This window comes from Petromyzon marinus, chromosome 49 (genome assembly GCF_048934315.1).
Source record: "Petromyzon marinus isolate PM22_M1 ecotype Great Lakes invasive population chromosome 49, UKy_Petmar_22M1.pri1.0, whole genome shotgun sequence".
NCBI lineage: Eukaryota > Metazoa > Chordata > Hyperoartia > Petromyzontiformes > Petromyzontidae > Petromyzon > Petromyzon marinus.
In genome coordinates this window covers 3926319-3987266 of record NC_133715.1, presented here as the reverse complement: position 1 = coordinate 3987266, position 60948 = coordinate 3926319, and the positions used below count along the sequence as shown (strand labels likewise).

Here is a 60948-nt window from a genome sequence, read left to right as displayed (position 1 = left end):
CGATGTAAGTCTACCAATCTATGCGAGAGTCTATAATTATTATAATTGAGATTTTATAAAGTATCTTTCATAACGAAATCTCAAAGCGTCATGTACAAAAAAAAACTAGACTCGCGAGTATAAATACATTCCAAACGAAATAGAATAAAAGTTGACAATATAAATAACTACACTCGCAACATAGATCAAATGAAGAACTACAATAAAAGCCAATAATAAAATTACACACAGTACAGGCAAAATACAATAAAACACAGGACATGCTAATTAATTTAAAAAAACATATATTTAAAAAAAAAATGGATTTAAACGTGTATGTCTGTAGAACTTCTTTCTTGCCGTGCGTAGCCAACCGTGCTAAATCGGAGGTGCAGAGATGCTGACAAAGTCACTATCCATCCATGCACACACACCCACAGCAGCAGAGTCCCTCAACCATAGTCCCGATGCAACGATCGGCGAGATCGTCCCCCCTCGTTGAGACCGCGGCGTGGAGAGGGGTGGCCTCAGAGTCCAGGGAGCATTACACCCCCCCCCGCCCCCGCCACCCCGAGGATGAGGAGTGCAGCGTGAGAGGACATCACCGAGCTCGGCAGGTGCCAGGCCATTCAAAGCCACCGTGTGTTTTTTGCTGAGCACCACCGCTAACCACGAAAACGCACGGTGCTCCTCCGTCAACCGCTTCAGAGTGGCAACCGGTCGCTGCTGCATCCCACACCTCCCCCCCCCCCCCACAAGCGGATAATTAAAGACGACTCGCATGGCGTGACTGCGGCCCACACGAACCGGACAATGGAACCATCGCATCGTGAACTACTGCATCGTACGCCCCGCTCTCCGGCGGACCGAGCAGTATTTGTCGCGCTGACTCCTGAAGCTGTCACAAAGCTCACAGGCTTGAACTTGGACGTGTGATTTACGCAGACTTTCCATACGCTCGAAGAAGACTAAACTTAAATAAACTTTGGCCCACTGAGCTGTATAGCTGTTTCGCAGAAGCGACCTGGCCACAAATGACAGCTCAACGAAGTGGTTTATCGTGTGGAAAAGTATAGCAGACAAATACTCTAAAACGCGTGACGTTGATCCTAAATGTGGAGGGGGAAAAAACCGGAGGACCCGGAGAAAAATCCACGCGACCACGGTGGAGAATACGCAAACTCCAACTATACAGCAGGCGTCAGAGTCTGGGTCGAACCCACGACCTCCTGTGTACCAGGCGAGGGAGTTAACATATCGACACAAAGGAACTCCATCCTGTTTATACACAAGAGTTAATATAATCAAAATTTGTATCACCTGAAGGGAAAATGCACCTTACGTACTCTCACTCAGATCGATGGTGTTCAAGAATTGCTTTCACATTACGATCATTTGCATCGCGCCATTCAGTTGGTGGGTCAAGGTGTTTACAATTAAATAATAGCAGCCTGATTGAGTACTGGAACAACAGTGTCCCGGATATAGATATGAGGACCGATTTATGAGATGTTAAGTCTTAAAAAGAAATAGTTTTTATTATAATTGTTATGGTGTATATGTTGTTTGTCTCGTCATTGTGATTCTTGAATATGTTTTTGATATATTTGTAATGTGAGGTTATAAACACTCAGTCTATACTGCCCTTCAGTTGCCTGGGTGAAAAGTGCGGCTAGGTTTTTGCCCAATCCTGGCCGAGCAGGCTCAACAAACTTAATAAAGTAAACTAAGCCAAAAATAAATAAATTCGACTCTGAATTCCGCCGGGAGCCAGTGCAAAGATGGCAAAGTGTAGGTGTAATAATGCTCAAATGTCTCGTCAAAACCCGGGCGGCTGAGTTTCTGCACACACCGTGGCTTATCGAGAGCGATCGTGAGATACGTCGGCAAGCGACGCATTGCCGCAGTCGAGTTGGGAGGAGATGCAGGCGTTGCGTTGGCTTCTCAACATCAGCTCGAGCAGGGGTCGCTAACCGAAGCCACAAAGACCCCGCAATATTTCGAGAGCTGCAATGCAATGTGAGTAACGTCACGAAGCGGTAGAGCCGTGCAAGTTGCCAACCCCTGAGCTAGAGAAAGGCACACGAGCAGAGACGAGCAACGCAGCGGAGTTTGAAAAGGGACACCTTTACAGACGTTACGGGATATGGGCCTCAAACGCCAGGGCAGGGGTCAAGAATTACCCACAAGTTGACAATTACGGGACGAGGTTTCGATTACAGTGGCCGTCAATAAGTAGGCGCACGTGATCACATTCACAGAGCTGACTTGGCGAGCCAATGAGCATTAACCTGAGCTTTGTCAAAAATTTTACTTTTTAAAAATGTTGCCCGTTTATTGACATCATCTGAATCAGTGGTGGGCAACCATCGGGCCGTGCAGCTCCTCGTGGTGGCCTGGTCTCGGTGTGTCTAGGGGCCATGTGTGGGCTCATCATTGGTGCACACGCGCGATGTCAAGTATGCGGCCCACTAATGTGGCCCGCTAGACTCAACACTGCCCATAGACTCAACACTGCCCATAGACTCAACACTGCCCATAGACTCAACACTGCCCATAGACTCAACACTGTACCATAGACTCAACACTGCCCATAGACTCAACACTGCCAAGAGATTCAACACTGCCCACAGTCTCAATACTGCACCATCGACTCAACACTGCACCATAGACTCAACACTGCCCATAGACTCAACACTGCCCATAGACTCAACACTGCCAAGAGATTCAACACTGCCCACAGTCTCAATACTGCACCATCGACTCAACACTGCACCATAGACTCAACACTGCCCATAGACTCAACACTGCCCAGAGATTCAACACTGCCCACAGTCTCAATACTGCACCATCGACTCAACACTGCACCATAGACTCAACACTGCGCCATAGACTCAACACTGCACCATAGACTCAACACTGCCCATAGACTCAACACTGCCCAGAGATTCAACACTGCACCATAGACTCAACACTGCGCCATAGACTCAACACTGCACCATAGACTCAACACTGCACCATAGACTCAACACTGCCCACAGTCTCAACAGTTTACCATAAACTCAACACTGCACCATACTCAACACTGCACCACAGACTCAGCACTGCCTATAAACCCAACACTGTGTTGGGTCATGAATGGTGCACAAGCGCTATTTCCAGCTTGCGGCCCGCTGAGATGGAAGATGGCCGCTCACGTAACCCACCAACTATTGTCTGGGTTTCTTATCAACTCATCTGAACTGTGCAACAGAGAGAACTCAGCCCGTTCTACGTTTGGTTTAGTAGGGACATTTATTTGGGGCACAGTTCGCGTAACGCTGGAAATAATTCCACGGCCTAAAATAACGTGACCTCGTGGCAACAACAATGTTTGCTGAACAGAATAGGCTCCATGGCGGAGCCCGGAGGAACACCACCTTAAACTACATTTGTTGCAGATGAGCATCGTCCAATTTGCACAAATTGTTTTCTGCCAGCTGGATTTGATTTAAACCAAGAGAGAAAGGGTGAGTTCCAGTAACAACAGTAACCATTTTATAGCCTGTGTAACACATGCCACAATGGTCGTTAGTATAGAAAGCAGCACTGAGGTTTAATGACGCTAGAATAGCAGGACATCCAGAGTCACCAGCCTCCGATTGGCACGGTTGGCTACGTACGGTGCGAAAGAAGTTCAACATGCATACATTCGCAACCAGAGCAAGAGCTATTTCCACGCTATGCATTAATCTGAGAACAGACTGAAATGGTTCGTAGAGAATATATGATGATCAACGGCTCTGCATGTGTGCATGTTGAACTTCTTTCGCACCGTACGTAGCCAACCGTGCTCATCGGAGGCACGGAGAGAAGGACAACAAACTAAACACAAAAAGCACTTCTAAAGAAGTGAGTTTTAAATCTAGATTTAATTGTCCATAGCCCCAGTGGCTTCCTAATATTGGAAGGAAGAGCGCTCCAGACGGCCACAGAAGCGCGTCTGAAAGTGTGCCAAGTGAGACCGAACCAGTTGAGAAGGGCAAGACATTCCGTGCGAGTCTACCGACCTCTGCGGCAGTCTATGGGTCTCTAATCTGCATAACTCTTAAAATTTGCATTTTATTCCTCTATTCTAAATGTGTGGCCAAGCCATCTCTGTGTCACTTCCATAACCCTGAGAATGTTTGTAATCCACTGTTCATTGTTCCCGACATTTTCCCTCTCGGTTTGACTGCCGGCTTTCTTTGGCGTACAATCCCCAAAAAACTCCATTCGAAAACCGATTAAAATAAATGTATGAAGAGCGTCTCGTTGAATGTACGTTGAACTTCTTTCTCGCCATACGTAGCCAAACCGTACCAATTGGAGGTGCGTGGGAAGGACAACAAAATGGAACACAGTGTTGACTTGTTTGAACTGAAATTTTATTGATAAAATAACACTGAGGCCTTAAAGGGAAAAAAGCGACATTTCGGGCAATAACAAAAGTATAGCCCATTATATTTATTTTTCCTTTTGAGGTCACTATGCTATTGACGAATGTGTTGAGTTTTTTTGTGGTTGTTCATTTGATGCAAGGGGTGGTGCCATAGTTGGCGCACTGCGTGATGAACCTGGCGACCTGATCCATAAGAGGTTGTTTTGGGGTGAGATCGCGAAAATACAAACGTGTCGTTATACCCGCAGCCACCACACGACACAGCCGATTAGCAAGGTTTGTCACGTAAACAAATAATGCCAATTCGTTAATAGTTCAGCACACCGGTGTGTTGGAGAGTGAACCCACAACATTTACAATTCGAGTGGGATGTTTCGCCGGTAATTACAACAACCAGCTTTAACACGTAGGCTTTCGCGACCAATATTATTCATAATAATACCCCCCCCCACTCCGCCTCAAATCACTGCACCTGAAATGAGTTAAATGATGACGTCACCCTACTGCTCTATTTAAGACCGAGAGCAAGTGAGGGCTTTACCATTCTGGCGAATTCCCCGATGATGCTGGATGTAATTACCAGCGAAACGTCGTACTCAAATTTTAAATGATGTTGATTCACTCTTCAACACACCGGTGGGACTAAAATAGTTAACTATTTGTCCTTTGTAAACGTGACACTTTTTTGCCGATTGGCCGTGTCGGGTGGTGGAGGGTTACGACACATTTATAAATAACGCGATCTAACCCAAAAACCTTTATTTTTGAATAACAACCAGCTTCATCAGGCGACAGCCAGAGTTGTGGAGACATCCTCCTCCTGTTTCCTTTTGTTCCCACGCTTTTTGTCGATGTGACAAACCCTTACTGCTTGGCTGTGCCGCATGTTGGCGGGTGTAACGACACGTTTATATTTACGCGGTCTAGCCCCCCCAAAAAACCCTCTATCATGGATAATATTGGTCGCGAAAGTCCTACGACTATGTGTTAAACTGGCGACCTAAGTTGAATTCCTGACGACAGCTGGCATCAGTGGGCGAGCGATATCTGAATTGTTCCTCGCCCTCCTCTACCTCCTTCATGGACCCGCAGTGGCCAGTTGCGGTGAAGTATGGTCAAACAACCCCCATTGATCGACACCACGTGAGAAGGCCTTCAACCAGCAGCGGACTAAGAGCTGTTCGTTATCATTAGATGAACGAGGTTAGAACCGTCAAAATAACACAAGGGCACAGAATAACACATCTGTACGCTCTTTATATTGTATTTATGAGAGTAAATATTATATACAGCAAATGTATTTAACTTAAAATGTATATCCTTTCATCCAAACAATGTCAATAACTCATTGCTCTGATTTCCATTACATATGTACAGTTTACAATGTACAGATTATTCTACTCAAACGCTTGTCTTTAATGAGATTTTTCAGATGTTGGTCCACAGCCAATGGTGGATTTTCCACATTCCTCTGGCGGGGACCAGGTTGTCCTTTGTTGCGAGACCAGAACGGCGATGTATGCTTTAATCCGGCACAGGAGTTTGCGGATCACGTAGAGATTTGTCAATCTACCTAGCCCGTTTGGGCTGCTGGGTAGCCAGGAGGTCGCAGTACAGCAAGATGGGTTCATGAACCCATCTTTGCGGACTTTTTTGAGCGTTATCCTTCCATAAGCGAGGTGTTTGTTTTCCTCGGTTTTTCTCTTTCCTTCCCAGCGCTAAAGAACATTTTTTTGACATTGAATTGGCCAAATACCCCAATGTAGGACTCTCCTGAAAAGGAGGCTTTAGACTCTTTTAGGCTTTCCTGGGTAAATTACATTATCATTATGCCTCAGTTCAATGGGGGGGCACTCAGCTGCTAGTGTAAATTCCACTTTCCTATGGCTTAAACCAGTCCTTCCAAAATCAACTGATGTCCATCTCCACCGCTGCATCTATGCGCTCGAGTGATGTTACGGTAATATTAGTTTTCAAACACTTGAATTTAGCATTCAAAATATTCCTCAGAGATCAACGAGCATATTCAATAATTTCACATCTCCAAAATGTCTAGCTTTGCCACGTCAATTTGATTTGTTCATGAAAAGAAATAAAAGAAAGGTGGCCCCGATATTGTCCCATAAAGCACGTCACTTGCTACCGACGTGAGCCGTGGGAGCTAACGAACAACTCGCAATGGATTGACGTCCCTCTCGCAGCAAGGGTCGTGAAAACGACTGTGCAAAAACAACTTCGCGCTATGTATCCACGCGTAAATCAAACATTGTCTAGTCCAGGGGTGGGCAACCTGCGGCTCCGTGGCCGCGTGCGGCTCTTTAAGGACTGCTCCGTGAAGTTATTTATCAAGGAACCCACCGTCTGGTATTCAACACGGTGCATTGCTGCTCTTGAAATCTTGAGCTTTTTTTTTACGAATTCGAAAAAAGTGGCTCTTTTTGTTATTTTGGGTGCCGACCCCTGGTCTAGTTCATACGGTAAGCCTCTCGGATTTCCAGACCAATATCATTAAAGCAGCATTCGGTTTGAGCAAGTAAACTCTGGACCGGTTTCAAACTTCTGGATCTTATCACCAGTTAGACTCGCGAAGCAAATGCCGCCGGATTATCAAATGTTATTGTCAAGAGCACTCTGCATAAAATATGAAAACCCGTTTGGCGCAAAAAGCTACACCAAAGAGCAGTATGTGTGTAGTAATGGCAAGGCTCTTTATTCAACCAATGGTAACGTAACTGGTATTGGCCAAAACATCCCACATGATCTGCCATGTTATCGAATTGGGATCACACACAGCAGTAACATCGTGCCCTACTGCCAACTAAATAATTGTTATTTTACCAGGTAAGGCCCACTGAGCGATATAGCTCTTTTTCAGAAGCGACCTGGCCACAAATGATAGCTCAATAAAGTGGCTTAACGTGTGGAAATTTATACCACGTTGATTCTCAGCATGGAGGGAAAAACCAGAGAAAAAAACCACGCTACCACGGGGAAAACACGCAAACTTCAAATACACAGCGGGCATGAGGGTCGGAATCGAACCCACGAGCCTCCTGCATACCAGGCGAGGTAGTTAACATCTCGCCACCGTGGCACCGCCAAAAAAACCTGGCAGGACCCTCTTGAACAAAAAAAAAAGAGTCTTGAGACTCGGTGAGGCTTTCCTCTCCCGCAGCCGCCCCATCGGTGTCAGCGAGGTCCCGCCGGCCCAACTCGCCCCCCTCCCCTCCCTGTGAGCGCTTGGGCTGAACGGCTCTGTGCCAGACATTGTTGGTCGTTCCGTTGGCATGGCGCTTTGCCGTTGAATTTGTTTTTTTATTTAGCACGTGTTTGCTGCGAGGGCGCGTGGTGGTGGGGTGGCGGGGGGGGCAAGAGGGCGGTTCAAAAGGCGACCGCACCCCACGCGCCGTAAACCGGGGAGGCATAAACGAGCAAGGCCGACAGAAAATAAAAATAAAAACCGCAATTGCGTTTGGGAGTCCAAGGCTTAATCCAGAAGAGCGCTTGGGATGGTAAAACTGCGTTGAATTTATTTGTCGAAAAATAAATGTTGCCCCAGAAAACGTATCACACGTGACACTGATGTTAGCCGTGGCTGGGAGTTAACGGACAACTCGCAATGGAGGGCGCTACAAGGTGGCGAGATGTTAACTGCCTCGCCTGGTAGACAGGAGGTCGTGGGCTCGATCCCGACTCTGATGCCTGTTGTATAATTGGAGTTTGCGTGTCTCTCATAATCATCACGGTGGCTAGGAGATGTTAACTGCCTCGCCTGGTAGACAGGAGGTCGTGGGCTCGATCCCGACCCTGATGCCTGTTGTATAATTGGAGTTTGCGTCTCTCATCATCATCACGGTGGCTAGGAGATGTTAACTGCCTCGCCTGGTAGACAGGAGGTCGTGGGCTCGATCCCGACACTGATGCCTGTTGTATAATTTGAGTTTGCGTCTCTCATCATCATCACGGTGGCTAGGAGATGTTAACTGCCTCGCCTGGTAGACAGGAGGTCGTGGGCTCGATCCCGACCCTGATGCCTGTTGTATAATTGGAGTTTGCGTGTCTCTCTCCCTGTGGTCGCGTGGATTTTCTCCGGGTTCCTCCGGTTTTTCCCTCCACAATGAAAAACATGCGTTTTGAGAATTTGGCTGATATAAATTTCCACATGATGATAGGCCACTTCCTTGAGCTATAATTTGTGGCCAGGTTACTCCTGAAAAAGAGTTATATAGCTCTGTGGGCATTACCTGGTAAAATAAAAAGTTTAGTTTATAGTATTTTTAAAGTGCTTCAACCAAAAATGGATACACCGATGTATTTACACGCAGCGGCGTTAAAAATCATTCCGTTATCTTGCTTCCATGGCTCCACATTAAAATATAAAAGTATTGTGATTGTTTTTTTTCTTCTTTTTACAAACGCGAGAGTCCACAATTTCAGAAACATTGAAATTGACGCAAGCAAAACTCCGGACCGGTTTCGAGATTCTGCGTCTCATCAGAGAGCCCGGCTCGTTTGAACCAATGCTTGCGAACTGCGAGACGATTGTCGGCAAGGACCTTTCTCTCTTAAGATAGCGGTCCTAGTTCAACGCAACTGCACGTGAGAAATAACACGAACTAATCACTTGCGTCGAAGGCCGTACGGCTCGTAGAAAGTAAAAAAAAGTGATATTTTTTACGCGGAGGGAGAGATTTGCTTTGTTGCCTATATTCTGCACAATGACGCTCATGATCGTTTTGTTTTTGTAAACATCCTCTAGTTAAACCAGGGCATGTAAGACACCAGCGGTGAGTCTGTCGATCACCAGCGCACCAAGCCTTCCAATGCAATGCATTCCACAAAAGGCCTACGAATTATCCACAGCATTACGTTGACACTCGTACGCATTTAAACGGTGCTAACTGCTCAAAGGAACATGGGACGGTCGCTCACGTCCATTTTAAGTTCCGCACAAGTGTTGGAAATTCCACATTTCATGCAGGGGGTGGCCTGTCTATATAGGCAAATGAGGTGGTTGGCTCGGGCGCAAAATTAAGTGGGGGCCATCAAATTCGAGGAAAAAATTGAAATAAAAAATATAGAAATAAAATAAAGATTTAATTACTCTTTGGATCTTTTGGTAAAGTCAAGTATGTTATTTTTTGTTTTATTTTTCTACCTACGTGACTTTACCGAAAGAACCAAAGAGTATGGATTCCTGCAGTCACGAAAGCTTCAAATAAAAAAAAGATTTCATTATTTCAATTCCTGTGCGCGTAGAGGGAATATGAATCGTAATTCATTTCTCAACATTTCTGATAATTTATTAGTTGGACAGATGGACGTACGAACCGAATAATTACGCCTCTGTTTAAAAAAAAACACGCTTAAAAAAACTTCAAACGCAAAACAGGGGACGAATGTTTCCCAGTTTACCAAAAAACCTCAGCCGAGATCTGCCCTTGGGGTTTTGGAGTGGGGGAGGGGCGCCGATTGCATGGTTCGCCCTCGGGCGCCTGTTGCTGGCATCGAGTCGTGACCAAAAAAAGAACAACCACCGTTGACTTTTCTCGACTTTGGACCGGGATTTTAACTCGCGACCTTTGCCCTGCGAGTCACGCATTCCAGCCGCAGGAACACAAGGTCAAGACGCTTGCACAAATGTCTTCTTGTACAGTTCGAATTATTCGCTAATCGTTTCACAGAATCACGTCCAGCCATGTTTGGCAGTACGTGTCGTTAAATATCTCCGTTTGGGGACGAAGCGTTGGTCGAGTGATTCGCGTTGGCCAACTTCAGTGGCGAGTGATGATATATGTACCACCGATTAGTGCGGTTGGCTTTGTACGATGCGAAAGAAACTAAACTATTTTTTTTATTTTACCAGGTAAGACCCACCGAACTCGAAAGCTCTTTTTCAGATGCGACCTGGACAAAAATAATGGTTCAATGAAGTGGCTTATCATGTGGAAATTTATCGCAGCCAAATACGGGAAACGCATGCTTCTAAATGTGGAGGGGAAAAACCGAGGACCAGGAGAAAAATCCATGCAACCACGGGGAGACCATGCAAACTCCAAATATACAGGCGTCAGGGTCGGGACCGAACCCACGGCCTCCGGCATATATTGGGCAACGTAGTTAGCATCTCGCCACCGTGTCAACGTGCATACATGCCTGTCCTGGGTCCCCTGATCCCCAACCAGCACTGGCTCACGTAACCACCTCAACGACGGGCACGGAGCGGGTAGGCCACGGGGCTCTTGAAGGACCGCGTCGTGACGTTACCACCGTCTCGTAGTCACCACACAGTGCATTGTGGCCGGATTATTGAAATTTTGAAGGGCTTTTTATTTTTTCATTTTTACCAAATACATTTTTTTTTGGCTCTTCTTGTTGTTTTGGTTTCCGAAGCTTCAGGGTAGGCCTTCACTCCAGCAGCGGATTGACAAAGGGCTGTACATGATAACATTTGCATTCTCTTTATCAGTACGCTGGCATGGCAAGCCACCTCTCTCGCCGGAGAGGGGGAGCGAAGGCCCTGGGGTGGGAGTTGGGCCGTGTTGGGGACGGGGTGCGTGGGGGGGTATGAGGGGGAGAGTCGTCAAAGCGCGCGTTCCAATTTCCCCAAAGCGGTTTCCTCTTCGCAAGGGAAACGCTTTGGGAACGACAGAGAAGGCCGGCCCTCTACCTAACGAGCTCCAGCCCCATGTCCCCTCCGACCTCCTGCTCCCCCGCCCCGCCCCTCCCCGGGGGATAAACTGCAGAAGTGAAACGATCGCCCCCCGTCGTGCCGTGGCCAGTCAGGTCCGGCCGGCCGGGCGGACCAGGCCTGCGCGTAACTTGTGTCGTCTTCGGGTGGGAGACGCAACGTCTGGACGCGTTGTTTAGAACTCGGGTACACCACGCACACAGCATATAAAGATGTATGTATTACAGTGCGATGGATTTCTTTTGCACCGTACGTAGCCAACTGTGCTAATCAGAGGTGTGCTGGAAGGAAAACTAAACAAGAAAAGCATGATGGGAGCTAGAGGGGAAACAGACAAGGTGCAAGCGCTATTAGGGAGCACCTATTAAGGTCAACTCAACGAAACTTTTACATTTGACCACGTAAGTCCCACTGAGCTATATAGCTCTTTTTCAGAGGCGACCTGCCCACAGATGATCACTCAACGAAGTGGCTTATCACGTGGAAATTCAAAGCAGCCCAAATACTTTAAAAACGCACGTTTATTCTAAATGTGGAGAGAGAGAAAAAAAACGGATGGCAAAAAAATCCACACGACCAAGGGGAAAGAGACACACGAACTCCGATGACACGGGCGTCGGGGTCTGGATCGAACCCACGACCTCCGGCACGCCAGGCGCCACGGCGGCGGGATGGCAATGCGGCCAGCGCCACGCGGAGCCCCGCTCTGTCTCGCTTCGTGCGCCAGGCACTCGCTCGAGGCCGAGTCGGTCCAGGGGAAGGCCGGGACAGTTTCGGATATTGACGTACCGCTGACGATGGCGCTCGGACGGATATCGAACCCGAGGTTTCGCCAGGGCCGTCGTGCGCAAGGCACCGCGTGTCGTCGCCGCTCCGCACGCAGCGCGCCCCAAGAACGAGCGCGCGAGCGCGCCGCTCAGGCGCGCTCTCGAGGAGGTTGAACGGTCGAATTGATTAATGTTTGAGTCGACGCAAAAAATGTAAGAAGAAGTTAACCTACGCGCGAAGAAAAATAAACAAAAATAAACCTTTCAACTCCACATTCTTGGTTCTTTCGGTAAAGTCACGTTGAAGGGAAACAATAAAATAATAAAATATTTAAAACAATAAAATTCTCACGACGTTTTCGACTGCAACACCAGCAGCCATCATCAGGTGTGAAAACCAACGGCAACTCCAGTTACGTTTATTTGCTGGAACGTTTATTTTCGCCGGCTTTACTTCGACGCGACGTTGAGAATTCACAGTGTGGCATTGCGAACGCTTTCATCACCATCTCCCGGGGGGTTTTCCGGACCGTACCGAGCGCCGTTCGGCACGACGTCCGACGTTTCCGCTCCACGTGCTGGTACAGCCATTGCCAGCCGCTGCTGGACACGAGGGATAACGCGAGCTGCCCCGTTCGCTTCCTGGAGAGGCTCCCGCCAGGCAGGACGCGGAACGAGACGTCGGGACGTCGTGGCGAACGAAGCGCGGCAACAACTTGAGAGCGCGCGGTCGCAGAGTTCCGCGCAGTGCGAGCGCGAAAAACCCCACGCGGTGGCTTTTATTTTACGCAGCTCAGCCATGGGTGAAGGGTGGACCCCGCTGGGCCTAATGGGGCACTCTGCAGAGCTGGAGCCACGGTCGTCGTAACGGCGCCACGCGTGATGGCTTTCGACACAGCGGTCGCGAGTTCAAGGACGCCCGGAAAAGCCTTGGGGGCGAAACAAGTCTCGAATCACCGGCTCGGTTGGGCAATCGATGGCAGAGCGGGCAAACGTTTACAGTGCATCCACGCTCACGGAAGGTGCGCGTTGTTGCGGTGGCATAATCGGTGGGCCGTCGAGGGGAAGAATCTGTTATTATCATTTCTATTTTAAATCGCCATTGCTCAGCACCGGCCCAAAAGTCTCACCATTGCAAGCGCTATTGAAGATTTAATTGATGGCGTTGATACGTTCACCGAGTTGAGCGTTTTTTTGCGGAACGCTCCATGGACGCAGAAGCTCCTCCGCCTGCGGAGCCGCGAGCGCTGCGAACGACACGCGCTGAGCACGGAGCACTGAGAACCAAGCGCCGAGCACGAAGCGCGCCTTCCACTCCCGTGAAGATCGGGGAACTGTCGGTGAAACTTCGTCGGAATAATTTATATCGGAGTTTTTATATCCGATATCGCATTTTGGGAGTTTGCGTGTCTCTCTCCCTGTGGTCGTGTGGATTTTTCTCCCGGGTCCTCCGGTGTTTCCCTCCGCGTGCAGAATCGACGCCACGCGTTTCGAGTATTTGGCTGCGATGAAATTTCGACGTGATAAGGCCACTTCGTCGAGCGGTCATTCGTGGCCAGGTCGCTTCCGAAAAAGAGTTGCATGCCTCATTTTTTTTTTATTTACGGTCGACTTCTGTACATGCGCTGGCAGCAGTTCCAGGCAGCAAGGCACGGGCCATCCATACGGGGCCGCGGGGTCCGGGGCGGCCGGTGCGACTCGCCGCACCCTCGGGACGGCCCTGCAAGCGGGCGTCTTCCCCCCATTACTTGAGTCCGGAAAACAGAGTTACCCGTCCCGTCCGGAATCGGTGCAAAGCTTGACGGGCGACTGAGCGGGTCGCCGCGGCACATCCTCTCGCTCTGGCGGGACTATCCCGGCGGACGAGCGGGCGGGCGGGCGGGCGGGCGGGCATCACACGGCGGTCTCCCCCGCGCCGGGCTTCACCCACCCATCCCTCGCCGCCGGGCCCCTCCCGCCGCGGCCCTGCGGGACGGCGGCGGCGGCCGCCAGGCAGCGCCCCCAGGCGCGCGCCGTCTTGCCCGACGACACCCACAGCACGGAGACGACGGCCGGCAAGAGCGACGCCGCGATCCGCAGGCACGCCAGCGCCACGGCCGCCACCGCCTCCTCCCGCTCCTCCTCGTCCTCCTCCTCCTCCTCCGCGCCGCCGTAGCGGAGGTCGCCCGGGGGCAGCAGCAGGTCGCGGGCGAGGCAGGCAAGCCAGGCGGCCTGCAGGGCGCCCGAGAGCACGGCGAAGGCGCTCAGCTTGCCCGTGAGACGCTCGTGCTTCTCCTGCTTGCGCCCGTCGCGACGCAGCTCGGCCCGAATGCGGGTCAGCGACACGATGCTGGCGCCTGCGTGGGACGGCGGAGGAGGCGGCGGCGTTGTTAGGCAGTCAGTGGCGAACCGACGAGATGCAGTCGCGTGACTATCCGTTCGTCCGTCGTTCTGTCCGCCCATCTATCCGTCTACCTGTTCATTTGTGCTTCCATCTGTCTGCCTGTCCATCCTTCTGTCTGTCCATCCGTTCACCTGTACATCCATCCGTCTGTCTGTCTGTGTGTATGGTAACTCTTGCAAAGACCACTGAATACGAAGGGATCCTGCAGTACAGAGTTGTGTTGCTACCAGAGTTGCGTTGGTATCAGAGTTGCGTTGCTGTCAGAGTTGCGTTGCTATCAGAGTTGCGTTGCTATCAGAGTTGCGTTGCTATCAGAGTTGCGTTGCTATCAGAGTTGCGTTGCTATCAGAGTTGCGTTGCTATCAGAGTTGTGTTGCTATTAGAAACTCACACTGTAGGAAACCAGCCGCAACTTGGAGACACAGACGGTGACTCCAGAAGATGATGATGACACCTCAGGACAAATCCTGTGGACCTCTCGGACCCTGACATCATCTACTGCTGCATCTCACAATGCTGTCCAGTGGCCATCGTTGCGAAAAGACGGGGGTTGTCACCCGGTTAAACACAGTAAACTTAACTTCACCGACTATTCTAAATAACGGCGTTCTAAGAACTGGGCTGAGCCAGATCAATTAAAAACCATTTTTTTAACGTCAAATGATGCACTCCCACAAGGCCGTGTGGGGGGCTGATGGGATGTGCAAAAATTACTTTCGTATATATTCTGTTGCGCTGAGAGACATTCTTATGGGAAGGAGGCGTACGCGGTGCTGCTTCTTGAGCAAAGGACGAAGGTTCCCCCCCCCACCCCCCACCCCTGGCTTAGTTAGGGAGTCTCTGGGCCCCGGGGTGTGCATCACAGTGTGACTCCCACTGCCTCTCCCTGCCAGCCCGCGGAACCGTCACGATCTAGGACCGCGTTTCGATGCAAGAGTTCGATTCTCGCTTTCGTCCGCCCAGTTTGTGTTCTCCATCTCGTGCGCCCGGTGTGTTCCCCATCCGGCCTCTCCTGTTTCTCGCAGGCCTCACCTTTAGTTCCCCGTCTCGTTTCTACTGCCCCGTTGGTAGTCTCTCTAGCCCTCTCTATTGACCTGGAGGAAACGAAAACTCGCACTTTGAAATCATTGACTCGATTGTCAATAATTCATTCTTATGCCGTACCAATCGTTGCGTGCGTATCGGAAGCGAGCAAAGTGATTTTACTCCATGCCTGCTCAGTGGCCTCGACTCACCCGGCAATTAAGAGCAAGTGGGGCTTGTGTTTTTTTATGGCGCTTACGTGCAATGAATCTCGGAGTGCCGTTGGAAACAACAAGAGGACCGGCTCACCTCGTGTCAACTGTGCGTGCACACTGAGCTTGGCCGAAACTGAATAGAATAAATACTCCGGTTTATTTCGTGTGGTCGTTGGTGGCCAAGCTGAGAACATAAAGCTCACAACAACCGAAAGCCTGGTGGCTAAGCCATGGGTGGTTGCGGCCTGGATTGTAAAACTAAACTTTAACATCCAGGAAAGGCCCACTGAGTGATGTAGCTCTTTTTCAGAAGCAACCTGGCCACAAATGGTGGCTCAACAAAGTGGCTTAATCACGTGCGAATGTATAGCAGCCAAATACTCTAAATGCGTGATGTTGATTCTAATTGTGGAGGGAAAAAACCGAAGGACCCAGAAAAAAATCCACGCGACCACGTGGAGAGAGACAAACAACCTCCAAATATACAACGGGGGTCAGGGTCGGGATCGAACCCACGACCTCCCGTATACCAGGCGAGGTAGTTAACATTTCGCCACCACGGCACCCAATTCATATCCAGGATCTCAGCTGCTCTGGTTCAATGTCTCTGCCAAGGCCATTATGAATCACCCGAGAGAGACACGCAACCCCCAAAAACTTGAATCCGGTACCGAACGCAGATTTTCACACCGTGCAAGCGAGCTGCTCCCCGGGGGTGGTAAAGAGCCGACCGGGCACGCCTGCTCAGGAAGTGCGAGGCTTCTGGCCTCTTGTGAGGCCGGAGTTTCAAGGTTCGGTTGTTCTCTGGCTCGGCTCGCCCCAAATGGCCCACGGAGATCCACCCACAACCACGAGGGCGCCACACGAGCGAGGTTTCGATGTGCCAGTGGGAAGGAGCTACAGGGTTGCCGACTCATTGACCTCGACAGAGCCATTATGAAAAATCGACACCAATTGTATGCATGTTGAACCGCACCATACATAGCCAACAGTGCCGATCGGAGGTGCAGAATTGATGTATTTATGTAATTTGTACCTACATACTTTTTATTCATATTTAGTGACTCGCTTAGCTTTTCCTATACTTTGCACTCCTATCGTGTTTTTGTAACTGCTTGTTGTTGTGAATTTCTGAGCCCGTGCTCCTCCTAGACATCTGTGAAAAAGAGCTTCACAGCTCATCGGATTCCTGCTGCAGTGTAAATAAAGATTCTGACTGTGAATCACAAGACACCTGCTTGGCGTGGAAGAGTAGGCAGTGGCGTGAGCAAACAGTTGTCGGGCTGCACCTTTACCTTTGCTTATCTAGTCAGCAAAGAAATCGTTTCATAAAAGCCTCTTCTTATTTATACTTCATCTAAATGCGACTCACAATGTTACCGGCCTTTGTAAACCCACTGCTGCACGAAGGCATTCTATCCGCCGCAATCCATCACGTGGGTTTTTGTTTGACCATACTTCACCACGCTGGGCCATGTGGACGTAGCCACCGGGACCCCACCCCCCACAGTTATACACACAAAGCGTTTACCGTACCCATGAAGACGGCGCCCGCGATGAGGTACAGGGCCAGCGGTGCCAACACCAGGCCGGCAAGGACCCCGAGGCTGTCCGTGCGGACCCGGCAGGTGCCGGTGAGGGCATCGGCCCGCACGGCGCGCGCCGCCAGCACCCCTGCGGCCTGCAGCGCCGGCAGGGCCCAGGCCGCCGCGTGGAAGAGCGCAGCTCGCTGAGCCACGGCCTCGGGGCCCCACTTGAGGCCCGCCGACAGGAACCAGGAGAGACCTGCAGCGGGAGCCGTTTGGGTTGTTAGGCGGTCGACGTTGCCGCGCGTCACCGCGCCGCCCGGCGCGTCTCCCCGCCGCCTCCTCACCGTGGAGCATCACTACGCCCGTGAGACGTAAGGTCAACGATACTACCCACGTTGCTAGGTACCGCATCGGCGACACCGAGTTCACCAGATTGCACCCACTCGATAGGCTTTCGGGATGTTTGTTCGGCACGATGTCCGACGTTTCGCCTCCACTGTGCTGGGAGCTTCTTCAGCGGGTGCGAACTCCCAACGGGTGAGCCGCTCACTCAACTGCTGGGCCACGCAGCCTCACATTCCACCCTTGAAGATGAATAATAACGTACGTCATCGGAACGTCACCCTGCAACTCGCAAAGGGTTAAGTGCAGTTGTCTCGCTGTCGGGGGGCGATGTTGTCGCTGTGTGTAATCTCAATTCAGTAATTCCCAAGTAATCTTTCATTTGGACCACAGCGCTGGGCACACAGTGGCTTACTATTTTCAAAATGACGTCACAGGATTTTTAAGGTCCACTGTGAATGATTAGACAGCGCTTTGTATTTTTACAGTTAAAACACATCGCAGTATTAACCAGGGCAGTCTGCCGGGATCCGAACTATGAACCTCTGCAGACAAGCGGTGAACGCACCGACCGCAAAGGCAGCATCACCGCCCCGAATGAGTTAAGCCTCACCCAGGCTGGGATGCTCGGCCGTGGAGAAGACGTCAGTGGGAGGCCTCGGTTTACAGGCCTCGGTTTACAGGCCTCGGTTTACAGACCTCGGTTTACAGGCCTCGGTTTACAGGCCTCAGTTTACAGGCCTCAGTTTACAGGCCTCGGTGTATAGGCCTCGGTTTACAGGGCTCGGCTTACAGGCCTCGGTATACAGGGCTCGGTTTACAGGCCTCGGTTTATAGGCCTCGGTTTACAGGCCTCGGTGTATAGGCCTCGGTGAATGCAGTGGCTCCAGATTGCCGTGGCTGTCACCTGTTATCGTCCACCAAGCTGCTCCAGTCATGGAGGAGTAGAAGATGGCGAGGAAGAGGCCCGCACACGCCGAGTTACTGAGGCCGTCCTGCGTGATGAAGAGGTCACTCCCCTGCAAGCCGGGACACAGCAAGAGGGACAAAGTCGTCACCGTCGTTGTCACCGAGGTGGTCACCACGTCGCTCTGGGGCTCAGCAGTTCCTAAGGGCTGAGTAGAAGATTAACATATCCTTGCCGTATAGCCCGCAACAGACTTTAGGGAAAGTGCTGTTAGCGAGCACCTATGAAGGCCGGCACGGCACAAGGGGGGGTCGGTGGCCAGCACCACGCCTGGCTGCCTTCGTCTCCCCAGTGCTGATGTTTTTTTTTACACTGCACCAGGTACTTATTTGAAGGCCAAGTCAACCTAGGTGAGGCTCAAGACCATTTAACAAACTGCAGAACTAGAGCGATGACATCAGCTTGTTTGGAGGTGTTTTGGTGGTGGCAGCTTTGGGAAGCCTCCCCCGGAAACGTAGGCTTTGCAACTAATTTTTGCTGAGCTCCCCTAACCTAAACAGACAGAGGGACGGACAGATGGACAGAGGTAGTGGTAAACCCAGGGGTCGGCAACCTGCTGCTCCAGAGCCGCACGCGTCTCTTGAAGGGCTGCTCCGTGACGTTATTTATTAAGGACCACCGCCTCGTATTCACGCGCATTGCGGCGGCTCTTGAAATATTGAGTTGGTTTCTTTTTAACAAAATTCGAAACAAAATGTCTCTCTTCTTCGTCATTTCGGTTTCCGACCCCCCTGGGTCAAACCGCCGACGAGCCGGTGCACGGCACGGCGGGAGGTGGGAGGGGAGCCGTGGCTCACCGCGGCGTCGCACGCCACCCGCTCGTGGCCGAGCGCGAGCCTCGCCACGTAGGCCGCCGCGTGCACCGCGTGGCTCGCCGCGAAGAAGCCCACGGGCCGCTCCGGGTAGGGGAAGCGCGCCGGCTCCATGAGGAAGGTGGCGGCGACCGCGACGGACGCGAGCAGCGCCGCCGCAGCCCACGCGCCCATCCACGCCTCGAGGAAGGCGGCGCGGGGACCCGGCGTGGCCGGAGCGCAGCGGGGGACGCACGCGCCCAAGCGCTGCACGAACACGAAGCGGTCGGGGTGCAGCAGGCCCCCAGTCGAGTGGCAGCTCGAGTCCGAGTCCAGGCCGCCGGGCGACTGCGGGGGAGGAGCCGGGTAGTGGGGGGGTGGGGGGGGGGAGTCACCGGAGGGAGAGCCAGGGGTCACCGGAGGGAGAGCCAGGGGTCACCAGAGGGATAGCCAGGGGTCACCACAAGGATAGTCAGGGGTCACCAGAGGGAGAGCCAGGAGTCACCAGAGGGAGAGCCAGGGGTCACCGGAGGGAGAGCCAGGGGTCACCAGAGGAAGAGCCAGGGGTCACCACAGGGATAACCAGGGGTCACCACAAGGATAGTCAGGGGTCACCAGAGGGAGAGCCAGGGGTCACCAGAGGGAGAGCCAGGGGTCACCACAGGGATAATCAGGGGTCACCACAGGGATAACCAGGGGTCACCACAGGGATAACCAGGGGTCACCACAAGGATAGTCAGGGGTCACCAGAGGGAGAGCCAGGGGTCACCAGAGGGAGAGCCAGGGGTCACCAGAGGGAGAGCCAGGGGTCACCACAGGGATAATCAGGGGTCACCACAGGGATAACCAGGGGTCACCACAGGGATAACCAGGGGTCACCACAAGGATAGTCAGGGGTCACCAGAGGGAGAGCCAGGGGTCACCAGAGGGAGAGCCAGGGGTCACCAGAGGGAGAGCCAGGGGTCACCAAAGGTTGACTACGATCAGAGCTTAAGGAGCTTAAGGAGAGCATCCCCTTGCCTATAGATATTTGGCACCGCACCAGCATTGATTCGTAATCCTGTTATCCGTCATCTTATCTGTCATCTTCTTATCCGTAATTCTGTTATCCGTAATCCTGTTAAATGTCAGCCTGTTATCTGTCAACCTGTTATCTGTCATCTTGTTATCCCTTTTCACTATGGGGGGGGGGGAAATTGTGCAATTTGTGTGTAACAAAGATACACGGATAAATAATAATTAACATTTTGCAGTGATCTTTAGATAACAAAAAGATATTTATTTTTAACCACCTCAATCTTACTGTATTTCTATTCAAATAGCCTGAGCCTGGTGTATATAGCATGTCTCTGGAGGAAAAAAGTAACAACGTAACTCAGAGGAAGATAACGCCCCCTTCACATACCTATCCCTCCACGTAAAAATCTACGTGTTTACACATTCCATCAGCCGGCAAAGCCTTGCGGGACTGCATACAATTCAGCAGCGTCGCTTGAACACGAGCAAGGAGTCTGGAATGGGTTTTGACACTCAGCGTCTCATTCAGCAGAGGCGGGCTCGCTTGGACCAGACACTGGTGACCTGCGAAAACCTTCGTAGGTGAGGACCCCCGCTCTGTTAGGCAAGGCCCTGCTTTCGGCCCTTTAAAAGGGCCTTTTGTTTTTAAACGACCTCCATTTACTCAACTCGACTATTTTTTCCTTTATTTTACCAGGTAAGGCCCACTGAGCTTATCTAGCTCTTTTCAGAAGCCACCTTGCTATCACAAATGATAGCTCAATGAAGTGGTGTGGAAATTTATAGCAGCCAAATAGTCTAAACGCGTGTCGATTCTAAATATAGAGGGAAAAACCGGAGGACCCAGAGGAAAAATCTACGTGACCACGGGCAGAGAGACACAGCAGGCATCAGGGTCGGGATCGAATGCACGACCTCCTGCATACCGAGCGAGGGAGTTAACATCTCGCCACCGATGGCGCCTAGATGATAGTACAGTATTAGTTGTGTTTAAGGTAACACGACAACATGGGTGGGCTTTGAGAAGATGGCCATGACGAGAGAAGCCCTCTCGTCATGGCCAGCAGGCCCCGACATTGGCACTTAGCTCCTGAACACACTGGCGCTGCCATCGTGCGCGAGGACAGAATGGGCCCTGTGTGATTTCTGGTACAGAGCTTGTTCTGGGTCTGGGCTGGGCCTTTGCAGCTGGGGACCAAATTCCAGAGGTGCGAGTCTTCACCCTGTCATAGGCTCCCCTTCAGCTGCCAGTATGGGCTACAGCCGGCACTAAACACAACAGCGCCTGAGTCACAGTCAACAAGGGTGCAAGCTCAAATCCCGGTGGTTTCAGCCCATCGTTCTTTTGGACTCAATAAAATAAGTACCTAATTTTAGGGAGGCAGCAGTGGGTCACCCTTCAAAATAGATGTTCGTGTCAGATGGCGTGAGTAATGTGTGTGTCGTAAAACCCCCATCTACCCGACACAGCCCAATTAATGAAGTTGTCACGCGGACAAAACGGGGCCAATTTATCGCTGCCTCAACAGCACCACTGTAAGTGCTGCTTTGAAGAGAGCGATCCACACCACATGGATGACTTCGCTTGTAGTCGCAACCAGCATCATCAGGCAGTTGCAAAAAATTCGTGGCAACTGCCAAAATCAATCGTAACGGTTGGCCGTGCCGGGTGGAGGAGGGTTTACGACGCACGTCTTACTTGAACCCAACGTGTTAAAGTGGTCATCCCTGTGGCAAGACTGGCCTCCGCCATGAGAACGGGGAATTTACACTACACTCGCTCAGGACAACCTCTGCCGATGATCGTCACCCCATTGCTGGTCTGAACGGGAGGTGGAACCTTGACCATTTAACTTGGGCTATCCAAGGAACGGGCTAAGCGAGTTGCGTGTTGGGATCGGAGCTTCACAAGAGCCAAGAACACATTGCAGATGTGTGCATCTGATGGGAGAACACTGTCCATGGGGGGGGGGGGGCGGGGGGAGAAAGGAGGGAAGAGGAGGAGATTATGGGTGGGACACGTGGTGCAGGGTGGAGGAGGGGAGCAGGTGACAGAGACGGGCACTTGCGCCGACCAGCGTGGTTAAGAATGGTCAAACATCCACGATCGACATCGTGTGGGGAAAACGTTCATCCAGCAGAGGATTGAAAAACGTCTGTGAATTGTCACTTTGTAATGGACGCGATGACCTCTTGACCTTGGTAGTGTCCAGGTCGCTGAACTTCTAACTCCATACCACTTCACTCCCTTGTGAACGTAACCACAAAAATGTAAATAATCGATGATTTTAAAAGTTATTCGAATAATGAATTGTAGACCAGACTTCTAGATTCTCACCCAGAGCCGGAAGAACACCGGCAAACGGAGCGGAAGAAAGTTGATGTGCCGAATAAACACCTAATTCGAGACCCAAACATCGCACATCCTGGCTTTGACATTCCTCCTCGAAGACACTGGTGGAACAACGATCAACCGCATCAGAACATCAACAGCCGATGTGCACAATAGAATATGAAAGTCAAACCGCAGTTGTACGATTGTGGCCATGCAACACAAACTACGGACCGTATAGCAAACCACTATGGCCTGCACTCCTGCAATGAAGGAGGTAACAGCAAAAACTACGCAAACTCTCTCCCTCTCGTCGTGGCTAGCAGCAGACCTTGACAAAGGCATCTCGTTTCTGAACACGTCGCTGCCGTACGCATGAATAGAATAGCAAATTGTAAAATGTTTTCAAACACACACCTGCAAGCTTTGGGCTGTCTCCGTACGTTTGAATTGCCTCTGTGTAATAATTTATACGCTTACGTACTTGTTTTTAAAAGAACAGCCTAGGTTAAATAATAGTTTGTAGTGGTTGTGTCCATGAGAGAGCCTTCACAGTTTAATTAAACTGCATACAAGAGGATTTATTTCGAGGCCTATTTCGATGGTTATGTTTGCTTCGTGTTGACAAGCAATACGTCATATATAAATAACCCTGACTAAATACTTTTACATATATAGTTTGCTGGTTTACTATGATATTTCATAATGCCTCACATCCAGTATTTTAATGTCCCTGAAGCCCTCTCGTCAGAGCTAGCAGACCTTGAAATTGGCATCAAGCTCCCGAGTAGAATGGCCCAAAGTGAAGCCGCGAGTCAGCTGAGGCTATGAGCCAACGCCAAGTTAACCCGGATATATTCTGCGCAGACAAGTGTTCATCATCGCACGTCAATCATTCTCAGAGCTGCAAGGAACCAAACAATCTATTGGCAATAGTTTTTGTTTTAAAAGCACGATTTCTTGTGCAGTCATTAATGACTGGGCTGACACCCTCAAATCACTACGAGGATTTAAATTACGGGTGACTGCTTGGGTTGCCACCTGTGCGGTCTAGGAAAAATATATCAGGACGCAATATTGGTTCTTTTTTTCGGGTTTTAACCACGATTCACATTTTTCACGTCCCTTTGTGCTCACAACGGTGATGTCACCAGACCCCACGCGGAGTCCAGAGGTCAAACTTCTGGGTCAATCTGAAAAAAAATCTAAATTCAGATCGTCCGAAATTTGGTATCTGGGTTCAGATTTGGTGGATTTTTTGGAAAATATAAAAAAACCTGGCATATTTGTCCATGCAAGGCACACTCGGTGTTACAGTGAAGTATAAATAAAACATTGGTCATTGTGCACTCTTATGAGTCCAGTTAGAAATTAGTTTATCCGATAATGTGGATACTTTTAAGTCTCGTCTTAAAAGCACATCTTCTTGAGTCAGTTTTATTCTACTTAGCTTCTCCGTCTCTCTTGGCCTTTCCTTATTCTTACAAGGCACCTTGAGACGTTAGTGGAAGGCGCCTAACAAGTAAATGTAAATTATTATTATTATTGTTGATCACACATCGAAGGAGGCTCTCTGAAACAACAGCAACACCGTTTTTTTTTAGTCTGTTGCAGAACTGTCTCAGACTCGGGGACGGATCCCGAACGTGAGCCCCGTGGCGTGTTCCAGCGTCTTTGGGCGAGAGACCCCCAAAACCGCGCGAGTTTGACACGCGGGTACGGCAGCAGGTCGCCGTGGAACGTATTCGGAGTCGATTTGGGTCTGCTGAAGCTCGTACGCCACTGGTCGGTGAGAAAGGATGGATTGATGGAGACTCTATAATAAACCTTGTGGTGTGCGAGTGTTCATGTGTTTCACTTACACTGCACATGTCTAACGGCTAACCTGGAATAATCAACGTACAACCACTAGCGTGCAATGCATGACCTATAAATGGGAATGTAAAACCTGAACCACGGCAGCCACCTGGGTTAATTATAAACCGGGAGGGAGGCTTCCCACTACCGCCAGCTCTCACTGCCCGCTTGCTGTACATGTATCCGCGGCAAACAAAAATACAAGCGCTTTTTATTTGACACATCCCATCAGCCGCACGTCCTTCTGGGCGAAATGTTTTTGTTCGGCAAGTATTCATACGAGCAAAGTGCGCACCGGATTTTGACATTTATTGTCCCTTCAGCATGTCAGGCTTGGTCAAAGCCAATGCTGGTGAACTGCCATGTGTTTAGAGGGCAGGGCTCCTCTTACCGTACGTAGCCAACCGATTAGCACGCTTGGCTACATTCGTAGCGAAAGAAGTTCAACGTACATACATGCAGACGTGGGTCCTGTTTCCGGCCCTTAAAAAGGGCCTTTGTTGGCATTTAGAACCCTCTCTGTTAGATACGGGTCCTCAAGCGAATGCTGCTGATGCAATCACTCGCAGAAGCCGGTGTGGCCGATTGGGATGAATGAAAAAAGAGACATTTATTCACGATGTGGAACGGCAGAAACAAGAAGGAGGTTTTCGCGGCTGCACTCTCTCCGATGCGTTGCCGGGTCGCGCCGCGTGCTGTTCAGCACGATGTCCGGCGTTTCGCTACACGTGCCGGGAGCTTCTTCAGCAACTGAACTGAGCAGCTCAAGCACTCCCTCAATGATAGAGTGTCGCTGGCTGCTGCTGCTGCTGCTGTTGGCGGTGTTTGAAGTGGGCCACCTGACATTAATCATGAGCTCTGTCACTTGTGAGCTGCAATGCACTGCAGTGGATAGTGCACTGTGCTTACGAACCTGGCGAGCCCACTAAGATTCCCAGCCACGCCTCAAACCTCGCTATATTCATGCCTTTAACACGAGGGAGGGGGGGGAGGGGTAGAACCCGAAAACCCATCGTACCAGTGGGAGGGATGATTGGGTATCCCGTTGTCAATCAAGATTCTCAAATCATGACGGCTAATCCGCGACAATTTGTCGTGGGAGAGAATCGCTCGCCCCATCGTCAATCACGGCGTCACACAAACAACGTGAAGCCACCACCACCAAATACAAAGATCCCCCGTGTAGCCTTAACAGGCTGTTGAGGCAAGTGCTGTTAGCGAGTGGCACCTATTAAGGCTGGCACGGCACACGAGGGGGCGGGTGGCTAACACCACGCCCGGCCGCCTTTGTCTCCCAAGTGACGATGTTTACACAACCGCACCAAGTACTCATTTAATGCTGAGTCAACCTAGGGGAGGCCCAGTACCGGTTCACCACCATTGCCACCACCACCACCACTCCCAACACCGCCACCACCACCACCGCCACCACCGCTACCGACACCGCCACCGACACCACCGCCACCACCGCCCCCACTGTCGCGTGACCTCACCCTGCCGGCGCCGTTCCCCTTGGCCCCCGCGGTCCCATCCTTGCCGGCGGCGGCGTCGCCCCGCTGCTCGCCCCCCTCCTCGTCCTCCTCCTCGGCGGGGCCCTCCATGCACATGTGCTCGGGCTCGTTGTGCGTGGGGAAGCGGTCGCAGGCGAGCGCCGGCGGCCACGCGTACTGGAAGTCGACGAGCACGGGCTCGCAGCGGCGGCGCACCGCGCGGCACATGCCGGCGCACGGCCCGATCGGCTCCGGCACGGCCTCGGCGCACAGCGGGAAGTGGACGGCGCAGAGGAAGAACTGCCGGCGCGCGACAGACGGGAGGGAGGTCCGCCGAGTTAGCCTTTCGACGAAAGCGTTTTCTTGAATTTGATTGGTCCACACGCGAGACAGCTTTTCTTCGAGCCTAGTCTCCATTGCCTTTTGGCGTCTTCTGGTCCAACACCAATGGAGACTAGGCTCGAAGAAAAGCTTTTTGGCGTCTTCTGGTCCAACACCAATGGAGACTAGGCTCGAAGAAAAGCTGTCTCGGGTGTGGACCAATCAAAGAAAGCGTTTTCGTCGGACGCACGAGAAGCGACTGATTGAAGGCCGTCCGTGGCACGGAGAGAGGGCCGATCAGGTGGGCCGGCACCGCCACGCCCGGCCCCCTTCGTCTCCCCAACGCTGATGTTTTATACGTGCACCGCACTGGCTACTCGCGTTTAAGGTTTGCGAGGGTCGTTCTTCCACTTTTCCCGGTGATGTGAGACAATAACAATTGCCCGCCCTAAACGCTTGTACACCACGTTACAATTTGACGTTTTGTGCATTTTGTCGGGTGTTGGAGGGTCTTGCGGCCTAAATTAGGCCAGATTATTACGTGGCCTATCGCAGGATTCTATTATGACTTATCCAATCAGCTGAGTAATCGATTACTTACTTAAATGAATCAGATATCCAAGTTCTCCCCTTGAGGCAAGTACAGAGAGAGAAGACGATCAGAGTGAGCTGCGTTCATTTGGCAGCATGTCTCGGACAGAGGGCGGAGAACGGCCCAAGCACAGATGCAGACGCAGCGACGATGAACGTGGCGGGGGTTGCGATGAACACAAAGATGACCGATGGCCGTGGAGCTGAACAAAACCAAACATCCACCGGGCTGTAAAGGATTCAACATTACCAGCTGTGTATTTGTGCAAAGCCTTCATATATAAACACAAGGGGAATTGACAAGGCGCACACTGGAGATTTTGCAATCATGGATTTGAAGTCCTAGACCAGGCCCGGGCCTGTAGGCCGCAAGCTGCACGAGGCTTTGGCTTGAGCCGAGACGGTGTCACGACCAACCGCCGTCGCTAGCTGGCAAGGTGGGAAGAGCGAGCGACTTGCAATCACGAGTTCGTATTCTGATTGAGGGGGGCGCGGGAGGGGGTTGACTCAGCCCATCATCTCTCCTTGGTCAATAAATTTAGTTCCACTTTGTGGGTAAGTCAACAGAGGTTGTGCTATGGATGGGCTCGCCCCTGCCGTCGGGATGTAACATTTGAAGCAGTGGCTCGAGGCTGCAAGCCAATGACTCAGAAGGAAATCACTTTGACTCGTGAACACGATCGTGACGCGGCGCCACCGCCACCACCGCAGCACCACCGCGCCACAACCGCACCATCACCGCGCCACCTCCGCAGCACCGCGACAGCAGCAGCACCGCCACGGCGCCGCCGCCACCGCCAGTCGCTCACCTGGAGCTGCGCGGAGCAGCCGTACTGCACCAGGGGGGTGAAAGTCTGCAGCTGGAGCTCCGCGTCCGCCTGGCTCTCGTGCCCCAGGGGATTGGGCACGCGAGTCGCGTTGTAGCCCAGGCCCTGGCAGAGCGCCGCACGGATGGGCTCGCAGCGCCGCGCGCCAACGCCGGAGGACAGCTCCAAGGCGTCGTCCTCGGCGCGAGCCGCCCCCAGGCCGCCGAGGGCCGCCGCGTCGTACCGCCCCGGGGGCCTCCCGGCGCCAACGCCGGCGCCCGCCGGGTCCTGGCAGGCGACGCGAACCGGCGGCAGCAGCAGCGGCAGCAGGAGCAGCAGTGGCAGCGGCAGAGCCGTCGCGTACCAGGCTAGGTGGCCCGTCGCCAGGGACATCCCGAGCGGCGACCTCCGCCTCTTCATCGCTCGTCGGGCGTGCGTGGCGCCGCCGGCTTCCACTCGGCGGCGCTGTTCATGAAGCCGACGGCGGTGGCCTTTCGTGCAGGCTCGATGAAAGAAAAGAAAAATTCTACGAAATAAATATTTTTACGCTCCTTGTTATGATTTACGTTTTTTTTTGTTTTACAAGGCACGGGAGACCCAACAGAGAGCTTCAGAACTCCTCCAGTTAAATCCGTTTGTCACGCCGCATTCGACCGCTTTTGTTCAAAGCCAATTGAGAGATAAAGTGAATCATGAAGTTAAACGTATGACAATTTAAGCTGGCGTAGTAGTAGGACCTGTATTTTCTGCAGCTCGGGTTGGAGTTTGTAGCCACTTTATTCAGTGCCCCCCCCCCCCCCCCCCAGTGATTTTATTATTAAAGTTTATCGTTAACTTGGCCACTCACAGCAGCTACCTCTGCCACACCAGCAGGTGGTTAGGGGTAAGTAGAATCAGCACGGCCGCTGGTGACGGATACGCGGATCCTCTCGACGCCACGCTGACACGAGACGCCTGGGTCTACGTTCGAGTTTTGCCGTGGGCTGCCACCTGTACCCAGCTGGCTACGATGTCCAAGTGTGGGTCCTCTGTGCTTTGCACCACTCTCGAGAGCACAACCACGGCCCAGTAAAACTGTCGCATGCACGCGGGGTGGGGGGGGGGGGCGGGCGGTGTACGATCGTACGACGAGCCGATTACAGAACGCCGGTTCCGTTATCACGTGCAGCCAAGGCTGCCACCACCAGCGTGGGTGCCAACGCTCCGGATCTGAAGCGTGCACGTCTCAACGGTGGTCCTCTCCGTGGGCATGTCGTACGGCTCCACGCCAACGCCCAGGCATCTCGCGGGCTTCCCTCGCTTGCGGAATGCCAAATGTCGCGGGCAGAGATGAATCGCGGCGGTCTGCGGTGATCGGTTCTTCCCGAAACCTTTTCTCCTTCGATTTCAACAAATCCGCCAACGTCAATTCGGCACGCCGCGGCCTTCCAAAACGAAAGCGTATCGTCCGCGTTTGTAAAATCAAACGTGGCGGTCCGGCTTTCTACGACGATGGGGGCTTCAGCTGACGTCTGTCGTTTAATCCGTTCACGAAAGTCAGCTTCGTGTGCCGCTCCAACCCTGAGCGACAAAAAAGTGACGGATGATAAAAGTCAATGATTACCGTGGCATTTTCAAACAACGCGTGTCAGCTTTAAAAACAAAAAAAACCACCCTGGTTAATATACGGCACATTTAATATTATTAGTGTACAAAATTTGTAATATCTACTTAATAGGGGGGTGGGGAGAGAGTGGTGCAGTGGTTCACACACACCCCCAACGAACCCGTGCAGTTTGGGACACGGTTCAGAGCGGTCCCCACTGCCGTCAGGGCAGCGAAGAGAGACCAGGGCTGGCCCTTGGCTCACGACAGGCCCTCATTCAGCAGTGGATTGACTGAAGGTCACTGTGCGTGCGAAGCACGTCTACGGAGCAGTGTGGCTTGGTTAATTATCACTCTGGTGAATGATCAACCCCACACATTCAAGCGGCCCGAATGTGACAATAATGAGCCCAAAAGGACATCAGTGCTGCATTAACTCGGGCGATTTTAGTGAACAAAGCACAAATTATTACTTTGTTCATAGCGCACAATCGGCTCAGGCAGCCGTGGCTCTGCTGATAAGGCACTGAATGTCAAAACCGGTCTCAATATATGCACTCCCAGTGAAGGCTGTGACGCTGATGGGATGTGTAAAATACTTTTTTTTGGGCGGAGGGACAGGTATGAGCAGGGGGCATATAGTCTGCTTTTTTATTTGACAGAGAATGTGGATTACTGAGGACCATATGCATAGAGCATAGCGTGGATTCACAAATCTATCTATTCAAATCCCACTTGTCGTTCGACACTGCCCATCATTCCCGACGGGGTCGATAAAGCGAGTACCAATTTCATCAACACAACAACAACAACAAAAAACCCTCCAGTGGTTATTCTATGGGAAGGCCACTCAAGGGAATGTGCAATGCGGAATTCCCACCACTTGGCTCGGGGGACGCGCACCATCGCTTTGACAAAGCAGTGGAGACGCTTTATTTAATATTTATTATAAAATATTTAATAATTATAATCGCAAGCGGTGAAGCACGGGAGGAGGGACGGAAAATTATTCCGTGAAATTTGTTTTTAATCCCAACGGAAAGTGCACGGCACACAGGAAGAACTGCCACACAAAGACAAAGATCCCCCGTACAGAATTGAGCAGAGGGTTGTGGAAAGTGCCCATAAAGGCCGGAAAGACCGGACAATACCACGCCCGGTCGCCTTTCTCTCCCCAGTGCTGATGTTTGTATGTACAACATGTTGAACTTCTTTCGCACTGTACGTATCCAACCGTGCTAATTGAAGTGGCGGGGAAGGACAGCAAACTAAACGCGATAAGCAGTTCTAAAAGAAATGAGCTTTCAGACTTTATTTCAAAGCGCATAGCTCCCAGTGGCTTCCTAATATATCGGAGGGAAGAGCGTTCCAGACGGCCGTATAAGCGCATGCAGTTGACCGTCTTTGTCCGATGGCTAGCCAAACATTGGCGGCCGTCCCGAGCCAATCAATGGTATACACATCGCAGCAGGCTCGGTATTCATTTGAGGCTAAGTTGACCTACGTGGGTTTGTGATGGGGGTGGGGGGTCCAGAACCAGTTCCAGTATTAGCCGTCACCGTAATTGGTCGCTAACCACCGCTGGTATCCCCACCAGCGATCGAGGACATCACGCCTAAAGTCAAAACAAGTCCTACAGCGAACACCGCAAAGTGACAACTCTCACGTCTGAGTGAGTGAGTGATCGAGCGGCTGAGTGGACTCACGGGAGGGGGATGTGGCCGTGGCGGTGATAGAAGGGGAGCGAACCAAGCGAAAGGTGACGGCGCCCCCAAGCAGCCCAAGGCAAACCCCCCTCCCCACCTCCCAGATTCAAGTCAACGGAGCGTGTGGACTGAATAACAGCTCGAATTCAAGTTTCAAGTTGAACCCAGCAGCGACACAACTCCAGAGGCCATGGGCAGACAGGGTCGCATTTGCAAGGGTGACCGAACACGCACCGTCAACCACTGCGACACAAAGTCACAACAAATACCGTGCAGTACAAATGCGCATACACACAACGAACCATAATAGAGGTTTTTTTTTTTGGGGGGGGGGGTTGGATCGCGTAAATATATAAATGTGTCGTTAAACCCGCCACCACCCGACACAGCCAACGAGTAAGGGTTGTCACGTAAACAGAACGTGGCCAATTCGTCACGAGTACAGCACACCCGGTGTGTTGGAGAGCCAAGCCACAACATTTACAATCTGAGTACCAATTTATAACTGTATTTGTAACTTTCGTGACTGCAGGAATTACTCCTTGGTTCTTTCGGTAAAGTCACGTAGAAAATAAAAAAAATACATTACATCATTTATAGTCAGGTTCGCATTTACGCCGCCCGTTGCAAAAGTTTTCACGGGTTCGCTCCGTGCGGCCCGCCCTGATTAATGCTGCTGCTGCTTCTTGCAAATTCAAATGAGCCACTTGCTTGTCAAGGTGTGGGGGCCGTTCAAGATCCAGAGCCGTCACTCACAAGAGAGGCCCATCGTGCGCCTTGCGTGATGATGATCCACGTTTCGGAGAATAAAACCAAACTATCCGCGAAAAAAAGCAAACGGTAGTCTTGAAATATCAGTCATTGCCCCTTGCTGCTAAAAAGAAATACACTCGGCAGGACCCTGTTGAAAACGAGCGAAACGAGCGTAACAAACAAACATGAGAATTCACACACACACGGCAAAACTGCACTCGACCTCCATAACAATTCGCATGGCAATGAAACTCCCCCGTAAAACAACACAAATGAAAAGTGGCAACTCTTACCTGTGGCCGCGCGTAACGGGGGGGGTGGCGAGCACGCTCGAAGCGAGGCTCACGCGTCCCCTTGCGAGTTCTCTTGAGGACAAGACACACACACAGGTCGTGCGGGGGGGAGCTGCGTCCTGAGCTATCGCCCTCCGGGTCCACCGCTGTTTGGGCTCCACTCTGAAACCCCCAGCACCACCACGTGGGTCCATTGGGGGCGGGCGCGGTTGACGGCGGGCTCCTCCCACATCCAGGAGGGGCGCGGTCATTCCCAGCCAATCGGCGTGAGAGAGGATGAGACTCCCCCCCCCCGCCACCAACCCCCCCCCCCATTAACCCCCAACCTCCCCTACCAACCCCCCCCACCAACCCCCCATCCCCACGCCACCCCCCGCCGCCGATTGAAATGATGGATTTGTGGCCAGAGGATTGTGCCAATAATGGTTGCCGTCAGTGGTTCTGGTACGGACTATCCCTGTAGCGGGTACGCAAAAATCTGTCAAGACGTGACCCCTCCCCCCCTCCCTGTACGCACGAGTACTTTGTACACCCACCCCCCCCTACCTGCGTACGTACGCCTGACCCCCCCCACCCCCCGAATCCTATAGAACGGCCGATATTTAATCCACGCAGAAACGATCAAGGATTAATAATATCAACGTGTCTAAGCAAACAGACAGTCCACCGCCAGCTGCATTAAAGAATGAAGTTGCGGGCCTTTAAAAAGTGTGTCTGGTGTTCGCTAGGTTCAAACTCCGACTGAACCCAGTCGAACAGGTTACGTATTATAGGAATTTCGTCAACACATCGGTCTACTGTAACAGTAGACCGATGTACAGACGAGTGTTAGAACTGAAGTCCGGGCAGCAGCAGCAGCAGCACGAACAGAGAACACCGCGGCAGCTAAAACCTTGAGCCAGCGGCAGTCTGCAGTGAGGCCGGGTTGCAGGACGTGTGTGTGTGTGATCATCATCCATGGGTCAGGCCGCCAGGCGATGTCAGACTCACTGCTGAGCTGTGTGATAGCTGCAGTCAGGGGCACGCGAGTGACACATCTCCCACAGTCCCACTTCTCCCGCGAGTACTCGCTGTCTGACAGCTGAAGACACTGAACTGTGGCTCATTTGAAGGCCAATGTAGACTAATTATTATCGAGGCTTCACCCCCACCCCCCCCGTTTCGTATGCGTACGAACATTGTCAGTAGACCCCCCCATACGCAAGCGTACACATTTGGGTTACCCCCCACCTCTCTCCATGCGTACGTACTGAATGGATGGCCCCTTTCTATTTACTGCAGCCTTCCACCCCTTGGCCTCGATCGTTAATAAAATGTACAACATTAATAAATACACAGGTTCCATTAAACAAAGTGGTTGTAACTTACGTGCCCGTGCTTAAGTTTGTGTTTTCAATTATTTACCTTTTTAAACAAATCTGGCCATGTCTCGCACCCCCCTCCCACCCCCGACAGGGCATCTCGCTTCCCCAGGGGGTGCGTGCTGCACCCTAGGTTAAAAAGAGCCACTGGTTTACATTGTGACCTCATCACAACACAACCATTCATGCCACTTTCCAGCAACCTTTAATACAAATTCGTTTATTGAGTAATCGATGGTTAATAATTGAACGGATATTAATAGATAACTATTCATATGCCAATTTAAAACGCTTGTTTATTTTATTTATGTGGCGTAAAGTTCAGTCTCCAAACTCGTATCCACTATCTCTCCTTGTGTGTGCTAGAAAGGCCCCAATTGGCCAAAACGTCACCCGATTATATTTCACCTTTTAAGGTCAACGCAGTGCTATTGACAAATGTGTGCCTGTGTGGAGTTGGCTTTGGTTAGTGGGCTCTGGCAATGAGCTCAGAGCGCCACAGCACGTAGCCACGGCCACTAATGTCGACGGGGATTTTATCCACCCGTCCTGTGGCGAGTGCAAGTTAAGAATGAATGAAGATGTTCCAAGTTTAGTTTGTCTAACGAGGCGAGAAATCTATAAACCACGATATATACAGTAGTCGCATTTGCAAGGGGTGGCATTGGTTACCAAATGTCAAAATCAAATCGAGGAATTGGAGGCACGTTTTGTTTACGTGACAAACATTGCTAATTGGCTTTTACGGGTGGTGGCGGGTTTAACGACACATTTATATTGAGGGAAAGAAACCCCGTTATTATGGAGACAAAAAAGTATCGCAACGAAGTAAAGCAATAAAAACAAAACGACTCGCGTGAGGAATCAAACATATTGCAAAACACAACTCAACATTCAGCATACCTCCAAATTAATATCACAAATTACAAAACTAACCTACAGGACGAATTAAATAGAGGTTGGACTCAGGACGAACCTGATGACAACTCAACTGTCCTGCTGTTAGGAGAACAAAAAAGCGAGCAACCTTTAGTGATAGCGAAAAAGGTTAAAACTAAAACAACTCATCAGTGGGTAACTCACTGCCCGTGATCACTCGTTGCACGTACGGGTTGAGAGTTGTGGCTTTTCATGTGTTCATGATTTCACGAATTGTTGCTACACAACTTGTTTCGGATTCATACTCTTTGGTTCTATTCGGTAAAGTCACGTAGGTAAAAAATAAAACAAAAATCACGACGTTTCGGCCACAACACAAGCGGCCTTCATCAGGTGAAGGCACCAGACTGTCTCGAAGACAGCGCTGGAGTGAAACACAGCCAAGCTCAGACCGCGACCTTTAAGCTGTGTGAGAGACATGAAGGTGCCTTGACAAAGGAATTAGCATAAAAATTAGCATTTAATTGGCCGACTTAGCATGATGAACGGTGTAGAGGTGGTGTACATGCGGGTGAACATGCCGGTTGGCGAGGGGGGGAGGGGGAGTTTACCTATTGATGGTGTGAGAAGGGAATTTTAAAAGCTGCGAAAGTTTGGGGTACCACTACTTGAAAAAATATACTGTACCATTGAAAATTAGTTTAATGTTTGGTTCGATTTAGAACATCTTTCCAATGGTTGCTTAATTTGAAACCATCTTCTCGGTTGAAATTGTGTCTGTATAGTTAAAATTGTGTCAGGTATAGTTTTCACTTTCGGGCCCATGACGTCGGCACACAATTGGCCTTAACTCTTTTCGAACCGTGTTATGTCAGTGGTTCTTCATCTTTACTTTAGCCAGGCACACCCTTTGGTTCCCAATCGATAAAAAATGTTAATAAATACATAGGGTTTGATTAAACAAATGAGTAGCTACTTAACGTGCCCGTGCTTAATTTGTGTTGTCGATGATTTACCTTCTAAACAAATCTGGCCATGTCTGGCACTCCCCAGAGAGAGGCATCTCGCACCCCCTGGGGGTGAGTGCACCCCAGGTTAGGAACGACTGTGTTACGGGGTATTTACACGCCCAAATGTATAATCATACGCCGATGTGCGTTCTGAATACAGCCGCAGTATTAACCATGGGTGGCCTGCCGGATTCGCAACGCGACAGCGTTCACGCATGAAGCTTGGTCTGCCTGTAACAGGGGTCACACGGTAACTCTCCTAACATTACCCTTCCCCCCCCCCCCCAAAATGAGCACATCTTTAACTTTTAAAAACTTACCCTAGGTTAAAAAAAACGCGGAAAAACTGATGGAAGGGTTGTCCAAATCTTGGCGGATGTAAACCAAAAATCTGCGCGAAAAGTATTCACCTTCGCCGACGATTCAATCCTCGGATTGTTGAAGATTCACAGGGCCGGATTAAGGCACGGGGGCTTTAGGGGCTGCAGGCCAGGGGGCTCCGCCAGCTGGAGGGCCTCCAGAGATTAAGTTAAAAGTTTTGATTTGAAGCTTTTCGTGACTGCAAAAATCCATACTCTTTGGTTCTTTCGGCAAAGTCACGTAGATATAAAATTAATAGATCACTATCTACGTGACTTTACCGAAAGAACCAAAGAGCAAGTGAAAAGTTATTTCATTTGTGAATGCTGAATTTTATTTGTTAGCCTTATATATATAAAAAATACATTTTATTTTTCTTTAACTTTTATTTTCCTTTTGAAAATATTACTGGGGGTCTCACACTACCTGCAGCCCAGGGGGCTTACAAAATCTCAATCCGGCACTGAAGATTCACAGAGCGGGGAAGCATCACCACCTCGGCCACGCAGAGACGCCAGCACGCGCGCCACTCCCGCCCTCTGCTGGTGGCGTGAGTGAGCGCGTGCATCGGGGAGATCCTTGCACCGAACGTGCAACTTGACAAGATTTAATTATAGCAGTGTACTTCTCGCCCCGCTCAGCCCAAATGGTTAACTTTTATATGGGCGTGACTTTTACGAACATGCTTTAGGATGATGTGTTTTAAACAAAAAAAATTGTGGAATTTACGCTTCGGAAACGTCCCCAGCCAAATGGGTGTCGTTCAAGCAAGATGTTTTTTGGCTGAAACACAAACTTTGAGACTAGAATTTCGGCGACTTACCTTATACTAGCTCCTGTCTCCACTTTCTATAACTTTTTGATTCAGGTCTTCTGAAAGGCTCTCATCATTTAGTTTACGGACAAACGGAACGCCGGCCTTTGATATAATCGAAGATTCTTCTTGCCTGGAGGCCACGAGCTTTTGTTAACCACCCAGCCACCCTGCCGCCCATCGTTGCTCTTGACGATCGCCTCCAGCTCCCCACGAACACTTCACCCAGACCTCTTGCCCAACCTCTCTCTTTCATCAAAAAACATGTTTCGGTTCACTTTCAACAGCTGGCCGAGGTAACAAACAAACCCCCCCCCCCCCTCGATTTTTTGTAAACACATCCACAGTTAATAACGCGTGTTAAAAAAATATAATGACCCCATCCGCTTCACGGTGAACATGAGCGATGCGGCCCGGGACGTTGCATTAACTTAAGTGTGGAAAGCAAACGCAGCGTCACCGTCTCAGACTGGCAGACGCGCCTTGACGCCAGCATCAACAGCATGAAGAGTAAGAATGTGTACGCTTTGTGGCAATGAAACAGGTGTTCAGATGTTCAAACACCGAATCGGATACATTTTGCAAGGCTGGATCCCTTGCATCAACCAACCACACAGAACTTGTGGTGAACATGCAAACAAAGTATGAAGAAAAAAATAATAGGTTTAACCCTTTCTGGCGATGAAACAATTTTCAGATGTTCAAACACCAAATAAATATATTTTGCAAGGGATCAAGTCTGCATTAAGCACACATAACGTGTAGTGAACATGTGAACATGCAAACATGCTCTGATAACAGTGTAACATTTTTTCTGGGTAGTGTTATTTCTTAATTGCTTATGCCTAAAAAGTATAGAAAATGGATATTATTCCCCACAAACTTTGCTTTTGTGGCCAGGACAGTGATATTTTGAAATTTACCTATTTTCAATGAGAAAACGGGCAATTTATGTATTTTCGTTCACATAAAGTTAGAAAGAAACATATGAATCAAAATTAACATGTATTCATACTCAAGTAATACAAAAATGACTACAAAAGATTTAGAAGTGATTACGTTTGTGGGGAATAATAGCCATTTTCTGTACTTTTGAGGCATAAGCCTTGACGATATAACACTTACTACCCAGGAACAAATTTGTGTTACATAGTGCAATCAATACGTGTAGTGACGTATATGGAGTCACTACGGCGCTTAGTGCCAGCCGCTGTCACAAGAGTGGAACTGTGCGTCTTGAGTCTCTCTCTGGCACCAGAGGAGGAATGGCATGGAAGCGGGCCCCAGGCGGCATGGTTCTGGTGACGGTCAGGGGGAGGTCAAGTGAGGACGTGACAATCTGGGGGAACCCGAGAGGCCACGTGACCGGGACAGGGTAGCGAGGGGGCCCAAAGGGTGGCTCGAGGGACACGTGATGAGTGGCCGAGAACCTTCTGGTGAGATCCAGAAGGGGGCGTGACCGAGGGCGGAGTGAGGCCACGCTCGGCAGCATAAAGCCGAGGTCCCGAGAGCAATCGCGGCTGTCTTCTGGAATCTACGTCTCTTCGATCTTCGGTCGTCACGTGCGGTATCGTGGGTCAGGCAGTACTGTTACTGACTGACCCGGTTATGTAGTTACCCTGCTGGGGTCGAGTTAACCCGTTGTAACGTTTAAGTAGTAGCACTGTTTGGGCCGTGTAATAAACGTGTTGCCTCCTAGTTCAAGTGTGCGCCTCCGTGGAACCCACGACACACGGATGGTCTTTGAGACGACTTCCTTTATGGTCCGGTCTCACCAGTGTCAGACCAGAGAACGCCAAAAGGCGAACAGGACACAGACATTCTAGATTTCAAGTTTTCGTGACTGCAAGGATCCATATTCTTTGGTTGTTTCGGTAAAGTCACGTAGGTGAAAAAACAAATCACGTTTCTATTGCAACGCAAGCAATCGAAACGTCGTGACTGAATTAATTTTATTTTTTCACCTACGTGACTTTACCGAAAGAACAAGGACACAGACAATGCACTTTTCAGAGCATCACAAGTACGTGTGGTTAATGCAGACATGATTTCTTGCAAAAGGTATATATTTGGTGCTTGAACATCTTAACACGCATTTTGTTGCCAAAGGGTAAAACATATTCTTCGTCTTCATACTAACACCCGCTTGCCAGCCCGGTTCTGCGGACACCTTATGCTCGAAACAGCTGCCACTTGGGGTTCCTCTTGGCTCGACTCCAGCAGGAAATGGGAACTACGCAAACGAGCAGTGTTCCAATGTGCTTACAGTTGCCGTGAAATTTAAGCAAGTTTCCCTCTACGTACAAATTCAGTAACCTTTCGTTGGAAAATTTTGACGTCTATTGAAACGGGGGCGCGCGCGCATGAAAAAAAAGATGAACACGGGCTCCCCCCTAAGCGCACGTGCACACAGACATCGAATTCATATAATTAGAAAGTCATTTCAATGCAAGGTGTAAAAAAAAGACGTAATCTGCCCGAAGCAGAAACTGTCTCCGCCCTGCACTAGTTAAGAACCGAGTACAAATTCTGTTTGATCGCTCGCTCGCTCTTTTGCTCAACTCGGCTGTCAAGTAACCCAACCGTCAGCCACAACACCTCCACGCTCGCTCCACTCGAGTTGAATCACCTCCACGCGATCATCCAAAACGCAGTGTGCCTCATCAGATGCCTTAATGACAGTTGGCCCACTGGATTCAAAACTATTAAAGCAACTTCTTGAAAAAATATATTTTCAGCAATTAATCTTTACCGCAGTGTTCTTCACTAATTTTCAGAGGGGGGGGGGGGCACTTTCGCCGAAAAGACATCATCAGTGTGAGGGCCCACCACATATTTGAAACCATTGGGGGGGTTTGACAGAAGCACGACGGGGGTGTTTTCACTCCGTGTATTGTGGGGGGGGGCCCGCACTAAAGGCCACCAGGGGCACACGGGGCCTTGCAACGAAGAACATTGCTTTACCGTACAACTAATCAGCGAAATACAATACACAAGCTGGAGTCGGCGAGATATTAAATGCATTGAAATGTTTCATGAACACACACGCTCGGTAGTTCGCTTAAATTAATATGCGTACAGATTGCTCATGACAAAAACAACTCCGCAACAGAAAAAAAAGGAACGGCTTCTTTTATTGAAAAGGTATTCACAAATTTACACAAATCCTTATTCACTTTCTCCCCTTTCCACCCCGACTACTCTTGCCCCCTCTGCCAAACTTACTCCCCATCTTGCCGGAGAAAGAATTCCGCCCTTTCCCAGCCTGTCCCTTCTTCGAGCTGCCACCACCGCCGCCACCGCCTCCTCCTCTGCCCGATCCTCCGGACCTCTTCCCAGCACCCCTTCCACCGCCGCCACCTCTCCTCCCGCCCCTCTTCTTCATTCTCTCCAGAGCCGCCTCCTTTTGCTCCTCCCGAATTTGCTTGTTCACGGCCTGAGCGAACGTGTCCACATGCATGGGAAAACGATTAATCAACTTCTAAACAAAGCGTTTGTTGACACTGATGCTGCCACTGCGTTGGCAATGGTGCAGACATGAATACACATTCGTTAATATCGCTGTGGCCTTAAAAATAAGCATAATAGGTGACATTTTGGGCAATGGCTCTTCTTCATAGCACTTCTAAACAGATCTCCTTTAAAAGAGCAACTCCTGGTTCTCGTGGGGTCCTTACATTGTATTGCGATGTCCTCTTTAGTGGGGACGAGTTTTTACTTGACAGAATTTTCAAAGTTCACGATGCAACGATTACTCCGATACCATTTTAATTGTGTTTAACATTTTTATCGTCTGGGTTTTGCGCTTTGGAGTACAAATACTGCTGAAAGTTTAAACTGCTGTTCACTCCACAAAGGCCTGCCATCAGTCTTTATATTCGTTACAATTTCACAATCTACAATGCGTACAAAGCACATGCTCTCGGAAAACGTTGACGTCATAAAACTGTCATGCCATCATTTTATCTGGAAATGTAACGGGTAATATCGCATTGCTTTTCAGGACTTTAAAATATTACTGTGAACGTTATTGTTTTTGTAAACAGTTCTTTAGGAGATTAAATGTTTGAAAAATTTAATAGAGCCACGATAGTCATTGCCAAACGTGGAATTGCCACATCACAGGGGCGACACGGCCGCTCACGATGGTCGTCGACACCTGGTCAGGTGGACTTGGCGGAAGGACGGAGTGTTTAATTCCTCATTGAGGGGTTGACTCGATCTATCATCCCTCTGGGGTCATTAAAATATCTACCATTTTCGTGTGGGGAAGTCATCAGTGGTTGTCCCAAGGAAAAACCACCCCCGACATAGGCAAGTAGAATTTCCCCCAGTGGCTCAGGGCTGTAAATCAGATGAGCATCGCCTTGACGTGTGCTTATGTTGAACTTCTTTTGCACTGTACATAGCCAACCGTGATAATGAGAAGTGCGGTGGGGGTGGAAGGGGGAAGGACAAACTAAACACAAAGAGCAGTTCTAAAGAAATTCATTTTCAATCAATATTTAAAAGTTCACAGCTGCAGTGGCTTCATTTTAGCAGATCACTGTAACCGTTTCAACAGTCAGCAGAGGATCACAGCAGCGCGGGGAGCGAGACCGATCGCGACATCAAAGAAGCCCTAGCGGCACTACACATCACAAAGCAGCCCTCCCCACCCCTCCTCGGCTGGTGCAAAGTGCTCACCATACACATAAATCATTTGCTATACAAACACATTATTCCAGACGAGAGCCAATGCAGAGTAAACCAAAAACCACAAACGTCATACGCATTTCAGGCTTTTGCCATTTCATCAATGACCAGGACGAGATCGTCCAAAGCAAAAATGCTTGTAAACCCGATTTAATCTTGGAATGAGCTTATCCAAGTGTCAAAACCAAGATTGCAACGGAGCTGGCTCCATGTTCTGACACAAACACAGCATTAACTGCGTTGCCTGCTTGCAGAGTTTTCCATCAGCTCTCGACTACTCGGCCTCAAGTGACAAAATCGGATAAAGTTAAGTCCCATAGTGTCATGACGGCGAAATGGCCCAAGCGCTAGCTCGTTCTACGCTCGTTGCGGAGGTTCGAATCCCACTGCCAGGCGTGGTTAACGCTGCCAGTGTGCTAAACGTAAAAATACGCGCACCGTCTATTTCAGAGCGAACGTCAATGATCTCCCCGTGAAGTTGTTTTCAAGAGAGTGGCCCCATCATGTGCCGGTGGTCAAGGTCCAAATAAAAAAAAATAAAGCCACAAATGACCCAATTGGAATATACACAACAACCATCGTCCCCCTATTGCGAAAACGTGGGCAGTACCCTCCTGAAGAAGAGTTGCGAGACTCTGTGAGAGGCTTTCCCGGGTAAACAAGCGTTGTCATAATAAACCACCCAGCTTCCTCCAGGCGATGGTCAAGACCTACCCTGGTGATGTCCATCTTGGGCTTCTTGCTGTTCATGGCTTTCAGCATACTCAGCTGTTGCTCCTTTTCCTTGGACAGGTCTCCAACCAATGGCGAGAACTGCACCACACGCATGCACACGTTATATGTACATCGTGATGAATTTTTCAAAAGAAAAACGTACCTGCGAGTTACTGAACTAGATTTACACGTGTTTGTTGAACTTCTTTCGCACCATACGTAGTCAACCGTACTAATTGGAGGTGCGGGGGAAGGCCAAACTAAACACAAAAACCAGTTCTAAAGAAATGAGTTTTCAATCTAGATGTAATTGTGCATAGCTCCAGTGACTTCCTAATATTGGAAGAGCATTCCAGACGGCCACAGAAGGGCATCTGAAAGTATGCTGAGTGAGACCGAACCAGTTGATAAGGGCAAGACATTCTGTGCGAGTCTACGGACCTATGCGTCAGTATATGGGTCTATAATCTGCATACCTCTTGGATTGTATTCCTCTTATATTTATTCCTCTTATAAACGTGTGACCAAGCCATCTGTGTGTCGCTTCCATAACCTTCAAGATTATTTGTAATCCATTGTTCATTGTCCTAGACATTTTCCCTCTCGGTTCTAAAAAAATGAGTTTTCAATCGAGATGATTTAAAAGCTCCCAGTGGCTTCCTAAAATTGGAAGAGCATTCCAGACGGCCCGCAGAAGCGCATCTAAAAGCGTGCGATGCAGTGACCGTTCTTTGTAATAGCAACATCAGCCCCTACTGTGAAACCAGTCCGGTGTGAAACAGTGCCTGCCTCCGCGACAGCCTTGCACTATAAGAATGCCGCAAATGCCAAATCTACAAAGTTATTCTTCTTGTACACAGCATCCTTTGGGAGCCTAATACAACTTTTGCCTATCGACTTTGTCCAAGTGCTCAACAGTTTAATCAGCCTGCGTAAACGCGAGATTTTAGGTATATATATTTTTTAAGATATCATGAAACCAGACATGGGATGAACAACCAATGTTGAGCCGTTAACACTGGAGATATTTCTATTTTTGCGGAGCTGAACACACAAAGCCACAAGGCGCGGACATTTGTGCGCAAAGCATAGCCTTCACAGTATCAACGGTTTCCTACGCGCCATCTGGGATTGTGCATACATGCCCTTATTTGCATGGCTGCTGATGTTGATGTTGAACCACTATAACATTTTACATTGAGGTGGTTGAGCCAGATAATCGCGTCGGAAGTAGCAGAGTGCATCGCTGGTCTGTGATGATGCCGCCCCTTCATATTTGCAAATCAGGAATAGAGCCGTAAAAATGTCCCATGGTTAGTTTCTGGGTGACCACAGTCACACACGGGAGAGGTTTTAATTAGCCATTTGTCTGTCTTCAAGTATCGGCATCTGCTGCCGTGGTTTGTGCAGCGGATGTGGTTTAGGGTTTTTGCCCATAAGCTTCGCGGAAGATGGAATCCAGGGATCTTCCCATACACGCACTGCTCAGAGCCACCTTCGAATCAGAACCACTATTTATCCTGGAGAAATCCGATAAGCTACGCGGGCTCTTATTCACGGATGTCCAATGTATGCGAGCAGATCTCCACGTGTCTAATAATGGTCAGGTTAATAATGTGCCAGCACATGCCATGAGCAGCAGTAATAATAAATAAACAGAGAATGTATTATTGGTTCTTTTGGTAAAGTCACGTAGAAGGGAAACAATAAAATAATACAAATATAAAACTATTAAATTCTCACGACGTTTCGATTGCAACACAAGCAATCATTATCAGGTGTGAAAAACCACATCAATAAAATTTGAAAAAAGTGGAGGTTTTTTTTAACGTTAGCACCACGAAGAGCGATTTGACAGTTTGTTCAGATGGACGAGTCCATCTATGTTCGGAAAAGAGGGGGGGAGACAAAAATGATGAATGCGGTCTGAAAGCCACCGTAAGAGTGAACAATAAATTAAGACCCGAAATGGTTTATAAAATCGCTCTCCGTGGTGCTAACGTCAAAAATAACCGCCACTTTTTTCAAATTGTATTGCTGTGGTTTTTCACACCTGACGATGATTGCTTGTGTTGCAGCCGAAACGTCGTGAGAATTTTATTGTTTTACATTTTTATTATTTTATTGTTTCCCTTCTACGTGACTTTACCGAAAGAACCAAGAATATGAATCCCTGCGGTCACGAAAGCTTTAAATCACAATTTAAACAGAGAACGCTTGAGGACACTGGAACCAGAGGGCAAGCACCCACCTTTCTCTTCTTCCCGTAATTCCGGTCCTCTTTTTCTTTTGGCTGAAAAGTAACGAAACAAAACACCGCCAGTTAAACAACGCCTTGGTCATCATCGCCCTTATTTCAGCGCAGCACAGAAATTAACCGCTGTGGGTTTCCTCCCACACGTATGAACACTCATTCATGAAGATGGTACAAACATCCTCATTATAGGACCGCAGAGCTTGGGAAATTGTTGGCGCCGGTTCTTGCTGCCTTCCCCCTGTTTTATCTGTCGTTTCCCGTGCCTCCGTTAAAATCTTGTGCGCGTTATCAATTCTACAGCGTTTGAAGAGATGCAATTTGCATGGACGGCTGCTTAAAATATACAGGTATATTTAATTATCATATGTGCGGTTAAAAGTGTTTAGGGATGGCTACAATAGCAAAACGCGCATTCCCCTTGGCCCAGGGTCCGTGTCACCACGTTAAGACCATGACAAAAATCTAAATGTTTTAGCCCGAACATTTCACAATGTTCAATCACGACCGCAACTCGGCTTACCAGTTTGTTCTGAAACTTGCCGACGGAGGCAGTTGCCCTCTTGGCCACGTAGATGGCTTTCCCGAGCTGCAGCGACAAGCACAGACACAAGAGCGGGCAACGTCACGTCACCTGGAAAATTGGGGCCTGCGTTTTACTAATTCGGCGAATATGGTGGCGGCTTGCCCTTCCCACTCCTGACTGCCCCACCCCCACCACCACCTCCTCAATCACGGCCGCCTCTCACACGCGGCCAGTGTCTAGACTAGCGGTGGCCGATCACGTCGATGATCGTGGACCCACGGGTGGATGGCAAAACATTATTTCGTGGGTCTCAGGACAAATCATGACAAGCGCATGCGTAAGCAACTTTCAAAACGGCTCATGGCAAGTAGAATCCCGTAAGAAATCATACATTAACTTCCACCAATAGATGGCGTTAGTACTTCACGGCTATTGTATATACTACAGGGTTAAATCAGGGTAATTGTTGGTCAGAGCTTTCCGGTGGATCGCGTAGCCCGTTGAAATCCACCGACAAGGATCACAGCGCTCACTCTATTGGCCTTGGCTCGTCTATACAGACACAACCTGCGACGACACACAGGGGCCGGTACGTTTGTTTGTACGCTACTGAACACAACAGCGCTAGAACCGCAGGATGGGAGATGCACGGGGCGAGCACTGTACGCAATGTCGTCGTTTAAAGGAGACAAAAGGTTCTCTCTTCTTTCATCATCATCATTATCAGCCATGATCAATCCACTGCTGGATGAAGGCCTCCCCAAGTAGTTGCCGTCCTCTCACATTTGTGCCGTCTAACAATCGACCCAAGCGCCCGAAAATTTAACCAATTCTCACTGCGACATTTCCGGCAAATGCGGTCTCGTTCGCACGCCGTGTGAACCCACGCCGCACCGTCACTGTGTTTTGGTCGTTAGCGGCAGGAATGCGTTTCCCCCCGGCAGGTGCAATGCCGACGAGCTGCCGACCGGCAACAGATTCATTACAAAGGGCGGCCCGCGCATCGCAGAGCTTGCGTGGGATGACGCGAGCTTCTCCTTCTGCGACGAACACTGAAGGGCAGATTGGGTGGTAGACATGCACGCAGGCTGAACTTCTTTCGCACCGTAACACGTTGCCAACCGTGGCTAATCGGAGGTGCGGGTTAAAGAGGGGCAACTCACATCGTCGCGGCTCGGCTTCTCAGGCGGCGTGGCGCCCGCAGCAGATGCTGCAACGCAACAAAGCACCAAACGATTATTTACATTTTACATCGGCAGCAATCAACACGTAAAGGGGAGAACGCTAGGGGACTAGAGGACAGAGTAAAAGGGCAGGGGCAGAAACCACAAGTGAAATAAGCGAACGTCGCTAATACTTTGGCAACAGTTACGGTCTTGCATTTTTTTTTTATATTCAGGACTTGAGCTTTTCATTATTTGTCGCACGTGCTTGAAGTATTTTACAAAGTAAACTCTCAGTGCTTCACGGAGCACTGGACAGTGTGCTTCTTGACCTTCGCTCGGCCTGCCCAGTGGTGGAAATGTCTCAGAACTGTTATCATCCTTTCTGTAAGACCAACGACTGCTGGTGTACCACCACGTGGTGCATCTTTACCCCCAGGATACCCACCAACATAAACAAATTTGGCCACACCCTGCTGAATAGTCAAAACCAGTCAAAGTTTTGCCTGCTTATACAAACTGGAAAACACTGGTCTGGAAGACCATAAATTAAACAGTTCAATTTTGGGGCAATGAGATATATATGTCCATATTCGATTCGTAATGGTTTTTGAGTGCGGCCACGTTATGGATCTGACCAAATTTGTGTCGTTAAGACCCTCCACCACCCGACAATCACATTACCATGCGTACAAGCGTTTAACGTGCCAATTATTGTTTTTCACTCACCTGTAAGTTGATTAACAATTTTCACAACCAAATGTATCAATTAGTTATCCGTGTTTACTTTACTTTTCAGATGTGAACAGCGATACCCATGCAGCACCATATACATGTAAATACCAACGGCATATCAATTTTTTTTCTCTCTCATTGAGCCGTTAACATCCCAGCGGTGGGGGACAATGCCTCCTCCTCCTCCTCCTCCTCACAGTTCCTTCCAATATTCGTGACCTTTTGCGACCTCCAATATCGAAACGGAGTCTTTATTAGCATCAACTGTGCCATGGTGGCGAGACGTTAACTACCTCTCCTGGAAGAGAGGAGGTCGTAGGTTCGTCCCTGACCATGACGCTTGTATATTTGGAGTTTCCATGTTCTCCCCGTGGCCGCACAGATTTTTCTCCGGGTCCCCTGGTTCCCTGGTTTTTCCTTCCACATTTAGAAACATGCGTTTCAGAGTATTTGGCTGCTATAAATATCCACACGATAAGCCACTTTCATTGAGCTATCATTTGTGGCCAGGTCGCTGCTGAAAAAGAGCTATATATAGCTCCGTGGGCCTTACCTGATGAAATAAAAATAGTTTAGTTTTATAGTTTTTATAGTTTAGTTTCAACTCCGTCCCCGACACGCGTGTGCGTCGACGCGGGAGCGCGGACGCGTCTGCAACGGCAAGCGGCCACACGCAGGCATCAGCGGTGGGCGAGCAGGCGACTCACCACTCCTCTTTTGCCCGCGGGCGATGTTGCGGAGGCGGTTCAGCTCGTTCTTGGCCACGCGCTCCTTCTTGGCGTTGATTCTCTTCGCGAACTGATCCTCGTTGGGGTCTGGGAAAGGAGGCGCGGCAAACACAGGGCGGTTGGGGGGGGGGGGGGGGAGGCCAAGCTCACAACCAACACACGCATCCCTCGCTCGCCCCGTTGTCACGTTCACCTACACGTTTTACGTGCATCTCAGAGTCAAGGTGAGCGCTGTAATACGATAAAAATCGTACACCCGACAAAATCACCGATCAGAGATTTGCCCATATACGGAAGTGGGCTGGGCCTTGGCCGTAAGGGGCGTCTCTGCCCATATATGGTATTGTGTATCGTTTTTCGAGATTAAGTGTATTGATTCCACTCAATCACAATTTGCGGATTAATCGCTGTGTCGATTCCATGCCAATTGAGCCATGGTTCGAGTCATGTGACACACACTCCCTTCATTTGATTGACTAATATCAGCAAGGTTGGCGATTCCATCGCAGTCCGCTTTAATTGTATCACAGCGCCCTTGAACTCACATGAACTATCATACCATGTGCCAGATATTACGAAATGTTTGGGTGCACAATACGGTACACCCTCGTTTTTCATGAACTTGCTATCCGTGATTTTGGCTATTCACGAACCGCATCTGGTACTCTACACGACTGCATCGAGAGAGAGAGAAAAAATACGATGAGATATAAAGTGATGAGAGAATGTGATGCAAGAAAGTGATGAGAAAGTTATTTAAAGCAAATCATGTAAAAGATAGGTTTTTGAAGGCCAATATCATTATCCGCAAAATGTTCTATTCACGAGCATCTCCGGAATGTATCCCTCGCGCATACCGAGGGAATACCGTAAATGTTTAAAAAAAATTATCTGGGAGCGGAGCAAACAATGAGCATTCCCGGGGCATTCCCACAGTCAACCAAAATGCGAGAGGACCAGCCGTGTGACCACCGTGCCCCCTCTGTCTTGTGGCTCCCGGCCGTACAAAGCTTTCTAAGTGTGGCTCGCAGGGTCGGCAACATTGTCCGGCCCTGCACACGGCGGGTGCAAGGGGATACTGTCGAGCACTCACCGACGTGATCCGGCACCTCGATGAGCCAGTCCTGTGTGTTGTCGTTGGCGCGTTTATACCCCCAGCGTGGCCGCCACTCCTGCACACACACACACACGGAACCCCCGCCGCCCTGCTAGTTTAAGACCAGGAAAGACCGCTGAAGCAGGTGTTGTTCGGCAGCACCTATTAAGGCCAGCATCACACCCGATGTTAAACGACGTTACCAATGCACATGCCGAGCCGGCCATGACAGTGACAACCCCCCTTGCTGAGGCCGCCCTGGCATCTGTTGGGGGCTGCCTTCGTCACACGCTGGCTGTCCCTAGGGGCTCGCTGTTGGTTGTTGTTGTTGTTGGTACCGAGCCCAAGTTGCTTCATGCCTTGCTTCTTTCCCATATTCCCCCTGCATGGCTGCTGTATATGTGGAGTTTGCGTGGTCGCGTGGATTTTTCTCCGGGTCCTCCGGTTTTTTCCCTCCACGTTTATAAACACGCGTCTAAGAGTATTTGGGCTGCTAAATTACCCACGTGATTAGCCACCTCATTGAGCTATCATTTGTTGCCAGGTCGCTTCTTAAAAACAGCTGTATAGCTCAGTGGGCCATACCTGCTACAAGTTCAGTAGTCGGTAGTTTCACGAAAATGTTATTGTCGGCGGCATAAATCGAGTACACAGTTGAACCCAGACATAATGAATTACTGATCATCCTTTTCACTAGGAAAACTACGTTTGAAGGGATACTCGTACCTTCTTCTCCTCGTCCCACACACGCCGGCTCTTCTTTCTGTTCTTGATTCCCTTCAAGCTGGCGAACTCTTCCCAGCGCGTAGCCGGACGAGCCTTGGGGATCTAAGGGGCACATAGTACAGGAATCAAGTTTAGCTAGTGTTGACGATACCGTATTTCTCTTCATTACAAGATGCTCCGGAAAGTACAATGGACCCCAAACGTGTGCCCAGTGTCAATAAAGTTATACAGAACTAACAAAGATCTCACATATAGCCTTAACAGACTGTGCTATTAGCGAGCAGCTATGAAGCCCTGTACGATACATAAGAGGGTGGCGATATTTACACACCACATTAGGTACTCATTTGAGGCTGAGTCGAGCTAGGGGAGGCCCAGGACCAGTACAGATAATCGTCACTGGTGTTGGCCGTGGGTGGGAATCGAGCTCGGGTCGCAGGGTTTGTAGCGTAGTGCACTAACCATTACACTACTGCTCCCACAACTAATCGCACGCACACACATACGTATTGGATTATAAAACGAAACCCACAACTTTTGCGGGAGAGAAAAAATGCCTCTTAAGATCTGGAGGATATGGTAAACCGTTGCTAGGAACCACGCAGGATGGAGATAACACCACTGGCATATAAATTATGCCTCAATGATCGCCGAGGTCCCGGAATACAAGAGGAGATGGACACAATAACGCCGAGAATAATGGTGAAATTGACATCACACCCACCGGCCTCTCCCTGGGCACAGGCGTCGTTGGGCTTGGAAGCTGCAGACAGTGGGAAGGGGGTGGGAAGAGAAGAGCGTCGACAACAATTAGTTGCGATGAACAAAGACACGTGCAGCAGGAGGCTACGCTGCAGGAGGCTACGCTGCACGCGGCTTGGAATCCAACACTCTGGAGGTAGCAAGGGTTGGTGGTGGATCACACACAAATCCCTGAAACTCCCTCGTGACCCGTTGGGTGTCGAAGGTGGCCATACCTTCCGGCTCGTCACGGGTATGGCGGTTACAGCCAGTTGTTAAATGTGTATGCGAATGCCATCTGTGTAGGAACTGAGGGTTAACCGCCCTGCAAGCATGGCTTTACTTGAGATGTGCAGGTTTCCTCTCTGATGTACAGTTGATCATCGATTATCCGGCGGCTTCGGGGAGGGGGAACGTGGCGCCAGATTTTCAAAAACGCCGGATAATCACTCCACCATCATTATTGACATTTGATTATTTGCGCACATTCCTGCATAACATTAGGTGTTGTGTATATGTTTTGTTTTAAAATTGTTCACGATATGAAATTGGTATAAACGCGGGCAAAAATAAATACAGTAAAACCTTGGATTGCGACTAACTTGGTCTGCGAGTGTTTTGCAAGACGAGCAAAAATGTAAAATAAATATGAATTTGATAAACGAGCGAGGTTTTGCAATACGAGCAGTACGTATATACGCTTTGTCTGCTGAGCGTCACGTGATCACAACTGATATACGAGTGCTTTGATATACGAGTGCTTTGGATTACAAACACGTTTCCAAAACGAATTATGCTCGCAATCCAATGTTTTACTCTATATCAATGTAAAAAGATACCCCATTTACTGAACCGTACTTAACACTCCAATCTCGAAGACTCTGCATGGGGTGATGTACGTACTATGGTGTTTCAACGACATGACTGTGTTTGACACGCATTTTTCGCTGGATAGCACTGTATATTTTCTGCTTTTATGACTGTAGTTATTAGTCATGAAAAATATAGTGCAGGATTTCATTCTTTAAATTGTTAAATGTAGTGTATTATGTACTGTCTATAATATGACAATGAAATGGAACATTGCTAAATTTTTTGTCACGTACACGGTGCCGATCGCCAGACTGGTTACAGCCTTTAGAGCGGTTTTGCCAGATCGCCCTGCGACCACCGGATAATGTTGGAAGCTGGGTAATCGCATGCCGGATAATCGATGATCAACTGGATAAACACTCATTCATGGGTATGGCAAAATACAACCAATATAGGGCCACAGAGCTTAGATAATTGTTGGCACAGGCTTGGGAGACCTTCCTGCATGTCTGTAGTTTCCTCCACGTCCGAATAATTATGCCTCTGAAGGCAAATACTAAGTCTGCGCGTTCCAATTATAAACGATTTGTATTATCCTGGCTGGCTTGTGTGACGGTGGATAGCTGCGTGGGAGTGGAAAGACACTGGTGACACTTCATTACTCTCACATGGTCTCACATGTCCAACACAACCAGCCCAAATAGAGCGTCTACACAGCAGACCAACCTCAATTAACCCTCTCCTGTTCCGAGGCAACTGCAAGTTGCAAGGTGTGTCACGTTCACCGCTGAATCTCGGAACGTGCAAGCGGTTCCGTGTTAATTTCATTTTGAGAGGCATAGCACCGTTTTGAAAGAAATTGTACTCACCGCAGAGAACCGTAGCGACACAACCGCACTCTGTGATAGCTGGCACCAGACTGTGCCATAACGCCCTACCGCATGGCCTTGTGGGAGTCATTTTATTTACGTTTTTCTTCTGGTCACGTTTCAAATCAGAAGAAAAACTGATGATGTACACGTACATCATTGGAACGGGAAAGGTTTTACTATACAGTTGTCCCTCACTATAACGCGGTTCACCTTTCGCGGCCTCGTGGATTTTTTTTAGTGTAATTTTGCACGCTTTTTTTTCCTGCGTACAGTATGAACGCGCATTGTGTTCGGCATCCTGATTGGCTAAGGGAGAACCGCACACGTGTTCTGCGTCCTGATTAGCTAAGGGAGTACAGAATGCGTTCGGCTAGCCAGATTTACAAAAATGTTTGGGCTTGAAAACAGGTTTTGATCTTTGGTTTCATTTACTAATATTGTACTTATTTTTTTGAAATCTGCGAAAGTTTGAACTTTGAGTGTTTAAATAAGAGAGAAATGTGAGAAAATGTTAATGCCTGTCTGAGAAAAGTGTATAAAAGTGTGTGGTTAGGGGTTTTACGGCCTTAAACCATGTATAATAATTGTAAAAAAATAAAGCTGATTACTTCGCGGATTTCGTCTATTGCGGGTTATTTTTAGAACGTATCCCCCGCGATAAACGAGGGACCACTGTACATCAGTTCCACATCCATTTTTAACTGTAAAAAATATGCACGACAATCTCCACTGTGAAAGGACTTCACAACACCACGTTTCCTACTTCGTGCCATATATATATACACGATGCACACGCAGATTATGGCAAGGTGTGCTGGGGCACAGTTGTGACGCATCACGTTGGAGGCAGGGTTAAATGGCTCGTGCAGGTACCATGGTGTGTCGCTGCGGCTCCTAATACTCGCTCGCCTAGTTGGTGACCAGCGCTGGAGTTTGTGAGCCCATCGGTGTGGAACGTCTGCCATTATTCCCGAGTTGTATTCGAGCCCTCCACGCACTCCGCTTTCCTCCCAGATTCAAAACATTGCATACAAATGATCACAACAATCCCATTGTAGGATTCTCTGAAACAGTCGTGAAATTCAAATTCAGCTTTCCTGATGAAAGGAAATAAATTTTTGGTCCACCGAGGCCAATTACTTTTCGACAGCCAGCGTGAACGCGGACACAGATGTGTCGTACTGGCTACACACACGCAGGTCACGTGGCCTACCTTTGCGATGATGACGTCATCAACGCGCTCCGTCGGCAATTTCCAAATCTCATTTATCAGCAGCTGTGTGTTGTCTCTTGCCAGGGCCATCAGGTAACCAGCGCTATCTCTCCTGTAAGAAAATGCAGAGGCAACAGAATTTCAAGTTTAACAATTATACGTCCACATTTTTCAAGAATGACAGCGATTTATGACCGAGGCGAGCAAGGCACAAGGGGGCAACGATAAACATCTGCCTCATATACAGTGCTTAGGGCTTAGGATATCAGAATAAGGTTTAGAGGATGGTGTTAGGGTTTCAGGATAGCGTTTAGGTGCTGGGGTTAGAATTTCATGTTCAGGTTTCAGGGTTTAGGGGTTAGGGTTTTTGGATTCGTTTTTGGGACAGCAGTCTCAGCCACTGCATGAAGGTACAGCACAGGCCTGCCCACCTAACAGTGTACCAGCCTCAGGCTAGCTCAACAGTGGCGACCTTGAGCCGAATGGTTGGAACATCAACCCTTCTTATAACAGGAGTCTGGCCATCCAGAGCCCAACTATTGTCTACTTGCCTTTCCAACAGGTGGCGGTCATTTAATAATTTCCAGAGACAACGATGTATATGTACCGTTGAACTTTTTTCGAACCGTACGAGGCCAACCGTGCTCATCGGAGGTGCGACAAACGATAGTGAACATAACGGCAGCGATGATGATGATGGGGGTGGTCGTGGCAATGATGGTGACAATGAAATTCATGATCAGGCTTAAATCTGCCCGTGTCCGGCACACCACATTCAGTATACCACTCGCTTTGGCTGTGGCTGTTGTGGTCACATGCCTCCTCCAGGCTACCAGCAACATGGAAAATATTCAATGGGAAATTAACACCGGTTATGACGACGGTACAGTTTACGCACGGAGACGATAACGGTTATTGTTGTCGACCCCGACCGAGATTGTGAACTCAAAACTTCTGAATTGAATCGTCTCACTTCTCCATTCACACCGGACACACGCAATGCGCATCATTCAGAGACCCAGGAACCAGCCAGTCTCCCGGCACCACCACCACCAATCACCACCTTCATAACACGAGACGACCTCAAAATGACTTAATCCGGACGGTAGTACGGTACTCTATTATCCGGATTAAGGGCGCTTTATAAATTTTAAGTATTACTTTTAGAAGACCGACGACTTGCCCTGCGCCGTAGTTTTAAACAAAAGTTGACTGTGCATCTTATAAACCCGGTAGGCGTTTGTGTTATCAAATGTGTAAACTATTGCGCCACCGGGCACAATGGTCTCCTAATCCAGAAAATACGGCGATCGACTTTTTAAAATAAAAAAAATCCATGAAATTTCCTTACCACATATATTTGCTTTCCGCTGTTTGGTTGAGTGGTGCACAAGTGCAATTAACAAACTTATCAAATCCGTCAAAGATCGCGGCCTTTTAAAAAAAGACAATATATAATGGGCGACGTTTCGGGCAACGGCCCTTGTGTTTGGTTTTTGTGTTATTAAAACACAGGACACTGAACGCCTATTTACCCAAAGCTGCGCCTGGATATCGTGCGACCCGCGTGGCGTGAGGGGGCCCTCATCCAGCAGTGGAGCGACTCAATGTTCTTCTGCACGTGCCGTGTGGGTGGTCAAGGCCCCAGCGAGACCGGGCCATCGCCCGTTTTTCACCTCAGGTTTCGGGACAAACCTCCCCTCTCCTCCACAAGATAAACAAACCACTCACATCTCTCGGGATAAGGGGACCCAGAACCCCTTGGCCCTCGACCACACAGGGGGTCGGGGCAGGCAACATAACAAGATCTTCTTTGGTTCTTTCGGTAAAGTCACGTAGAATGAGAATAAAATAATAAATTGATAAAATAAAATAACACAATAAAATTCTCACGACGTTTCGGCCACAACACAAGCGGCCTGGAGGACAGCTCCAGCGCTGTCCTCCAGACAGTCTCGTCCCTTCACCTGATGAAGGCCGCTTGTGTTGTGGCCGAAACGTCGTGAGAATTTTATTGTTATTTTATTTTATCAATTTATTATTTTATTCTCATTCTACGTGACTTTACCGAAAGAACCAAAGAAGAGGAATCCTTGCAGTCACGAAAGCTTTAAATCGAAACATAACAAGATCCCATTTTTATTAATTCGGCAAAAATCAACTGAATATTGCAAGTGCCTCAATGCACACGAACACGAGGGGTCCTTAAAGAGCCACAGCTTGCTGACCCGTGCCTGAGACCCCCCCACACCCCCCCATCTATCGTCAGCCATGGTCTCAATCCACTGCTGGATGAAGGCGTACCCAAGCCGCCACCACCACATTTGCGATGTTAACAATCCACCAGATGAGCTAAAGCAATTCCATCGCTCCATCTCCACGGGCGGCCCGGGGCTCACACTCTATCTCTCCCCAACGCGTTCCCGGCTGTTGGCCTGGCAGTCGGTATATTGTTACTGACCGTCGGCCATTCTACCATCATTATCATCAGCAGTAAGTAGTTTCCCTGCACTCGTGTCCACTCGAGCGACCCAAGTGACAAAGCAGCAGCGGAGACTGCCAAACACGTGGCCACCACGTGGATGTTGCTGCATCCCCTCCCACACCACCTGGAAACTCTCTCCACACGCACGCACCGCAACCGGGGGGCCGCCGCTCACCGCAACTCGGACAAGTCGAGGGGGTTCTTGTCCACGGCCGTGAGGTTGCCCAGGTCGAACTCCACCTCGATGTCCTTGTGCACCGTGATCCGACGGAGTCGCTCGGCGTCCTCCCGCTCGGCCTGCGCCAGGACGCTCTCCACGGTGGCCGCCATCGCTGATGCTGTGGGGGTGGGGGGAAATCGCGCGTGGCATCACGGGTAAAGTGCGATGGGGCGGGTGGGGCGCGGTGCCAGAGTAGAGGTTAAAAAAACCTCTGTGTTTTGAGACCCCGCCCCTCCCCTCCCCCGACAGGATTCAGATTGCCGTCCATAAATGACGTCACGCGATTTTGTACGATTTTTGACCACCCCCCCCCCCACATCGTCACACGGCGTCACAAAAAGTCAGACCCCCCCCTCAAATATGACGTCACAAAGCTGTGCCCCCCCCCCCCCAAATATAAAAAAACATGCTTCAAATCGCTTTAAACGCTTGTCATTGTAGTGCGTATTTAATGTGGCGCTGCACTCTGATGTTGTAGGAAAAAAACATTTATCAAAAAGTCTATTTAATTAAGTAGAACGTGTTGTCTATATTTATTTAAAGTTGCGCATTTTGATGTGACGTCACATTTCTCAAACCCCCCCCCCCCTCGTCACACATCGTCACAAATGTCTGACCCCCCCACCCCCCCAGGTGCGTGACGTCATTTATGGACGGCCCCTAATACCTTATTTTTTATTTTATTTATTTTTCTAACTACGTGACTTTACCGAAAGAACCAAAGAGAATGGATTCTTGCAGTCACGAAGGCTTAAAATTAAGATTAATATCTTTTTTGTTTGTTTTGGCAGTGTCACAAAGTATGAAAAAAAATCAGATTCGGTATTTTTTTCGCTTTCCCGGCAATAACGAAAAAAACCCCACAGGTGTTAAGATGTTCAAACGTCAAAGAGAAACATTTTGTTGCTGCTCACCCTGAGCTCTGAATGCCCTGTTAGTCAGGGGCGGAGCCAGGATTTTGACTTTGGGTGGGGCTGACTTCAATATTGTGAGATATCCAGTGTTTATGTTTTCCAATTGTCGCCACAAACGTATAAAACAAATTTTATTGGATTTGAACGCGGAGTTTATTAATAGGTCGGAGCCGCTGATGTGGCTAATAAGTTCGATAAGTTCGAAAGGCTGCCGCTCAAGCAGCGTGCAGGGCAGAACGAGGTGGCAGCCTGCAGGGCAGCACACAAGGTGGCAGCCTGCAGGGCAGCACACAAGGTGGCAGCCTGCAGGGCAGCACACAAGGTGGCAGCACAAGGTGGCAGCCTGCAGAATTTTGCAGCAGTCGGATATCCGGTAATCCCGATTACCGACTTTCCCAAAATTTCAGGGGGGGCTGAGCCCCCCCCCAGCCCCCCCCTGTGGCTCCGCCCCAGTGACAGTGGCATTGTCTTTGTGGTGTTCGCCTTTTGGCGTTCTTTGGTCTGACACTGGTGAGACTAGGACCTAAAGAAGGCTGTCTCTGGAATAGGCCAATCAGTTTCAAAGACAATGCATACGTCATCAGAACGTGTTTGTTTGCATGTTCACCATAAGTATGTGTGGTTAATGCAGATTTGATGCCTTGCAAAGGGCTTCTATTTGGTGTTTGAACATCTTAAAACCTCATGTTTATTGCCAGAAATGGTAAAACCTATTATTCTTTTTTGGATCTTTCTGTAAAGCCACGTAGATAGAAAAAATAATAATAAAAAATAACCACGTTTCGATCACAAAGTAAGCAATCGTCATCATATATACAAACATAAACACAATTTCAACCGAGAAGATGGGTACAAACTCAGCAATCACTGGAAGGACGTTATCAACCAGTTCAAGTCATAACTGGCTGTAATGTTTCCATTTTAGACCTGGCAGCCCTTTAACTGTTGAAAGCCCACCACCAGCACCATCACTGCCCACTACTACCATCACCACTAGCAGTAGCCCTTCATTAGTGGAAGCCCACCACCAGCACCATCATTACCCACTACTACCATCACCACTAGCAGCAACCTCCACCATCAACAGCGTGGGTGTGTGGAGTAAGGTGCAATGATTGCCTGGCGGCCCTTTGGTGTAGACCCACTGCGTTATGAGACCTCCTTTTGCCAGTAACAAGATATAGTAATAGTTTTTTACCCTTTTAGCTGGCACAAAAACTGACACCTTTATACTAGGGATCATGTTTGCAATAACCACAACACAAGCAGTCAAAATGCAAACAAAAAGAAACAACTCTGATAATGATATAATGTAAAGGCTTACCCCGAGCTCTCAATACTCTGATAGTGCGCTGTTTTTGAGTTGTACGCCCTTTGGCGTCTTCTGGTCCAACACCACTGGAGACTAGGCTCTAATAAAAGCCGTCTCGGGTGTGGACCAATCAAATTCAAGAACAGTGCATATTATTATTAGAGTTGTCTCTTTTTGTTTGCATTTTTGACTGCTTGTGTTGTGGTTATTGCAAAAATGATCCCTTGTATAAAGGTGTCAGTTTTTGTGCCAGCTAAAAGGGTAAAACCTATTACTATATCTTGTTACTGGCAAAGGAGGTCTCATAATGACTGCTTGTGTTGTGGTTATTGCAAACATGATCCCTTGTATAAAGGTGTCAGTTTTTGTGCCGGCTAAAAGGGTAAAAACCTATTACTACCCACTGCGTTGGCGTTGCTTCCTCCTACATTAACATTAGCTGCCCCGCCCATGCTGCTGACACGCTTGGGCTACGCCCATCTCTAAACCTTTATAAACAGTTTGCCTTTAGAGGCTAACCCCCCTTTTCCTGATGACGACCGCTTGTGTTGCGATCGAAACGTCAAGGTTAGTATTTGTGGTTTTATTTTTATTATTATATTTTCTATCTACGTGAACTTACCGAAAGAACCACAAAATATGTAATACCTCCAGCTGAGAGGTTCACTCTAGTGGGGTCAGATCAGAGGTAAAACCTCCAACTGAGAGGTTTACTCTAGTGGGGTCAGATCAGAGGTAAAACCTCCAGCTGAGAGGTTCACTCGAGTGGGATCAGATCAGAGGTAAAACCTCCAGTTGAGAGGTTCAATCTAGTGGGGTCAGATCAGAGGTAAAACCTCCAGTTGAGAGGTACACTCTAGTGGGGTCAGATCAGAGGTAAAACCTCCAGTTGAGAGGTTCACTCTAGTGGGATCAGATCAGAGGTAAAACCTCCAGTTGCGAGGTACACTCTAGTGGGGTCAGATCAGAGGTAAAATCTCCAGCTGAGAGGTACACTCTAGTGGGGTCAGATCAGAGGTAAAACCTCCAGCTGAGAGGTTCACTCATGGGGGGTCAGATCAGAGGTAAAACCTCCAGCTGAGAGGTTCACTCTAGTGGGGTCAGATCAGAGGTAATACCTCCAGCTGAAGTTCATTATAGTGGGGTCAGATCAGAGGTAATACCTCCAGTTGATAGGTTTACTCTAGTGGGATCAGATCAGAGGTAAAACCTCCAGATGAGAGGTTCACTGTCAGAATCAAAATATGTATTTATACTTGAGGAATCCGATGAGCTATAAAGCTCTTTTCACAAATGTCCAGTAAGGGCGAGTCAGAACGTTACTATAGTAGGGCCAGATCAGAGGTAAATAGCCAGATGAGATGTTCACTATTGTGTGGTCATATTAGAGGTAAAACCTCCATGTAGCGATGCCATTCATGCAGATTGCATCTCACACGCTTAAAATGTGTAACACACGGTGAGCCAGCGCCCAAGCTCTGCGGTCCTCTATGCCAATGAATTGATGAGTGTTTAACCTTGAGAGATAACCACCCAGAGGACCCCGAAAAAGGTGCAACACTCGATCGCATACAGATGGAACAGATGGAGATTAGTCCACATTGTTTCTGTACCGCCAACCTCTTAGCGAGCCAGGGTATGGCGCCTCAGGGACGCCCACGGGAAGTGAGTTTCACAACATTTGTAATCCACCAACCCACGCTGCCTCCAGAGTGCTCCACTACTTAATTATATTAAGAGTGACTATGATGTCTTGATCCACACTCCTATTCCCGTCTCTTCAGAGCGTTGCAACTCTCCATGCCTGTTATCTGTACGTCTCCCAGCATTTGTTCCATTTCTTTCGTAAAGTGTCCACGCACTCACCCATGTTCTATTACAACCCTTTGGAACTGTGACCAGTGTGAAAAGACGTAGACTTGTCCAGTGATGCAGAACAAAAACATTCCCAAAGGCAAAAATCTAAAAATAAATATATATATATAAAACCCACATTGGACGATGCGGCCTGAATTAACCCAGCATCGGTGCTGAATACAAAATGTGTGTTTACTTCAGTGTGGCGCGGCTCCTGTGTGCACTGTGATGCTGCCAACAGATCAGAGACCAGAGGCCACGCCGAGGGCCCGTATGGATGACAGGGGTCGCATGATGCAGCGTGGCATGATACAAATCAATGGCATCATCTCTGTGTTGCAAATCAGTAAAGCATCCAAACGTCCCCGTTTGGTCGAAAGAGAGAAATGCGCCTTTTTTTCCCCCCCTGTCTCCCCAAGCATTTGTGAAAACCCCGATGTGAACTCCCCCCCCACCCCTTCCACGGAGGAGGATGAGTGATATCAAAACCACGAGCCCTCTCTCTCTCTCGTGAAGCCCTCTCTCGTGAAGCCCTCTCGTCGCGATTTTACAGACCCCGGACATTAATTGGTATATTTGGCTGCTGTACATATTGCCACGCACAAGAATATATTTTTGTCACGGTTTAAAAACACTTTCGGCGAATAGTTAGCGGCCTCTGGCGGCGCGCAGACATTTTACGTACAACGCAATGTTATTGTGCAGGATTTAAATGAACACGGTAATTGGCTTGTATACGTGTGCATCATGTAGTCTGTGCTGTATGTTAGATGACACTGTGGACACCCGTGCAAACGAGGGCTTTTCTAGGTAAAAAAAAAAATCAAGTAGCATACTCCGTCTGTAGCTGGCGTCCAGAAGCATTTGGGAACGTGTGGGATTTTGTCCCATTGTGTGTTTTGGAATATGTGTCTGCTTTCACATTTCCACGCGATAAGCCACTTCGCTGAGCTATCATTTGTGGCCAGGTCGCTCCTAAAAAAGAACTAATAGCTCAGTGGGCTTTACCTGGTAAAATGAAAAATAGTTGATTTATTTTGAGTGACATTGCTTTCCTTTACTATACTTTTCACTCCTATTATGTTTTTGTATCGTTTGCTGTTGTAACTTTCTGACCCGCCGCTAGTGGGCATCTGTGAGCGGAGCTACCGATGTAGTGAGTGGGGCTACCTGAGCAGCGGGCGGGGCTACCTGAGCAGTGGGCAGGTTTACCTGAGCTGCGGGCGGGGTTACTTGAACAGTGGGCGGGGCTACCTGTGCAGGGGCGGAGCTACCGATGTAGTGAGCGGGGCTACCTGAGCAGCGGACGGGGCTACCCGAACAGTGGGCGGGGCTGCCGGAGTCATGGGCGGGGCTACCTGCGCAGTGGGCGGAGCTACCGATGTAGTGAGCGGGGCTACCTGGGCAGCGGGCGGAGTCACCTGAGTGGTGGGCGTGGTTATGTAAATGTGGGCGATGCTGCCAGTGGGAGGTCACCACGTGTCCGGGTTGAGTCTCCCAGAAATCTTGACTTAAAGCTTTCGTGACTGCAGGAATTAATATTCTTCGGGTCTTTCGGTAAAGCCACGTAGATAGAAAAAAAATATATCACAACGTTTCGATC

At 49.3% G+C, this 60948-nt stretch overlaps 2 protein-coding genes across 3 annotated transcripts; both read right to left on the bottom strand.

Moving 5' to 3' along the window:
• Positions 1 to 4363: 4363 nt before the first annotated feature.
• LOC116952981 (frizzled-4-like) lies at positions 4364 to 32116 on the bottom strand. Of its 2 annotated transcripts, XM_032972760.2 has the most exons (8): positions 31858 to 32116; positions 31568 to 31628; positions 27525 to 29081; positions 25807 to 26103; positions 19114 to 19455; positions 18257 to 18368; positions 17015 to 17263; positions 4364 to 14193 (listed from the first exon to the last, which is right to left on the bottom strand). In XM_032972760.2, the coding sequence occupies exons 3-8, from the start codon at positions 27939 to 27941 to the stop codon at positions 13751 to 13753; spliced, it is 1860 nt and encodes a 619-aa protein (XP_032828651.2). In that variant the 5' UTR covers positions 27942 to 29081; positions 31568 to 31628; positions 31858 to 32116; the 3' UTR covers positions 4364 to 13750. The 2 variants fall into 2 exon arrangements, with proteins under 2 accessions (XP_032828651.2, XP_032828650.2); XM_032972759.2 differs by lacking the exon at positions 31568 to 31628 and having other exon boundaries at positions 31858 to 32114.
• Positions 32117 to 39397: 7281 nt separating this feature from the next.
• On the bottom strand, positions 39398 to 55416 carry RRS1 (regulator of ribosome synthesis 1). Its single transcript, XM_032972592.2, has 11 exons — positions 55218 to 55416; positions 52558 to 52669; positions 49643 to 49681; positions 48919 to 49020; positions 48190 to 48268; positions 47076 to 47183; positions 45634 to 45680; positions 44468 to 44533; positions 43942 to 43983; positions 41691 to 41789; positions 39398 to 39717 (listed from the first exon to the last, which is right to left on the bottom strand). Exons 1-11 carry the CDS (start codon positions 55370 to 55372, stop codon positions 39454 to 39456), a joined length of 1113 nt encoding a protein of 370 aa, XP_032828483.1. The 5' UTR covers positions 55373 to 55416; the 3' UTR covers positions 39398 to 39453.
• Positions 55417 to 60948: the final 5532 nt, after the last annotated feature.

Coding starts and splice junctions, on each gene's coding strand:
- LOC116952981 (XM_032972760.2), bottom strand. CDS start 27,941: ATGAAGAGGCGGAGGTCGCCGCTCGGGATGTCCCTGGCGACGGGCCAC. Junction 18,369..19,113: donor GGGTGGCGTGCGACGCCGCG/GTGAGCCACGGC, acceptor CCCGGCTTGCAG/GGGAGTGACCTCTTCATCAC. Junction 17,264..18,256: donor AGCTTGGTGGACGATAACAG/GTGACAGCCACG, acceptor CTCCCGCTGCAG/GTCTCTCCTGGTTCCTGTCG.
- RRS1 (XM_032972592.2), bottom strand. CDS start 55,372: ATGGCGGCCACCGTGGAGAGCGTCCTGGCGCAGGCCGAGCGGGAGGAC. Junction 52,670..55,217: donor CTCGACTTGTCCGAGTTGCG/GTGAGCGGCGGC, acceptor ATTTTCTTACAG/GAGAGATAGCGCTGGTTACC. Junction 45,681..47,075: donor CCGCGGGCAAAAGAGGAGTG/GTGAGTCGCCTG, acceptor GTTGCGTTGCAG/CATCTGCTGCGGGCGCCACG.